The sequence below is a fragment of the Protopterus annectens genome, chromosome 3.part0, assembly GCF_019279795.1.
Source record: "Protopterus annectens isolate FY-2018-M chromosome 3.part0, PAN1.0, whole genome shotgun sequence".
NCBI classification, from domain to species: domain Eukaryota; kingdom Metazoa; phylum Chordata; order Ceratodontiformes; family Protopteridae; genus Protopterus; species Protopterus annectens.
Genome location: NC_056731.1, coordinates 1,405,031,053 through 1,405,103,141, shown reverse-complemented (window position 1 = coordinate 1,405,103,141; position 72,089 = coordinate 1,405,031,053).

The following is a 72,089-nucleotide window of genomic DNA, read 5'->3' as shown; positions in this document are numbered from 1 at the left end:
ACTGGGCTTCTATGTGGACAGAAACATTGTCTAATTAGGTAGGTGGATCTGTGTTTGCTTAGATTGTCAGGGAGACTACCGGATTGGTGACAGTGTGGGATTATTTATTAACGGTTCAGTCTAGTATGGATTGTTTTTTGCTGTACTTGTCTACTCTGGTAGGTGATTGAATTATTTGGTAGAAGCCATGGAGATTGATAAAATTATTTGGGTTGTTGATAGTGAAGGATGACCTGTCCAGGTTAAAGTTCCCATAATTATGGTTTTCTGTCTATATGTTGAGGCAGCCTAGGAGAGGAAGTCTTTAATGGTGGGTATGTAAGTAGCTATAAAACTGATGTTTTTTGTAGGAGTTTATTTTTAGGCAGGTGGCAAGGATGTCCAAGTTATTGGGGTCAGGGTAGTAAGTAGTTAGACATTCCAGGTTAAGGTTATCTTTGTATAAGATGGCTGCTCCACCACCTCTTTTGTGAGTCCTGTCAAGCCTATGGATGTTGTATCCATGGGTCTGTATCTCTGTATCATGTATGTGAGGTTTTAACCAGGTTTCTGTTATTATATCTATGTAGGGAGTGCATTGAGAGAGGGTAGCATGGATTTCAGGGAACTTGTTGAGTATACTTTTTAGGTTAATGTTTAAAATAAGGAGGTCTGTGTTACTATGAGAGTGTTGTAGTTAGAAGAGTGGGGGATTTGTTGTGAGTTAGTAGGACCTGGATTGGGGTGTATGTCTCCATTCAGATTGAGTTGAGTTGAAATGGTTAGATGTAGGTGTGTGAGTTTGGTAAAGAGTTGGTGTACTTATATAATAAGTAAGTTGTTTTATTTGTACATATGCATTTGAATGAGAAGAGTTTAATGGTAGAGTTGTTATATAGGTATGGAGAGATATTATAGTTGGCTGGTAAGGTGTAAGAGAGTGGTGTGAAGATGTCGGTGGGAGAGTATAAGAAGGCTACATGTTACTGGTGATATGATGCGAGATGGTAAGCTATGGTGAGTAGGATATATAATATTGAGAGTGGGAAAATCATTAGGCTGAAGATTTAGTGTTTCAAATTGGACTGAAGGAGAGTGAGCTAGAAGAGAATATAGAATATGTTATTCACAGGTGAAGTGAGATGGGAATAAATGGGAATGAGCAGGGTGGGGTTTGGTTGAGGGAGGAGTTAATTATTATGTAATGGTAATATGTCTGTGATAGGATGATTAGAAAAGGGGAATGTTTTGTGTTTAAGTATAAGTTTAGATGTAGTGGGTTGGGTGGGAACTGAGGGTAGTCTAGGAGAGTGCAGTGAACCAGAGCACAGCGAGGATGTACAGAGTGGGTTGAGCCACCAAGGAGACGCAGTTGGCCATTGAAAACAATCAAAGTAAAAAACATGGAAATTGCAGAAAGAAGTTTACATTTGTAAGTATTAGAGAAGTGAGGGCATGAACTGGGGAAAAGAGAGAATGTGGCTGCAGTGAAACATTATCTAGTACAGAGCCACACAATTACAGCTGATGTAGGGACCTTAGTACAGATGAGCAGATAGATTACCTAGTGAGGTAGCACAGGTGTAGGGTCACCAAGTTTTTCGGTGAACATGCTGTTGCTGCAAACCAGGTAGTGGGGTAGCCCTTGTGACTAGGTACAAGATTAGCCCAATGAAGAAATAGAATATGATGATAACATGACAAGGCAAGTACAATAGTAGTCATTTGTGGGCCATCACGGTTTGGTGACCTAGGCACAGAAAATCCACGCAGGTGAAGTGTACCACTTTGTATCAGGTTAAGAAGAAAGATGCACTGGTCTCCCAGATGTTAGCTCAAGGATATCCAGCATGATGCAATGACTGTACTAAATTATTAGTTTGCTGAGGGAGATTATGATATTTGTGTGCCAGGTGAGGGGGGTGATCTACTGAGAGACAGCATGTTGTGATTTACATTAGGCATGTGTTAGACAATTAAGATCTCAGAAGCTTGCAGAGCAGCATGATGCTTTCAATATCGAAAGGGACCTGCACTAGGCAAGGGACTATGGCAGTACTCAAGTGTTATGCAGTCTAGGTAGCATTAAACAGGCTCTACGCCGCACATGGTATACATTCAGGGAGAAATAACAAATAATAAGTAAGAAATCACTACAAAGGTAGTATTTACAAGAATAAACTTCTCTTTGTTATTCAGGAAACTGGATATAGTAGAGAGAGGTAGTGTATAAGCAGTAGCTTGTAATAAAAGGAGAAGTTGGTCTGAGTTAATACAAGGGCATAGCCAGTGTGTTCTAAGATACAATTTCAGTTTAGATTTGAAAAGTGATATTGAGGATAGTGATACCACTTTGTATCAGGTTAAGAAGAAAGATGCACTGGTCTCCCAGATGTTAGCTCAAGGATATCCAAATACTACCTTTGTTTGTAGTGATTTCTTACTTATTATTTGTTATATGTATGTGAGTAGTTTATGATTTACTTGTGGAATTACCGGTTATTATTTGCTAAATTGTATTTACCAGTTAATTTCTTTGAATTGTAATCTTGGAGCTTTTCTCCCCGGGCCTCTATTGAAAATGGACATATATCCAGTTAGACTAGCCCAACCAACAAATGTAAAATAAAATAAATAAATAAATAATGGTGATGCGAGTTGTTATAAAAACTTGAAGAAAAATGTCAAAAGGTATACAAGACTATAAACGTGTTTCTATTGTTTGAGAATCTGACTGTGTAAACAAGTGTAAATACACATTTGTCAGACAGGTCAGAATTGCAAGGTAACATGGTCTGGAGTGCAATAAAGTCAGGCACAGTAACTTAAATGATTAGGTGTGTCACATTCCTGTACTAGGGAGGAGCTGCTGACAGTTGTACTGTGACTCAAATGCTTTCATAGGTGGTTCTGCAGAAGCTTTCACTTTTTAAGTGTTTAAGCTACTGCATTTTATTTTTTTATCATTTGTGCTCTTCCTTGAGAGGATTTAATCTTGCTAGCAAAACTATAATGCATATACAGAAATAATTTGTGTGCCCCCTACTTCCTTTACAATTCCTTTGCTTATAAAATCACACAAAATGAGATGTAAAAATAAAAGCAGCTTACTGGGTGAGGCAAGATTCCAGACAAGTGTAGCGGCTTTACTCAATAAAGTTAAACAATCCCAAAGGAATGTCATATATTTACTTAGAGTTATCCAGGAAGAACTCAGATCCCTGGGCAGTAGCTTTTTCTTGCCTACTAAATAGCACACTGATTTTCTTGAGACTTAAAACATAAATGTTAGCATACAAAATAACACCTCAACTCAAATAGGAACACCATAACTAACAAAAACATAACAATGGGTTACTGACAGCAAAGGCCTGACATATCCAGACTACTGAGTTTTCATGCAAATCTAGTACACATTCTACAGAATTCAGTCACTGTATGGTGGGACTGAATGCAATTCATAAAAGGCGGACTGTTTAATGAACCATTGCACATGCACAGTTCTTTCACACCAGGATGCATAAAATAAAAATCCTGGTGTGCAAGAAATGTACATAAAATTAAATGATGTTCTCTAGATAAAAGCTACCACTTTGTGCAGTGAAAATGCATAGAAGGTCCAAGTATGAGGAAGCTGTGCTTCAGGGGAATAGTATATTTAATGTAAGGCAATTGTTTTCATTTGTTAAAAAATATTTGCATATGCAGTTCTTGAACACTGTGATTTTCAATGTATCCCAGTGCTGAAGAACTACTCAGCAAAAGGCACTTTTCAAAACAAAGTCTGTTTTAAATGTATGGTGTTATTAGCCTCTCGTGTCTTCTTTGTTTTATTATAATTCCCATAGCTAGAACCCATAGGTTCATAGGTTCATACTAGGCAATCTGCCCTAGAGCATTTATAAGCCTAGCCAGAGTGTGTTTGGCTTTCGCCACCCATTTTAAATTAATTTTGCACTGCCCTTTTTCAAAGTTAGTATACTGTGCCTCTAACAGTGACACAGAAGTGATACCAGGGGTAAACCTACGATCTCCCATCTACTCCTCCAGATTCCCCTTGAAGAGAGTCAATGAGGGACTCTGCCTAACCTGGACTGGGATTTTATTCCAGAGTGAAGGGAGCCTCTGGGTTATGAATCTGTCCCTCCAGCATGTCCTATTTATTTCAGTGCTGAGGTTCAAGTCTCTCGAGCACGTAGCTCGATGGGATTTGGATTTTCTGAGGTGCAGGATGTCCATTAATTCCGGGTTGGACATGGCTTTATACGTCAGGCACAGATCGCCTCTGAGCAGGCGGTATGCCACTGAGTAGAGCTGGAGTTTCTTTAACCGGGCAGCATATGGCATCTGTTTGAGCCCTTTGATCCTCTTGGTGAGGTACCTTTGGGGTCTTTCCAGTTGCTGCAAGTGTCTGGTAAGGTACATCCCAAAAGGGGCATTGTACTCAATTATGGGCCTGATGAGGGATGAGTAAAGAGGCACGATGACCTCCCCTGATCTAGATGTGAATCCCTTCATGATTAGGTGGGCTATATAAAAAGTTTTTCTAACCACTTTGGCCACGTGGTTGTCAAATGAGAGATTGCTATCAACTTGGGTCCCCAGGTCCCTAATTACTTCTTCTGTACTTAATGGATTACCACCTATGTGGTAATATTTGGGCACTTTGTTTTTGCCAAAGGGGATGACTATATACTTTTTGGCGTTTAGCTTGAGGCCATGGCTCTGGCACCAGTTGTCTGTTTCTATGAGGCCCTTTTGGAGCATGCTTGTGTTGGCTGGAGAGTCGATTATGGCACCCAGTTTGCAGTCATCTGCGAACTTGGTCAGCCACAGTCCTTCCGTGTTGGCCTGCATCTCAGAGAAATATATACCGAACAAGAGAGGTCCCAGGACTGAGCCTTGTGGGACGCCACTTGTAACTTGTTTTGGAGTCTGACATGGCTCCAGCAATTCTAACCATGTGGGTTCATTCCTTGAGGCAGTTTGCAACCCATCTAGTGACATAGGGGTTTATATTTAAGCTGGTGAGCTTATCTATAATGCCCGAGTGGGGTATTGTATCGAAGGCTTTTGCGAGGTCCAGGTAGGCTGTGTGGACCACCTTCCTCTCGTCAATGGCCTTGGTGACTGTTTCAAAGAAATCAACCAGGTTTAAGAGGCAGGATCTGCCCTTAACAAAGCCAAACTGGGTAGGATCCAGTGTCTGTAGGTCCCCAATATCTTTATTTATGAGGTCCATGATGATTCTTTCCATAGCTTTGCAGACCAAGCTAATCAGGCTTATGGGGCGATAGTTTCCAGGATCCGTTGAGGCACCACCTTTGTGGAGAGGGACCACTGTTGCTGTACGCCACTCTTTGGGTACATATCCTGTAGTAAGGCTGAGATTGAACAGTAGTTTTATGTTTGGGTTTAGCTCTTCTTGGAGTTCATGTAGGATGCAGCCTGGGACACCATCTGGTCCCATTGATGCTGTGTTTTTTTGCTTTGGAGAGGGCAGCTCTTACCTGAGCATCTTAGATGTCAGGGGGGAAGCACTCTGCTGGGATAGATATTTGCCCTTTTGGTGGGAAGAAGTTTGCGCTGAACCTGTCAGCTAGGATGTTGGCAATGTCTGCGGGTTCAGTGTATTTTTTGTCATAGTGGACTAATTCTGAGCATATCTGGGAATTCCCACCCAGGTTCCTAACATAACTAAAGAAAGCCTTGTGATTATCCTTAGTGTCCTTTGCAATTTTTATCTCGAAGCTGGCCTTAGACGATTTTATGAGTGCCCGTAGTTTTTTTGCTAATACTGATCAGAGATGCCTTCCCTTTTTGGGATTTTGCTCCATCATGTAGTAGCTTCCTTCTTCTATTGTACAGTTTGTTTATGGTTGGGGTCCACCAGACAGGACGCCTGCCTTTGGAGGATTGGGTCTTGGTTTTATTTGGGATTGCATGATCCATGCATTCCTGAAGGTGTTCACAGAATGCGTTTATAAAGGATTCTGCGGTCTGGGCCATATTTTCCATTGGCCCGGGGGCTTTGAAGGATTCCACCTCGGTTTTGAGGAGTGTGAAATTTGCTTTAGAGAAGTTTTTCACTGTGGTTTTCAGGGCAGGGGGTGGAGTCGGAATGTGAATATCCAGTGAGATATAGTTTATGGTCTGATCTTACCAGTGAGGGATACACTTCTGGTCTGGAGCATAGAGTCCCCATGTTGGTGATGATCAGGTCCAGTATGTTTTCCCCTCTTGTGGAAGTGGTAACAAGTTGTTCCATAGCATTTGAGTTTATAAATTCTAGGAACCTTTGGGCTAGGGTGTTGGAGCTAGAGTAATGCTCCCAGTCTATGTTTGGGTAGTTGAAGTCGCCCAATATAATGGTGTTTGGAGAGACCTTCATATTTTCCAGTGTTCTCAGGAAGGCCGAGTGGGGTTCCTGGGTTTGGGAGGGTGGTCTGTAGCAGGCTATAAACTGGAAGGCAGTTTTACCCACTGTTAGTTGCACATGGATAGTCTCTGATGCTTCGTGCTGTGCCACCAGCCTGAGATGTGGGTATCTTTGACGAATATTGATACTCCCCCTCCTTTTGTGGTTCGGTCCAAGTTTTGGGGCCAAAAAGCATGGTATGAGGTATAACCTGGTAGTGCTGGGGTGCTCTCAGGAGCCTTGAACCTGGTTTCTGTTACCGCACAGATATCGATGTTCTCCATGCTAAGGAGAGTTTCAAGTGCATGCATCTCGAGGTTTAGACTTCTGGCATTGAGTAGCATTACTCTTAGTTTCTTATCCCTTGTGATACATATGGAGGTGGGTTTGTCTTTTGAGCCTTGCCTAAAAATGGCACTATGGGGGTAGCAAGAGCCTTTGCCAATATCCGAAAGCCCAGGGGTGACAGGTGCAAGCCGTCCCTAGCGAAGCATCGTGGCTTGTCGAGCATGTCATCCCAGGCTGACGGGCATTGGATCCCCTTTGAATGACACCAATACTTAAGCCAATTGTTGAAATTGATCATCTTGTCTTCATATTGTGGCATCATTCTTGGTGAGGGTAAGATGCTACTCAAGGTCAGGGTCATACTGGCCTGGGCTACATGCTCAGAGAGCTCTTCTATGTCTCTTTTCATGTAGTCCAGGGAGGTACATCTCAGGTCATTCACACCAGCATGGACAATGACATATTTGTACTTGCCTTGGAGTGACCTGAGTGCTTGTGTTATGTGGCGGATCCTAGTGCCCGACAGGCAGCTCACAGTGACCTTCTCCTTGTTCAGCCTGGTGAGCGGGACGTCAGTGTGCCTGACGATAGAGTCACCTATTACAAGTGTATCAGTTGTGTTGTTTAGCCTTAAGGGCTGTGACTGTTTGGCACACTGGCTTTGTGAGCTATGTGTTGCACGTGTTTTGTTTTGGGGTAGCGGTTGCTTGGGTGTCTGCTTTGGAGGTCTCTGCTGCTTAGGCAGATTTTTATTTAGAGCCTCCGAGTATGTTTTTGTGTGTTTATGTGTTTGGTTTGCTGTCGTGGTAGGTCTATGTGAGACTGGAATTTTAGTGAGTGTGGTTTCCTTCTCCTCCTGACTGGTTTCGCCAGTATTGAGTTGAGAGAGCTTAGCCTCCATGTATTACAAAGTTAATCTATTATGTCTGTACCAGTTTTTTTTTTTTCTGAGAGGCTATTTATATATATTCATAACTCCTTCCGTGATCAAAAACGATTCCTCATTTTACTTGGTCATGCACACATTTATAACTTCATGTATTTTATGTCCCACACCACTGAATGAATATTGTTTTTCTGTACCTTAGTTTTTCTTTCAAATAATTGAAGGTTTGATCATATTCTGCCACCTCCCCTCTCCACCAGGTATACATAATACAGTTCCTTTCATGTCTCTTGCCTTTGCCTCTACTTCATCTGCATTTCTATTGTGTGAAGTGGCTTTGCATTATCTACATCCATATGGCTTCCATAAATGAACACAATGCTTTACATAAGACTTCACTAGTAACCTGTTCACAGAATTACCATATCATTTATTTAGTGTGTAGTACCTGTGCTTCTGCACACAAGCATCCTACTAGCTATTCTGATAGACATGGCACACTATCTTACTCCCAGTCAATTTTCATATAGCACTACTGCACATCGCTTTAATGTTTTGTAATAATCTGCATATTTTATATCATGTAAGGCTCTACTAAGTACATGCATTAAATGATTGGCTTTATTTATCAGGCGATTCTCTGTTAAATTGCTGTGCTAAATGATTGAATTTGTTCTGTGGACATTGACTACCACAGTCTACACTAAGTTTACCAAGGGCCCTACTCATTTTTACACCTATCTCAATGTTTCCACTCTGTACCAGATTTCACTATGGCATGTCTTTCTTTCCGGTCTCAATGAAGATATTAAACAGAACTGACTAGGAAAAATATCTGTTGCTTTCCAGCAGTCACCCTCCATCCTCATGTTGAGCATCACACATAATTGACCAGTGCCCTATCATTTAATTAATTCCTAACCTACTTTATTGACTTGTGTCTCATTGCAGGACTGCCCAGCTTATTCACACTTTTTTTATGAGGAAGAGAGTGATATGAACTTCTTCATCAGCAAGATAACAAAGAGCACTTGTCAGCACTATGCAGGTAGGTCACACTATAGAACTGGCTGCTATTCCCCTAGATGCTGTTTATAGAAGGAAGGGTTCAGACAACAAGGGGTAATGTAGAGCTGCACATGACAGATGTGAAGGCAGCAAACATGGTTACTATTCTGATTAGCGAGTAAAAGATACAGGGATGTAGATGGTGAGGGAGATGCAAAAGGAAGTAATAGATTGGTGAACGGTGTAGACATGGGAATGGAGTGACTAAGAAGGCTGGGGGTAAGGAGTCTGTGGGGTCTTTTGGTACTTACTGGCTTACAGTGGTAATAATGACAGTTATGTTAGATGGTAAGAGCACTGAGGAGCATCATTGTAGGAGACAGGTATGTATGAAGGAGGAAGAAGGGAGGGCAACAGGTAGAAAATGGCAGGTAATAAAGCAGCAACGGATACAACAGACATTCATGTAATCAGGATGAGAAGGAATAAAAGAACAAGACCAAGATTTGAGTAGAGGTGTAATGGGGTAGAAAGAGACAGGAGGCTACAAGGAAAGGGGAGATTACAAGAGACATTGATTAAGCAGTGATGGAGAAGGGAGAAGACAGTTAAAAAAAGTGAACTCATTAAGGGGGTGGAGCTGAACACTGGAGAATGGGAAGATGTGAAGGTACAGATAGAGCAGGAGACACATGGGATAGAGAAGAGGATTAAGGGCAAGGCTGAGGACAGGGTCAGTGGAAGGGAGAATGCACATAGGAAGAGGCAACAGGAAAGGAAAGAAGAGAAGAGGCTAAGCCAAAAAGCTCATCCAAGGCAGAACGGGAGGAAAGAAGTTAAAACAAAAAACATATTAAAATCTTAGTGTAAGAGACAAGTGAAGGATGGTTCAATCGATATAAGGAATGGAGTAAGTAGGAGTCTAGTCCAAGCAGAAGTAGCATCCCAGTTAACATTAGCTAAGACAGACCAGGAAGTAAAATAATGGTAGAAACATTTTGGTATAAGCAGGCAAAAAGAGTTAGTGTTATATAACTGAAGATTGGGACAAGAGGCCTGGCAATAAGGGTAGAGGTTAGCAAAGGGGAAAGTTGATGTAGAAATGCCATTTAGACTCAACTATGGAAGAATGTATCATCTCTATCAAAAGTGGGTGTACAGAAGGTAACTGATCAGGAAGGATTCTTGCAGAAGGGAAGCTGAAAAGGGATGATTCCAGACATAGTATTTTGCGGAAGAAAAGAGCCAGAGAGAGTAGAGGATAAGATGCCATTATCAAATACGGACACATTACATAATAGTTTGCAATCCTAAACAGGGAAAGGAAGAGCTACAAAACAATTATATGGGAGCACATAAGAGTCATGTATGAAGGCCGATCATGTATAGCAAGGACAGGACTGGTGAGTGAAGGAGCCAAAGGAGAAATGAGTCATAGGAATCAATTAAGGGACTATCTTAGAGGGGACAGAAAAAGAACTGCACGGGTTAGTTAAGATGTAAAGAAAAATAGAAATGACTACAACTCCCAACGTTATAAAATAGGCTGCAAAGCTGAAGTAAATGATCTGTGGGGCATGGAAGAAGGGAGACCAGTTCAAAGAGTACAGACAGAATAGAAAACAACCAGAGACATAAGAAATAACAAATAATAAAGGAAAGCAGACAAGTCAAGTGAATTAAAAGGGAAAAAGTGCTTTCTTCAGACATGTGGAATTGTAGAACAGGATGATACACAAAATAAGCAAAACAGTAAAGGAAAGAAAATGAGGTATGAGGGCCTGCTGTAATTGAATCACTTGCCTCAGAATTCACCATGGAAAAGAGCTAGAGAGTTTCAGCCTTAGAAGGAGACAATGGACTTAATGGTAACAACAAGACGTATGGGTTAACGGACAAAAGTAAAGTACAGAGCAAACAAAAAAGCACAAAAGGAGGAAAGGCACAAGATACAGGTGGATATATCACCAAGAATAACACACACCAGTGGTGGATTATAATGGGAGATTTGGGCAACCACAAGACAGCCGATGTGTCCATGGCTGGCTGCATAGTACCCCAAGCTGTTGTGCTTTTCTTTTTTGTATGAGCACTTTTCCTTTTTCACCCACTGTTTAAAACCTAAACCTGGCCATGCATTAAGCATGTGCAGCACTGCTGGGTCATAGGTGCATGCAGTGCATGAACATGAGCAGGAGAACTTGAATTGAATGTATTATGCCTCCTTTTTAAAACAGAAGCAAACCCCTCAATTTGGCAGGTGGACTTAAAGAGTGTGTGTGTGTGTGTGTGTGTGTGTGTGTGTGTGTGTGTGGTGGGGGTGGGGGTGGTGTGTGGTGGGTGTGTGTGTTCCTTCTGGATTGCACAAACCCATACCAAGACAGACTTAATCCAGACTTCCTAAATGGACCTCCTGGATTGGACGACTCGTAAAATAATTTCCTGGTGAAGTAAATCACTAAAATCTGGATTCCAGTCAGTCAATACGGCCAGTCATCATTATAGTTTCATAGTTCTTAGCACTCGGAAAGTGACCATCTTTGATTTTGCCTCTTTTTTTGTGTCTCATCATCTTTTTTTTTATTTCAGTCTATTTGTTAATCAGGTAGACCTACTTTAGGTCAGCCCAAGAGCACTGTATGGTTAAGTGACTTGCCAGAGTCACACAGTACGCAAATGGGGGTAGAAAGATTCAAATACTGTACAACCTTAGTCCTCTGCACTAACTTCCAGACTTTTATTAGCTTTTTCATTTTCTGGTAAATCACTTAGGATTACAGTTAGTCAATAATGCCAGTTATTAGATTTTCATAGTTCTTACTGTTCAAAAATGCATTTCCAAGCTACACCTGTTGTTCTGTTAACTTTTTCAGTGAATTACAGAAACCTGGTACTTAAGGCTGCCAGCTGTTAAACTGTCCTGTAGGCAAAAATGCAGGTTTGCATCCTTCCACCTCCATTTTTCTCCTATGTGACTTTGCACAAATCATTTAACCAGACAGTGCTCATGGGTCGCCACCAAAATGAGATACTTTGTCCAGTGGGTTTGCCTAGTTAACAAATAAGTAAAATAAATAATAATTAACATTTGTCCCTTTTTTGGCCTTTGTCTTCCCATTAATTTTGGCGTTGGCCAGAATTCTTAAACAAAGAAGCTGAGTGGTATTTTGAGCTGTTGCTTCTACAATTTGTGGCTTTCTGGCAAACTGATGTGGATTGCATTTACTAAATAATGACAGGCACATGAGTTTCAGGCTTTGTTTCTTTCAGAAAATGTGTGCCATTGCAAAGCTTGTTATTCTATCAACTTTCAAAATATGCAATAGAGATATTTAAAATCCATTCCTGATTTTGGGTCTTCTTTGTTGATTCTGGAGTTAAGAAGTTGAGAGGAAGAGGTGCATTGCAATGGACTGCATTGTATGGTTCTGGCAACAGCAAACTGAGATACATTTTTGGGCTATTATTAATTAATGTATTCATCCAGCTGATCTCAATCAGTTATCTGAGGTCTATGGTCAAACAAGAGACTATAACTGATGTTTTTTTGCGTGTGTGTGTTATATATATATGTATGCAGGTATGTATACATACACTTAGATCCTACATCCCAGAATAGTCATGGTGTAAAGGAAGGACTCAGTTATAATAAAAAGGAGCATCATCAAATGAGCCATGTTCTTTGGGTATGATACTTGGCTTCCTTGCTTTGTTTTGAACATGAAACATCTTTATTAAATTATTACTTATGACATAGACAATCATACATTTATATAAATGAAAACAGACCATACTGACATATTTTTAGTTGCAAACATTATACACTTATAATCTATCCATTCATTGTCAGTCAAATATTACATAGTTCATTCAAATCCTGCCTTCTTTTAAACATCATTTCTACTCCAAAACATTCTGTATGTATTGTTCCCCAAATTCCCATTTTTTTCTATGTAAATTGTTCCTACCCTTTTCTAAATATCCCAATTCCTGTGGTTTGATCTCTGTTACTATATTCACCACTTCTAACACAGTTAGTTTAGATTTTAATCTCCATTTTCTAGTAATTGCTTTTTTGGCAGTCACTATAATTATATTCAGCAAGGCCTTACTATGTCTAGGCAATTTCAATTCTGTATCATAGCTCAAAAAATAATTTCCTTAGTTACACCAATTTGTTCACCCAGTATTTCTGACAGAGTAGTCTGCAGGGCATTTTTAAAGTCTGCCAACTCATTATGCTCTCAAAATATGTTCCCAGTTATCTCTTTCTTCCCCATCACACCTCCAATATCTGCAATCTACCTAAGGGTAAAATTATTTGGAGTGTACTTGGGGTATAAAAATGCCTGTGCAAATGCTTCCAAGCAAATATCCTAAATCTTCTAGACATTGTTGCATATGTGGGAGTCATACATATTGTATATTCCCCCATTTCCTTTCATGAATTGCTTATCCAATCTCTCTTCCCTGACTGATTCTTTTCTGATTGATTCTTATAGTTATCATACAATATTTTACATGCCCTACTAATTATCCCTTTTTAACAGCAGCTTCTGTTCTAGATTCTACTTATAACTCTACCGGTGCTGGACTTTTTCTTAGGATCCCCCTATGTTTTTCTCTTTGCCTAGACTATCAGTCCATGATAGGGAAGGCAATCTCTAGCCTGCAGTTCAAATAAATTCTTGGCCTCTTCCCATTCAGTTAAAGTTCTCTATCTAATTATTTGCTCACAATAACTCCGTTCTTTTGCCAGTTTTCTCCAGTAAATTCAAGCCCCTCTTGGGTTTCCTTGTTTTGTTGATTTTTAACAGTGTGTTTATTATTCAGCTGTAAATAAATTAGACAGCATGCAGTCTATGTATGCATTATCAATATCTTAACCATGAATATTTTTTTTTTTTCTTTTTTTTTTCAGGCACATGTGAAATGCATTTTGTTGAGCTACAGCAGTTTAGAAGGGCTATGAGCAGTTAATAAGATGCTTCCTATAGTGCAGTGTTTGATTCCTGCAGCCTTCATTTGTTTTTTGTGTGACTCTAACCAAGTCATTTCACCAGACAGTGATCTGGGACTGCCCCTTAAAAGGGACTCAAGTCCAGGAGGCTACCCCAGGTTGTTATCAAATGCATTACACATTTGTCGTTTGAATTTCTGCACCTTTAGCATAACCACTAATCAGTACTTCACTGAATGATATTTGACTATGAATCTAATAAATAAGTTTCAAGGGAAGAAGTTTACTATTTCACATGATGCCCGTTTTCAATCTGAGAGTGTTTTGTTTTATTTAACACTCAGTGTTTTAGCAGTAAATTTTGAAATACAAATCTCTGAAATAATTGTAAAAGTAAAAATAGAGCATATACACTGGCAGGTTTGAACAGGGTTTTACAGTAATTGTGGAGAGACCAACATTAATGGGTTATAAAGTATGGCTGTCAGAGACCTGGTTCTTTACATTGCCTTGAGCCCTATTTGACCACAGTCTAACTCGGTTGATTCCTTAGGCATATGCTACAACAATAAGGCATTATCAGAGAAAGAGCACTAATGTTGCGAGTCCTCAGATAAAATTTATTGCAGATAAGGTTTAGCGCTTTCATCAATACCAGTTGACTTCATCAGAACCATCAGGTTTGTTAGTGAGCTGCTTCTGTGCAGGGTTTGAGCCATTCCACCTTAATTTACCTAGTGTGTGACCTTGAGCAAGTCACGTAACAAAACCGTGCTTTGGAGGAATAGGGAATTTGGGCTAGACTTCTTAATGGTCTCCTCTACATGACTAGTAACAAACCATGAACCTGTGGTTGTTTATTGCTAGCCATTCCCTATTGCACAGCTGATCTTCTTCAGAAAATGTTATGGCAATATCATCAGCATATCAGTTTGATAATGCAACGTAGGCCATTTATTCTGCAACAGCAGGCACTGCATTTGCAGATGAAACACTGAAATGCAAAGATGTTTGCCAACAGCAACATCAACATTGGTAATAGTCCTCGTTAATGTGTAGCTATTCAGATGATTTCTACTTACTCAGAGACTACATACTGACTTAGCATATGCTATCAGGTGGTTAATATGTTTATGATCTCATTATAAAAACTCTTCTACTTAAACTGTGATGCACACGTATGGGTCTTATGGTGTGATATTAATGATCTTTATACAATTTCATGTAGGTCATCCAAAGTTCTCAATAAAGTACATGTAATTTATTTCTTCACAACAATAAACAGTGTACACAGTCACCAATGTGTCTATAACTGCTGGTAGGAGTGGGGGTTATCTGTGCATGAAAGTGCCTTATAGTATTACCATCTGCTCATTCAAAGCACTCCATCAGTGCATGGTTTCAATGTCTATCACATGCTCAAGCTTAACACATTAGACAAAGCTATAAAAGTTGGAGTGTCTCCATAGTCCTAAAAACACTTAATCTCCAGATGAGTTACACAAGATAATGACCTGCAACTCTTGCATGTCCAACTTACTATTAATAAAACCCATTATCATATCCAAGTATAGGACCCCCTCCATATCCCCCTCGGCTCATACCTCCTACATAACTAGTATGGAGTCCCTATGTATTAAACCCAACATCATTATCTGAGAAGACTTCAACTACCCCTCCATATAGTGGGTGACTTATGCATCCTCAAGGACATATGCCCAGAGATTTCTGGACTTTGTCAGTGCAAACTACATGAACAAGTTAGTCTACACCCCAAACCATGACAATAAAATCTTGTATTTAGTCTTTATCAATATCTGCTACACTTGCTCCCCACCACTTGTAACTTCCTCCTTGGTCAAATTAGACTACAATTCAATCACATTCACTATAAAACTGAATCCTGAAGCTTCTTTCAGTATCTTGTTATTCAGAGATTATGCAAAGCCCAATGTAATAAAGCTGATTGATGACCCAGCTAAATTCAAAAACCCCTTCCATCTTGATGATCCCACTGGTTATGTGGTATCCTTCACTGCCAAATTTTATGCATATATAAACAGTTGCAATGACACCCCCCCCCGCGCCCCAGAAATAAATACAAAGCAAAATTAAAAAAAAAAACTCTGTGATGGGACCAAAATACAACCATACTCTATAATAAAAGAAAAGAAAAACTTATTGCACACAAAAATATATCTAACACTTAAGATGACAAAAATGTTCTTGCTAAAGTAAACAAGGAACTCCAGACCCTGACCATATCAACCAATGCAAGATATGTGGTAAAAACCACCATCCAGGTGAAGAATAACCACAAAACCTTTAATTATGTAAAAAATCTCAGAAACAATGCCCGTCACTGTGCAGAGGTAATAGTAAAGGATTTCACATGTTCAGAACCAGAGACTATAGCCAGTCTACTAGCAGACAAATTTTGCTCAAGCTTCCCCCCAAATATTTTCAGATCACATATCCACACATATACCACCCACTTAAATCATCCAAGAAGTTTTCAAGGTGCTATCTAAGGCCAGGAACGCTATGTCTATGGGGACAGATAACATACCAGGATGGCAAATGATCAGCTTGAAACATGACTTGACCAATACCCTGCAGAAGCTATTTAGTGTCAGCCTCAAAACAGACTTCATGCCAGATAAATAAGAAGAAAGCAACAGTCACTCCCTTGCACAAAAGTGGGGCTACAATAGAGCCGGGTAATTATAGACCCATAAGCCTGACCAGTCTCATGTGTAAGGCTATGGAAAGGATGATTATGTAATTATTATATAGGGATATAGGCAACATACAGACTCTCGACCCAACCCAATTTGGATTTCTCAGGTGCAGATCCTGCCAATTTAAGCTGGTTGATTTCTTTGAAAAAGTTCCTGAAACAAAGGATGAAGGAAAAACAGTGCACACTGCATAACTAGACCTTGCTAAGACATTTTACACCATCCCACACTCAGGTAAATTAAATGAACTCTCCCAGCCAAATGTCAATCTCTGTGTAACTCATTAGATAACAAATTAGCAAATAAACAGAACCCAAGGAGTCAGCATAGCTGGCTGTACCTTTCCCCAAAAGACTTGTCATTAAAGGCTCATCCCAGGGTTCAGTCCTTTAGCCACTCCTCTTTGCCACTTACTCCTCAGAAGTCAAAGCTAATGTTAAGGGTTTGTGGCTGACCAAATCTGCAGATGACTGCAAACTTGGTGCCATCATAAACTTCTCAGAAGACACCAAGATACTAAAAAAGGGTCTGTCCGAAACAAATAGCTGGTGTCAAAACCATGGATTAAAACTAAAAGCTAAGAAGTATATAATTGTATCATTCAGAAAGCATGACTCTCCTTGTAACTATCACATTGACAACACACCCTTGAAAACTGATCCAGTAGTCAGGGACCCAGGAACCTATGTCAGCAATGAACTGTACTTTGATCATATTATAATCACTGTTGTAAGAAAGCCCTTTTTCATTACACAGCTTGTATCAAAAGATATTGTGTCCAGATCTAGGATGTAATTGTTTCACTGTACATGGCACTCGTGTATAATGTCCTATTTCAGTATGTATCTGTCCAAATATTTGTCACAAATGTAATGATCACAATACTTTTTCACTAAAAAAATCAAGGGCCTAAACAGTAAAAATATGCAGCCCATCTCAAAGCCTTGATGCTAATGAGTCAGACCAATTACACATTCAAATAGAAAAAAAAAGAAGGGAGAGGGTTAAAATTTTTGGAGGCAAAAAAGAAAAAAAAAACAAAAAAAAAAAGGAAAAAAGGGCATTTTTTCATGGGCCATTCCAAAATAGTATTGTTAAAAAAAAATTTCCCCAATTTTTTTGGGCATTTAAAAATTAAATTTAAAATTGCAAAAAAAAAAAAAAAAAAAAAAAAAAAAAAAAAAAAAAAAAAAAAAAAAAAAAAAAAAAAAAAAAAAAAAAAAAAAAAAAAAAAAAAAAAAAAAAAAAAAAAAAAAAAAAAAAAAAAAAAAAAAAAAAAAAAAAAAAAAAAAAAAAAAAAAAAAAAAAAAAAAAAAAAAAAAAAAAAAAAAAAAAAAAAAAAAAAAAAAAAAAAAAAAAAAAAAAAAAAAAAAAAAAAAAAAAAAAAAAAAAAAAAAAAAAAAAAAAAAAAAAAAAAAAAAAAAAAAAAAAAAAAAAAAAAAAAAAAAAAAAAAAAAAAAAAAAAAAAAAAAAAAAAAAAAAAAAAAAAAAAAAAAAAAAAAAAAAAAAAAAAAAAAAAAAAAAAAAAAAAAAAAAAAAAAAAAAAAAAAAAAAAAAAAAAAAAAAAAAAAAAAAAAAAAAAAAAAAAAAAAAAAAAAAAAAAAAAAAAAAAAAAAAAAAAAAAAAAAAAAAAAAAAAAAAAAAAAAAAAAAAAAAAAAAAAAAAAAAAAAAGTTAAAGAATTTTTTTGGTTTGGGGTTATGTTTAAAAACTGGGCTTCAGGGAAAAGAAACTTTGTCAAAAATTAGGTGGTGGTCTGTTTTTTTTAAATTTAAAACTGGTTTTTTTTTAAAAACCATGTGGGAATTATTTTTAACTTCACCCCAAAAAATAGGGAAAAAAGTTTTTGGGCTGAAAATTGTTTACCGGGAAAATTTGGATTGAAAATTATTTGGTAAAAAGGCCATGGAAGTTTGAAAAAATTTATTTGGGGTTTTTGATTTTTTAAAATGATTTGTCCAGGGGTTAAAGCCCAAAATTAAGGTTTTCCCAAAAATGTTAAAACCAAAGGAATCTTTAAAAGGGGGGTATGAAAAGTGCAAAAAAATATGTTTTTTTAATTTATTTTTACATTGGAAAAAGGATGCCAAGTTTTGGGTAAAGGGTGTAATGTTAACTTCCGGTTAATTTTTCTTTTAAATAAATGGCTGTTTCCCACCCCCCTTTCTTTTGTGGGGCCTGCAACCTATGGATTTTGAAAAAAATGGGGGTTGTTTTTAAAAATCATGAGGGATTTTAACCAGGTTTCTTTAAATAACCAAAATTTGGGGAGTGCTTTGGAGGGGAAAAGCATTTTTTAAAAGGGGAACCCCTTTTAGTTATTTTAGGTTAAGTTTTAAAAAAAGGAAAAATTGTTTTCCTAAAGAGTGGGGTATTTTAAAAAAAGGGGGGGAAATTTGTTTTGAAAAAATAGGCCTGGAAGGGGGGGTATGTTCCAAAAAATTTTTATTTTTTTTTTAAATTTTTTTAAAAAATGTGGTGGGGGGGTTTTGGTAAAGGGAGGGTTGAAACAAATAATAAAAAAAAATTTAAAAGTTGTTTTTAAATTTTTTTTACAAAAAGGGAATTTAAAAATTTGAGAAATTTTAAAAATGGAAAAATTTGTTATATAGGTTTTGGAGAAGTTTTTAATTTCGGTAAATTGAAAAAGGGGTTGAAAAAATTTTCGGGGGGAGATATAAAAAAAAGGGCAAAAGTTACGGGGGAAGGGGGATGAGATGGAAAAAAGCTTTTTTTGGTTTTTGAGTGGTTTAAAATAATTTTAAAAAGGGAAAATTTTGGGGAAGATTTGGGGTTTTTCAAAGGACAAGGGAGGGGGTTTTTGAAAGAAAAGAATTGTTTGAATTTTTGAGATGGGAATTAAATTGGGGAATTTGAGCAGGGTTGGAGGGGGGGAGTTTTTAATGAAAGGAAATTGGGTTTGAAAAAGGAATTAGGAAAAGGGGAATTTTTGGGGTTTTTAAGTAAAAAGGTTTAAAAGAGGGGTTGGGGGGGGGGAATGGAGGGTTTATTTTAAAAGGAAAAATTTTGGAATTTAACCAAAGGGGGGCACAGGAACCCAAGGTTACAGAGGGGGTTGACCAAAGGAGAGGAGTTGGCCTTTTTTAAAACAATTTTTTTAAAAACTTTTTAAATTGGGAAAAATTTACATTTGTAAGTTTTAAAAAAGGGTGAGGGAAGGGAACTGGGGGGAGGGGGGAAGGGTGGGGCTGCAGAAAAACCTTTTCAGTACCAGGGCCAAACAATTAAACAGGTGATTGGGGACCTTGGTCGTAAAGGCGAAAAAGATTATTGGAGGAAGCAAAGGGGGAGGGTACCAAGTTTTTTCGGAAAAAACAGGGTTTGGTTTTGGGGGAAAACCAGGATTTGGGGTAGTTTTGTACTAAGGGACGATTGGTTTTGAAGAAATAAAAATTGAAAAATAAGGGGGGAAGTACCAATATTTTTAGTCTTTTTGGGGGGCCAAACTTTTTTGGTAAAATAGGCACGGGGAAAAACCCCTTAAAGGTACCCACGACGGGTTTAAAGAAAAAAGGGTTTTTTGTTTTTTTCCCCCCCAGTGTTAGGTCAAAAAAATTTCCAAAGCATGAGGAATAAAATGTTTAAATTATTAGTTTTCTGGGGAAAATTTGAATTTTGTTTGCCGGGGTAAAAGGGGGGTTTTCAAAACGGGGAAAAAAGAAAGCAAAGGTTGGGGGAATTTCTTTGGAAAAATGTGTTTAAAAATTTTAAAGGGATTTTTTAGGGGTTTGGAGAAGGCATGATGTTTTTTCCAAATTTTAAAAGGGAAACCGAATGGCAAGGGCTATATTTATTAAGTTTTTTGAGTCCCTTTGGTAGCAAAAACGGTTTCCAAATTTGGAATACTTTTCAGGGAGAAATAAAAATAAAAAAGGAAAAAATACACAAAGGTATTTTAAAAAATTTAAATTTCTTTTTGGTTATTGGGGGGAAACTGGAAAATATTTTAAAGAGGTAGTTTAACAGGTTTTAAATAAAAAAAGGGTTGGGTCTGGTTTTAAAAGGGGAAGAGTTGTTTTTTAAATCCCAAACGGGTTTAAAATTTAAAAAGTAAAAAAAAGGGATGGGTTGTCCAATTTGGGTAAAAAAGGGTTAAAAAAAAAATTTTTGGCACTTCTCCCCAGTTTTTTCCCTTAAGGGTTTTTCCCAAAAATTTTTTTTTTGGTAGGGGGATTTTTTATTTAATTTTTAAAAAAAGGGTAATTAGTTTAGATTTAAAACCTTGTGGGAAAAAACCTTTTAAATTAAAATTTCTAAATTTTTTTAAACCATTTTTTTTAAAATTGTTTTTTTTGGGCCCTTTTCCCCCGGGCCTTTTTTATTAAAAGGGGAAAATATTCCATTTTTTGGGGGGATGGGGCCCAAAACTTTAAAATTTTTAAAATTTTTTAAAAAATTGGTGTGGAGTTTTTTTTTTTGGGAAAAATTTTTTTCCAAAGGTTCAAACTATAAAGGGGGGTTGTTTCATTTTTAGAACCCTAAACTGGAAAAAAGGTTTAAATCCCATTTTGGGAAGGCCCGGGTTTCCCAAGGTAAAGGGTCGGGAAAGGGGCAAAAAAGGGGGCAGGCAAGAAATTTAAATTTTAATTTAAGGTTTCACACCGGGTCAGGGAGGGGCTGAAGGGTCCACTCAAATTTTAATGGGTTTTGGTTCGAGAAGTTTTTTTTTTTTAATGTTTAAAAAGGGCTTTTTGGGAAAAAATTTTAAATTTTTATATTTGTGTTTCCTTGAGGGGAAATTTAATTTGCTTGGGAAAATTTTTTAAGGTTATCAAAAAATAATTTTTTTCCCCTTATTTTCCTTTAAATTTTTTTTAAAACCAAAAAAGGGAGTTTGAAAAAAATTTTTTTTAAAAGGGATTCCCGGGGTGGGGTTTAAATTCCCCAAAATTAGGGTTTTTTTCAAAAAAGTTAAAAAACCCAAAGGAATTTTTTTTAAAATTTATTGAGTTATAAAAACTAGTTTTGGGAGTTTTTTTTGGCCATAAATGCCAAAATTATTTTCGGGAGAAATGTTAGCAAAAAAAATTAAATTTTTAATAAATGGCCCTCCAAAAAAACCTCTTTGGGTTTCCTGAAAACCCAAAGGGGGTTTATCCGGGGTCTGATTTTTCATAAAAGTATTTTAACCCCGGGTTTCGAATTATATTAGGTGGGAGTGAAATTAAAAAGGGGACGGGTTTGGGAATTGTTGAAGTTTTTTCCAAAGGAATGTTTAAAATAAAAACCCGGGTTTTCAAGAAATTTTTAAAAAATTAAAGAGGGGGGTTTTTTAGAAAAAAGGGGCCCCCTTTGGGGAAAAATCCCCTTTTAAAAGGTTTAAGTTAAAAGGAAGTGGTGTTAGGGAAAAGTTTTTTAAATTTAAGGGAATTGTTTTATTTTTTAAAAATATTTGAATAGGGGTTTTAAAGGGTGATTTTAATTATATGGAAGAATTATGGGGCAAAAGGATTTTTCAAAAAAAGGGTCTGTTTTAAAGGGGTTAATTGGGGGTTTTTAAAAATTTGGGGGGGTCTTCTTTTATTTTAAATTCCCAAATAGCTAAAAAAATAGGTTTTTACGGGGAATTGAGGGGGTTTTTAAAGGGGTACCCAGGGGGGGGTTTGGGGGGGGAAAATTTTAAATTAATTTTGGGATGGTTTTAAAAGGGGAAGTTTTGTGTTCAAAGTAAAGAAGTGTTTTTGGGGGTAAACCCTATATCAAAATCCTCCAGACCCAAAGGAGTCAAGGGGGAGGGACTTCCTTGCCAAAAAAACCGGGAAAATTGGGAAAAATTTTAAATTTTAAGATTGAAAGGGGGGGCCTCGGGGGAAAAAAAATTGTCCCTCCAGTGCCTTTTTATTTCGGGCCCCAAATTAAGCTTGGGGGCCCCTTAGTCGATGGGTTTTGATTTTTGAGGTGCACATTTTCCAAATTTTTGGGAAACAGGGCTTTTAAACCAGGGGGGGGTCCCCCTTTTGGCAGGAAAAGTTCCCCAATGAAAAAATAAAATTTTTTAACCGGAAAGCAATGGATCTTTTGAGCCCCTTTGGGTCCTCCTTGGGTAAAGGTCCCCTTTGGGGTTTTCCGGGTTGGAAAGTGCCGGGTTTGGGTTTTACCCCCAAAAAGGGGAAATTGTACTAAATTTTTGGGTTTGTGAGGGTTTAGAAAAAGGGGCCGGGGGATGACCTCCTAAAACAGATTTTGGAATTTAATTAGGTGGGTTAAAATTTTTCTAAATTTTGGGCCAAGGGTTTCAAATAAAAGGGATTGTTAAAAATTTGGGGCCCGGGCCCCCTAATTTATTCTTCTGGTACTTAAAAAGGTTACCCACCATGGGTAAATTTTTGGGGAAATTTGTTTTCCCAAAGGGGTTTTTACAAAAAAAACTTTTCTTTTTATTAGGAAATGGTTGGGAAAGGGGTTGTTGGTTTTAAATGGAGGGGCCCTTTTGGGCATCCCTTGTGTTCTAAGATCAATTTCAAGTTTAAAAAGTATTTGAATTGGTACCACTTTTTCCCGGTTGGGGCCGGGTTCCCCCAAAAATTTACCTAAAAAGGGAAAACCCCAAAACTACCTTTTTTTGGGACCCACTTTTTTTTAAGGGTTTGGATTTTTGAATTGGGTTCCGGAATTTTTTCTAAATTTTTTGGGTTAATTTTTTTAAAGGCAGTTTTCCCCCCTCTATTAAAAAGGGGGGTTTATATTTAAAGGGGGGAACCAAACAAAGGGAAATTAAAAAAATTTAAAAATGGTTTTATGCAGGCCCAAAAAATTTGGTGTGGAAAAAACCTTCCTTTTCCTTTTGGTTTGGTTGACTGTTTAAAAAGGAAATAACCATTTTAAGACAGGTCGTTAAAAAAGGAAACGGGGTTGGATAAATGTCAGGCCCCAAAAACAAAAATTTTTTAGGTTGTTTTCCCTTTCCTAGGGGGGACCGCTGCGGGTTTAGGGGGCCAAAGTTTCCCAAGGTTTTTGAGGCCCCCCTTTTGGGGAAGGGGGACCATTTTTTTACCACTCTTTTGGGGAAAAACCCTTGTAAAAAACTAAATTGAAACAGAAAAATTTTTGTTTTTTACTTCCTTTCTTATTAAAAAGGGTTAAAATGCAGCCGGGGGAAAATTTCCCAAAAATTGTGCGGTTTTTCTTTAAAGGGGGAAGTCTTATAATTTCTTAGTTTTCCCGGGGGAAGAACTCGCCCTGGGATAGTTTTTCCCTTTTAGAAGTTTTTTTAAACCCTTAAAAACTAAATGTTGGAAATTCTTTCATTTTTTTTTAAAATTTGGCCCCTAAAAAAAAAAACCAAACTGGGTTCCCCCCCAAAAAGGCCTAACATAAACTAAAGAAAAGCCTTTAAAAATTATCCTTAGGGGGGCCTGTGAAATTTTTAAAAAAAAGGCGGTTTTTAAAAACCTTTTTAATGCCCAGTTTTTCAAACCAGGATCCCTTTCCCTTTTGGGAAAAAATTTGTAAAAAAAATTAAAATAGTTCCCTTTTTTAAAAAAGTAATTTTTTTAGGGGTTGGGGTCCAAGCGGGGAAACCCCTTCCCTTTGGGAAGGTTTTTTGGGCTTGGGTTTTATTTAAAAATTTTTTGATATGCATTCCCTTAAAAGGTTTTTTCAAGAATGTTTAAAAATTCGGCGGGCCCAATTTTTCCCAAAAAAACCCCGGGTTTGAAGGGATTCCCCTCGGTTTTTTGGGATTAAATTTTGCCCTTTAGGAAGGGTTTTTAAAACTGTGGTTTTGGGGGCCAGGGGGGGGTTTTTGGTTTTAAAACCCCCCTTTTTAAATTTAAAATTTTGGGCTATCCTTTTTTTTGGGGGATAATTTTGGGGTCTGGACAAAAATTTCCCCAGGGAAAAATGACCCCATCCATTTTTTTTCCCTTTTGGGGAAGGGTAAAAGGGTTCCAAAACCTTTGGGTTTTAAAAATTCCCAGGGAAGGGGGGGTTTGGGTTAAAATTCCCCTCCCAGCCCTATTTTTTGGGTGGGGTTAAGCCCCCTTTAATGGGTTTGGAGGGGTCCTTCCCTTTAATTTTCCAGGTTTTCTCAGGAAGGGCCCCCGAGGGGGTTCCCGGGGTTTTGGGGGGTTTTTTTAAAGGGCGGGCTATAAACGGGAAACCCCCTTTTCCCCCCTTTTGGTTGGGGTTCCTTTTTGGGGTCTTTATTGTTTCGGTGCGGGTGGCCACCCAAAGGGGTTGGGGGTATCTTTGGGGCCAAATAATTGAAAAACTCCCCCCCTTTTGTGGCCCCTTAAATTTTTTGGGGGCTAAAAAAGGTTTTTTAAAACCCCTTTGGAGGGGTTGGGGTTGCTTAAACCTTGGGGCCCCGGGTTTTCCCTTTATTTCCGTATTAAGGGTTCCCCAGGGGTTAAGGGATTTTTTTAAAAGGGTGCATCATTTTGGGTTTAGCTTCCTGGCTTGGACCATTTTTTGTTTCTTACCCTTTTTGGGGAAATTTGGGGTGGGGTCTTTGGGCCTTTGAAAAAGGCACTAAGGGGGGTACCCAAAGCCTTTTGGGGGCCTTATCCAAAAAAACCCAAAAAGGGGTCCCAGGTGAAGCCGGGCCCCTTGAACTTTTTTGGGGCAAGGGTAAAATTCCCAGGGGTTTACCAGGCATTTGAACCCTTTGAAGGGGAAAATTACTTAAAAGCCAATTGTTAAAATTTTGGACCCATCTTGTCCCTTCCCCTTAATTTGGTGGAAAAATAAACCGGTTTTAAGGGAAGGATCCCCCTTAAAAAAGGCCAAGGGTAATCCGGTCTGGGCCCCTACATTTAGAGGTCCTATGTTTTTTTCCATTTTTAGCCAAAGGGAGGTTACATTTTCCAGGCCCTTACACCATTTTTGGGAAAGGGCCCATTTTGTATTTCCTTTGGGTAAACCTGAGTGGCTTTGGTTTTTTATTTTTGGGGACCCCTTTTTATTTCCGAAGGCACCCTCCCCAGGGGCCCTTTCCTTGTTTTTTTTTGGGAGGGCGCCTTCCTGAGTTTTAGAGTCAAAAAATTTCGGGTGTTTTTCCCTTTTTGGGGGGGAAAAGGTTTGGCGAACCCCTTTTTGTAGCTAGGTTTTGGGAAATGTTTTTTTTGGGTTAGGGTTTTTTGTCTTTTGGGAAAATTTCTGGCTTAGGGAATTTTTAAGGCCTCCAAAATGGTTTTGTGTTTTTAGTGTTTGGTTTTCTTCAAGGTGGCCTTAGACGGAATTTTATGAGTGGGTTTTTTCCTTGGGGCCTTTCCTTTTTGGGGGTTTTGCCCATTTTGGTTAGAGCTTCCTTTCCTTTTGTAAAAAGTTTTTTAGGGTTGGGGTACCGGGGTTTTTTTTGGGGGAGGGCTTTTTTATTTATTCATAACCTCCTTCCCGGGGTGTTCAAAAATTTTTTATTTTTTTGGGTTTGGGCCAATTTTCCTTCCGGGTTTTTAAGGTTCCCACCCTTTTGAAGGGGAAATTTTTGTTTTTTTTCCTTGGTTTTTCTTTCAAATTGAATTTAAATTTTTTATTCTGACCTTCCAAAGGGGGGATACATTCGGTTTTTTCATGGCCCCCTTGTTGGGTTACCCCATTGTTTTCCCCTTTGTGGAAGGGGTTTTAAAAATTTTCCATCCATTTGGTTTAAAAATTTTGGAACCGGGGCTTTTACTAAGAATTCCCATTTAATTTTTGGGAATTAACCCAATATAATTTTTTAGGTTATACCGTGTTCCAAAGGGCCATTTCCGGGTTTTATTCTGTAGCAGGCCCAATAAACTGGGCATTTTTCCCCTTTTATTGCACAGGGAATTCTTTAATGTTTTGTAATAATTTTTGATAATTTTATACCCCCTTTTGTGGTTCTCCAATTTTTGGGGCCAAAAGTTTGGTTTATTTATAACCGGGAAAATTGCGGGGTGTTTAAAGGATTAAAATTTTGTTCGGGGACAGATACCCAATTTTCTCCACAAAGGGGTTTCCAAGGGGCCCCTCTCTTTTTAAAACCCTTCTAAAGGGTTTCCTTTTTTCTTACCCTTTTCCCCTATGGAGGGGGGTTTTTTTTTCCTTCCAAAAAGGGATATTTAAAAAAATTTTGCCAAAAAATACCCGGCCCGGGGCGGGTAAACCCTCCCTAAAAATGGGGTTTTTCACACATAATTGCCCGGGCCCCTTACCCCTTTAATTTAACCAATATTTTAAGCCTTTTTAAAATTGAATTTTGCCCATTTTTTCACATTTTTGGGGGAAAGATGTATAATTCTTCATCCCCGGGTAACCAAAGAGCCTTTAGCCTTTTTTCAGGTGGGTCCAATAAACTGGTATTCCCCAGAGGGCTGTTTTGAAGGGGGTTTGACCAAGGGTTGTGAGGGGCCAATCCAGTGGAAGGCACCCAAACAGGTTCCCTTTCCCCTTGTTCAGTGGTCGGGGTAGGGGTGGGGAAAGAGCAAAAAATTTAATGGGTTGGGGTTTTTTGAAGGGTGTGACTGGGAATGGGTGACTGGGGAATTTTTTTGGGGGAAAGGGTTGTTGGGGTCTTTTGGATTCTGGCTTACATTTTTAAATTTTTTGCCCCATTTATTTTTTGGGGTTTTTAAGGTTTGGGGCTTCTTGGTGGGGCTATTTTAAAAGGAGGAAAAGGAGGGGCCCCCAGGAAAAAAAATTTTGGTTAGAGTTAGCCCCGGTTTTACAAAGACATTATGTTTCCTTTTTTTTTGAAAAGGTTTTTAAAAAACCCCCAAGAAAAAAGATTTATTTTAAAGGGGGGTTGAAAAAACCAGGAACCCCACAAGGAAAGGGGATTACCAAAAATTAAATTTAACATTTTTGGAAAGGGGAAAAACATTTTTAATGCTCTTGGGGGGGGCCCTAACCACTAAAATTTTTTGGGAAGGGGTTTGAATTACAATAGGCCCCAAAAAAACAAAAGGGGTTTAAAAGGGGATTAACGGGTAACCCGGGTTCAAAGGAAACCATAAAAGGGAACCCGGGGAAAAAGAAAGAGATAAAAAAAAACCATTTCCCCCCCAAGTAAAAACCAATAGCAAAAATCCACATGCGTTTTTTAATTTCTTTTTTTAATAAATTTAAAACAGAAAATAAAAGGGTTTTTTTGGGGCCTTTGGAAAATTTCGGCTTTTTTAATTTTTCAAACAACCAAAGTTACCCCAAGGTTTAAAAGGGTTATTTTCCCCAAACCAAAAAATTGTTTCCATCTTCCTTTTTGGTGTTTTTTTGGGGCCAAAGAAAATTTTAAAAAACATAAAAAATTTGTTTTTTCCAGGGGCCCCCCAAACCTAACACAACATAATTGAATGTTTTCATTTAAAAAATTTTAAACCAATTTTTTATTGTTTTAAGAAACGAAGTTTTTCCCCTTTTAAAAGGAAGGGTTATTAAATTTTCACCAAAATAAAAAGGGACTTTTTCAATAAATAGGGAAAACACTAAAAACCCACCCAAAAATTTCTTTTTTATAAAGGAAGGGTTCCCGCAACAATAATTTCCTTTTTGCCGTTTTTCAGAAACTTGGTTACACTGTTACCAGTAAAAATGGGTGGAGGTTTTAAATAAAAAGGGGTAATGATTGGGTTACTGTAAATAAATGGATTTGGGGCGGGGGTAAATTTTTTTTAAAAAAAAACTTATTTTAAAGGGGAAATTTTAATCCCTTTTTTTAAGACATAACTTCTTTTTAAAACATTTTAAGGGAAAAAGGGGGAAACTGAAAATTTCGGGAAATAAAGGGGAAAAAGCTTTGTTCTAAAAATAAAAAAAACCAAGTTTTTTTTTTGGGTTTGTAAGGGGTTAAAAAACAAAAAGGAAGGGGGTTTACAAAAATTGTTAAAGGGATAAAAAAACATTTAAAAAAGTGAACTCTTTTGGGGGGGGTTTAAACCTTAAAATAAAGTAAAATCCCAGGGCAGGAGCCGGGGGTTTTTTTAAAAAATTTTTAAAGGGGAAAAACTGAGGACAGGGTCAGGGGGAAAATTTTTGCCATGGGGGCAACAGGAAAAAAGAAGAGAAGAGGCTAAGCCAAAAAGCTCATCCAAGGCAGAGGGGGGAAAGAAGTTAAAACAAAAACATATTAAAATCTTAGTGTAAGAGACAAGTGAAGGATGGTTCAATCGATAAAGGAATGGAGTAATAGGAGTCTAGTCCAAGCAAGTAGCATCCCAGTTAACATTAGCTAAGACAGACCAGGAAGTAAAATAATGGTAGAAACATTTTGGTATAAGCAGGCAAAAAGAGTTAGTGTTATATAACTGAAGACTGGGACAAGAGGCCTGGCAATAAGGGTAGAGGTTAGAAAAGGGAAAGTTGATGTAGAAATGCCATTTAGACTCAACTATGGAAGAATGTATCATCTCTATCAAAAGTGGGTGTAAGGGTAACTGATCAGGAAGGATTCTTGCAGAAAAGCTGAACAGGGATGATTCCAGACAAAATTTTTTCGGAAGAAAAGAGCCAGAGAGGGGAAAATAAGATGCCATTATCAAATACGGAAAATTACATAATAGTTTGCAATCCTAAACGGGGAAAGGAAGAGCTACAAAACAATTATATGGGAGCACATAAAGTCATGTATGAAGGCCGATCATGTATAGCAAGGACAGGACTGGTGAGTAAGGAGCCAAAGGAGAAATGAGTCAAAAATCAATTAAGGGACTATCTTAGGGGGACAGAAAAAGAACTGCCCCAGGTTGTTAAGATGTAAAGAAAAATAGAAATGACTACAACCCCCGTTATAAAATAAGCTGCAAAGCTGAAGTAAATGATCTGTGGGGAGGAAAAAGGGGAGACCAGTTAAAAGAGTACAGACAGAATAGAAAACAACCAGAGACATAAAAATAACAAAAAAAAAGGAAAGCAGAAAAATCAAGTAAATTTAAAAAGGGAAAAGTGCTTTCTTCAGACATGTGGAATTGTAGAACAGGATGATACACAAAATGAAAACAGTAAAGGAAAGAAATGGAGGTATGAGGGCCTGCTGTAATTGAACCCTTGCCTCAAATTCACCAGGGAAAAAGAGCTGGGGTTTCAGCCTTAGGGAGACAATGGACTTAATGGTAACAACAAGACGTTGGGTTCGGACAAAAGTAAAGTACAAACAAAAAAAAAAGCAAAAAAGGAGGAAAGGCACAAGATACAGGTGGATATATCACCAAGAATAACACACCCAGTGGTGGATTATAATGGGAGATTTGGGCAACCACAAGACAGCCGATGAGTCCATAGCTGGCTGCATAGTACCCCAAGCTGTTGTGTTTTTCTTTTTGTATGAGCATTTTTCCTTTTTTCACCCACTGTTTAAAACCAAAACCTGGCCATGCTTTGCATTGCACCCTGCTGGTCATAGGTGCATGCAGTGCATGAACATGAGCGGGAAACTTGAATTGAATGTATTATGCCTCCTTTTAAAACAGAAGCAAACCCCTCAATTTGGCAGGTGGACTTAAAGGTTTTGTGTTTGTGTGTGTTTGTGTGGGGGTTTGTGGTGGGGGTGGGGGGGGGGTGGGTGTGGTGTGTGGTGGGTGTGTGTGTTCCTTCTGGATTGCACAAACCCTTGACAGACTTAATCCAGACTTCCTAAATGGACCTCCTGGATTGGACACTGTAATTTCCGGTGAAGTAAATCACTAAATCTGGATTAGTCAGTCAATCTGCCAGTCATCATTATAGTTTCATAGTTCTTAGTTTTGGAAAGTGACCATCTTTGTTTTTGCCTTTTTTTGTGTCTCATCATCTTTTTTTTTATTTCAGTCTATTTGTTAATCAGGTAGACCTACTTTAGGTCAGCCCAAGAGCACTGTATGGTTAAGTGACTTGCCAGAGTCACAAAAGCATAAAGGGGGTAGAAAGATTAAAAACTGTACAACCTTAGTCCTCTGCACTAACTTCCAGACTTTTATTAGCTTTTCATTTTCTGGTAAATCACTTAGGATTACAGTTAGTCAATAATGCCTTATTAGATTTTCATAGTTCTTACTGTTAAAAAATGCTTTTCCCAAGCTACACCTGTTGTTCTGTTAACTTTTCAGTGAATTACAGAAACCTGGTATTAACTGCCAGCTGTTAAACTGTCCTGTAGGCAAAATGCAGGTTTGCATCCTTCCACCTCCTTTTTTCTCCTATGTGACTTTGCACAAATCATTTAACCAGACAGTGCTCAGGGGTTTCCCAAAAAGATACTTTGCCCAGTGGGTTTGCCTGGTTAACAAATAAGTAAAATAAATAATAATTAACATTTGCCCCGGCCTTTGTCTTCCCTTTAAATTTTTGGGCTTTCCGAATTCTTAAACAAAAAGCTGAGTGGTATTTTGAGCTGTTGCTTCTACAATTTGTGGCTTTCTGGCAAACTGATGTGGATTGCATTTACTAAATAATGACAGGAATGAGTTTCAGGCTTTGTTTCTTTAAAAAATGTGTGCCATTGAAAAGCTTGTTATTCTATCAACTTTCAAAATATGCAATAGAGATATTTAAAATCCTTTCCCTGATTTTGGGTCTTCTTTGTTGATTTTTGGGAGTTAAGAAGTTGAGGGGAAAATGCATTGCAATGGACTGCATTGTATGGTTCTGGCAACAGCAAACTGAGATACATTTTGGGCTATTATTAATTAATGTATTCACCCAATCTCAATCAGTTATCTGAGGTCTATGGTCAAAAAAGAGACTATAACTGATGTTTTTTTGTGTGTTTATATATTTTTCATTGTATACATACACTTAGCCCTACACCCCAGAATAGTCTTGGTGTAAAGGAAGGACTCGGTTATAATAAAAAGGAGCATCATCAAATGAGCCATGTTCTTTGGGTATGATACTTGGCTTCCTTGCTTTGTTTTGAACATGAAACATCTTTATTAAATTATTACTTATGACATAGACAATCATACATTTATATAAATGAAAACAGACCATACTGACATATTTTTAGTTGCAAACATTATACACTTATAATCTATCCATTCATTGTCAGTCAAATATTACATAGTTCATTCAAATCCTGCCTTCTTTTAAAATCATTTCTACTCCAAAACATTCTGTATGTATTGTTCCCCAAATTCCCATTTTTTCTATGTTTGTTCCTACCCTTTTCTAAATATCCCAATTCCTGTGGTTTGATCTCTGTTACTATATTCACCATTTTAACACAGTTAGTTTAGATTTTAATCTCCATTTTCTAGAAATTTTGGCAGTCACTATAATTATATTCAGCAAGGCCTTACTATGTCTAGGCAATTTCAATTCATCATAGCTCAAAAATAATTTCCTTGTTACACCAATTTGTTAAAGTATTTCTGACAGAGTAGTCTGCAGGGCTTTTTTAAAGTCTGTCATTATGCTCTCAAAATATGTTCCCAGTTATTCTTTCTTCCCATCACACCTCCAATATCTGCAATCTACCTAAGGGTAAAATTATTTGGAGTGTACTTGGGGTATAAAATGCCTGTGCAAATGCTTAAGCAAATATCCTAAATCTTCTGACATTGTTGCATATGGGGGAGTCATACATTTTGTATATTCCCCCATTTCCTTTCATGAATTGCTTATCCAATCTCTCTTCCCTGACTGATTCTTTTCTGATTGATTCTTATAGTTATCATACAATATTTTACATGCCCTACTAATTATCCCTTTTTAACAGCAGCTCCTGTTCTAGATTCTACTTATAACTCTACCAGTGCTGGACTTTTTCTTAGGATCCCCCTATGTTTTTCTCTTTGCCTAGACTCTATCAGTCCATGATAGGGAAGGCAATCTCTAGCCTGCAGTTCAAATAAATTCTTGGCCTCTTCCCATTCAGTTAAAGTTCTCTATCTAATTATTTGCTCACAATAACTCCGTTCTTTTGCCAGTTTTCTCCAGTAAATTCCAGCCCCTCTTGGGTTTCCTTGTTTTGTTGATTTTTAACAGTGTGTTTATTATTCAGCTGTAAATAAATTAGACAGCATGCAGTCTATGTATGCATTATCAATATCTTAACCATGAATATATTTTCTTTTTTTTTTCCCAGGCACATGTGAAATGCATTTTGTTGAGCTACAGCAGTTTAAAAGGGGCTATGAGCAGTTAATAAGATGCTTCCTATAGTGCAGTGTTTGATTCCTGCAGCCTTTTTGTTTTTTTGTGACTCTAACCAAGTCATTTCACCAGACAGTGATCTGGGACTCCCCTTAAAAGGGACTCAAGCCCGGGGGCTCCCCCAGGTTGTTATCAAATGCATTACACATTTGTCGTTTGAATTTCTGCACCTTTAGCAAAACCCCTAATCAGTACTTCACTGAATGATATTTGACTATGAATCTAATAAATAAGTTTCAAGGGAAGAAGTTTACTATTTCACATGATGCCCGTTTTCAATCTGGGGTGTTTTGTTTTATTTAACACTCAGTGTTTTAGCAGTAAATTTTGAAATACAAATCACTGAAATAATTGTAAAAGTAAAAATAGAGCATATACACTGGCAGGTTTGAACAGGGTTTTACAGTAAGGGGAAACCAACATTAATGGGTTAAAAAATATGGCTGTCAGAGCCCTGGTTCTTTACATTGCCTTGAGCCCTATTTGACCACAGTCTAACTCGGTTGATTCCTTTGGCATATGCTACAACAATAAGGCATTATCAAAAAAGAGCACTAATGTTGTGAGTCCTCAGATAAAATTTATTGCAGATAAGGTTTAGGGTTTCATCAATACCAGTTGACTTCATCAGAACCATCAGGTTTGTTAGTGAGCTGCCCGTGCAGGGTTTGAGCCATTCCACCTTAATTTACCTAGTGTGTGACCTTGAGCAAGTCCGTAACAAAACCGTGCTTTGGAGGAATAGGGAAATTTTGGGGTAGACTTCTTAATGGCCCCCTACATGACTAGTAACAAACCATGAACCTGTGGTTGTTTATTGCTAGCCATTCCCTATTGCCCGCTGATCTTCTTCAGAAAATGTTATGGCAATATCATCAGCATATCAGTTTGATAATGGGGGCCATTTATTCTGCAACAGCAGGCACTGCATTTGCAGATGAAACACTGAAATGCAAAGATGTTTGCCCAAACAACATCAACATTGGTAATAGTCCTCGTTAATTTTAGCTATTCAGATGATTTCTACTTTCTCAAGACTACATACTGACTTAGCATATGCTATCAGGTGGTTAATATGTTTATGATCTCATTATAAAAAATCTTCTACTTAAACTGTGATGCACGTATGGGTCTTATGGTGTGATATTAATGATCTTTATACAATTTCATGTAGGTCATCCAAAGTTCTCAATAAAGTACATGTAATTTATTTCTTCACAACAAAAAAAGTGTACACAGTCACCAAGGGGTCTATAACTGCTGGTAGGAGTGGGGTTATCTGTGCATGAAAGTGCCTTATAGTATTACCATCTGCTCATTTAAAGCACTCCATCAGTGCATCGTTTCAATGTCTATCACATGCTCAAGCTTAACACATTAGACAAAGCTATAAAAGTTGGAGTGTCTCCATAGTCCTAAAAACACTTAATCTCCAGATGAGTTACACAAGATAATGACCTGCAACTCTTGCATGTCCAACTTACTATTAATAAAAACCCCTTATCATATCCAAGTATAGGATCCATATCCCCCGGCTCATACCTCCTACATAACTAGTATGGAGTCCCTATGTATTAAACCCAACATCATTATCTGAGAAGACTTCAACTACCCCTCCATATAGTGGGTGACTTATGCATCCTCAAGGACATATGCCCAGAGATTTCTGGACTTTTTCAGTGCAAACTACATGAACAAGTTAGTTCACCCCAAACCATGACAATAAAATCTTGTATTTAGTCTATCAATATCTGCTACACTTGCTCCCCACCACTTGTAACTTCCTCCTTGGTCAAATTAGACTACAAATTTAATTTACATTCACTATAAAACTGAATCCTGAAGCTTCTTTCAGTATCTTGTTATTCAGAGATTATGCAAAACCCAATGTAATAAAGCTGATTGATGACCCAGCTAAATTCAAAAACCCCCTTTCCCTCTTGATGATCCCACTGGTTATGTGGTATCCTTCCCGCCAAATTTTATGCATATATAAACAGTTGCAAAAAAAAACCCCCGCCCCAAAAAAAATACAAAGCAAAATTAAAAAAAATCTGTGATGGGACCAAAATACAACCATACTCTATAATAAAGAAAAGAAAAACTTTTTGCACACAAAAATTATCTAACACTTAAGATGACAAAAATGTTCTTGCTAAAGTAAACAAGGAACTCCAGACCCTGACCATATCAACCAATGCAAGATATGTGGTAAAAACCACCATCCAGGTGAAGAATAACCACAAAACCTTTAATTATGTTTAAAAAACTCAGAAACAATGCCGTCACTGTGCAGAGGTAATAGAAAAGGGTTTCACATGTTCAGAACCAGAGACTATAGCCAGTTTCTAAAGACAAATTTTGCTCAAGCTTCCCCCCAAATACTTTCAGATCACATATCCACACATATACCACCCACTTAAATCATCCAAGAAGTTTTCAAGGTGCTATCTAAGGCCAGGAGCTATGTCTATGGGGACAGATAACATACCAGGATGGCAAATGATCAGCTTGAAACATGACTTGACCAATACCCTGCAGAAGCTATTTAGTGTCAGCCTCAAAACAGACTTCATGCCAGATAAAAAAAAGAAAGCAACAGTCACTCCCCCAAAAATGGGGCTACAATAGGCCCGGGAATTATAGACCCCTAAGCCTGACCAGTCTCATGTGTAAGGCTATGGAAAGGATGATTATGTAATTAATTTTATAGGGGTATAGGCAACATACAGACCCCAAACCCCAAACCCCAAATTTTGGGTTTCTCAAGGGGCAGATCCTGCCAATTTAAGCTGGTTGATTTCTTTGAAAAAGTTCCTGAAACAAAGGATGAAGGAAAAACAGTGCACACTGCATAACTAGACCTTGCTAAGACATTTTACACCATAAATCAGGTAAATTAAATGAAATCTCCCAGCCAAATGTCAATCTCTGTGTAACTCATTAGATAACAAATTAGCAAATAAACAGAACCCAAGGAGTCAGCATAGCTGGCTGTACCTTTCCCCCAAAAACTTGTCATTAAAGGCTCATCCCAGGGTTCAGTCCTTTAGCCATCCTCTTTGCCACTTACTCCTCAGAAGTCAAAGCTAATGTTAAGGGTTTTTGGCTGACCAAAAGATGACTGCAAACTTGGTGCCATCATAAACTTCTCAGAAGACACCAAGATACTAAAAAAGGGTCTGTCCGAAACAAATAGCTGGTGTCAAAACCATGGATTAAAACTAAAAGCTAAGAAGTATATAATTGTATCATTCAGAAAGCATGACTCTCCTTGTAACTATCACATTGACAACACACCCTTGAAAACTGATCCAGTAGTCAGGGACCTAGGAACCTATGTCAGCAATGAACTGTACTTTGATCATATTATAATCACTGTTGTAAGAAAGTCCTTTTTCATTACACAGCTTGTATCAAAAGATATTGTGTCCAGATCTAGGGATGTAATTGTTTCACTGTACATGGCACTCATGTATAATGTCCCATTTCAGTATGTATCTGTCCAAATATTTGTCACAAATGTAATGATCACAATACTTTTTCACTAAAAAAATCAAGGGCCTAAACAGTAAAAAAATATGCAGCCCATCTCAAAGCCTTGTCACTGCATAAAGAGCTTCAACAGACCCCATTTTGTCAGACCAATTACACATTCACAAGTCCAGTAATACCATAAAACACCTGCTCAACAGATCTCAATCTCCTTTATAAAATAAAGAGAAAATGTTGGAGGTAGGCTTGTATCACAGAGAACAGCACTTTCATGAAACTGTCCTCCACAAAAAGCAAAGTTCTTCTCTTACTCTATTCAAATATAATTTGGCTGAATGGAAGGACCGTTAAACACAAATTCATCCCTAGTTAAGTACCTCTGTCCTTCATGAATATGGGAAATAGGTAAATGTGTCTTTATATCCTTGTTCAGTCCATTTCAGGGTTATTTGTATGTGAATCATAAGGGTTAAAAACTATCATGGGAATGAAAAGCTTGGCTTCTTAAGATCCTCAAACATCAATAACCAAGTACCTACCTATGGAAACCTCCAAAAAGGGTTTGAGGGCCCTTTTTCTGAAGTTTTATAAAAAGGGGGTCCCCTTTTTTTTGGCCCAATACCAATTTCCCGGGCCTACGGAAAATGGGGGTCAAAATTGCAAATTTAAAAAAAATTTTTTAACAAAGTAAAAACGGCCCCAAAAATAAAAAATATTTTAAAAAAAAAACCAAAAAATCGAAAAAAACCCCCCTACAAACCCCCCCTTTAAAAAGGGGGGAGGGGGTTTAAAACCCGCCTTTACCCAAACTACATTTAAATTTTAAAAAATGCAGGGTTTTTCCCTTCCCATTTCTTTTAGCCTTTCCAGGGGGAATTTCCCCAAAACAAAAAGGGGGGTGGTATAAAGGCAAAGGGTGACAACCCGCCTTTAAAACAATTTTGGCAAAACCCCCCTAATTAAAGATAAATGTAAAGTTAAAAATATGCATTTTTTTTAAGTATGTAAAAATTTTGTTTATTGTGTGTTGGGGGCATATATGGAAAATAAAATGGAATTTTGATATAATAAAAAATAATAAAAAATATAGAAATATTTGTTTTAAATTGTAATAAAAAAAAAAAAATGTAATTAAAATTTATTTTAATAAATTTGTTAATTAAATTAAAATTTTTTTTATTTTATTGATAAAAATAGGAAATAAAATTTGGGTTTAAAGAATAAAAATTAATAAAAAATTATGGGAATATATATTTATGGAAAATAAAATTATATAATGAATAAATTTTAGAATAATAAAAAAAAAGTTTATAAATATTTAATTAGAGTAATAAAGGGTTTAATAAGTTTTAAAAAATTGAATAAAGGAGTAATTTTGGGGTTTTTATTTTTGTTAAAAATTGTTAAAAAGGATAAAAAATGGGGGGTAAATATATATAAATTGTAATAAAATTTTTGGAAAAAGGAAAATTTGTAATAATAGTAAGTATTGGAAAAATAAATTAGGTAAAATTAAATTTTTTGTATAAAATTTTAAAAAATTTTATTTTTTGGGAATTTTTGTATATTTCTATTATAAAAATTTAAAATTTTTAAATTAATTTGTTTAAAAGAATATAATTTTTAATAAAATGAATTAATTAAATATTTTAATAAAATGAAATAAGGGAAAATAGGTTTTTAAATTATATGGGTTTTAATGTTAAATTAGTATAAAAAATTTGGTTTTTTTTAATTTAAAATTTTTTAAAAAAATAAAGGATAAATAAGATTTTTTAAAATTTTAAAAAGGGACCCCTTTAATTGTATAAATTTGTCAAAATTTATGGGGGTTTTATGGAAAGGAAAAAATTTTGTTATTATGAATGTAATTTTGAAATAATGAAATATTTATTATATGATTTTCTTTAAAATTGTAAATTTTTAAAATTGTAAATTAGTTAATTAATTATAAAATATTGTTTATAGAATAAAATGTTTTTGTTTTTAAAGTAAATAATTTTTTTGTTAAATAACATTAAAATAATTTGAAACCCTTAAAAAATATGTAAATTTTATTTATATGTAATTTATTAATTTTTTATATTTATTTAATAGTAAAATTAATTGTTTAAAATTATGTTTGGGGGAAAATTTGTTTAGGGGAATTTAAAAAAATTTTTTGAAAATATTATTTAAATAATGTAAATTATTTGCCCTAATTTTAATAATTGTATTTCATATGATTTATTGGGAAAAGTACAAATGATAATAATGTTAAATTTTATAATATAATAGTTATAATAAATGATAATTTTTTTTTTTAAAAACCCTTTTTATTATTAAAAAAGCAATTTTAATATAATATTTATTTTTAAAATATAGGATCTTACATGTATAATATTTAAATTGTAAAGGGTTTTTTTTTGAGCCCAAATAATTAATAAATAATTTGAATTTTTAATAATAATATATGGAAAATTTGTAATATTATAATAAAAAAACAATAAAATATAATAAATTTATAAACAATATTTAATTAATTATAACATGAATAATTTTGAGATTAAATTAATCCCTATTTTGAGAATAAAATTTTAAGTAAATTTGAATTAATTAATAATGTTGAATAATAAATAAAATTTTTAAGTGTTTTTTTGGGATAAAAGGGAAATAAAATTAGGTTTTTATACAACTTAATGGTATTTTAATAAAAGAAATTTTTTATTTTTTTTGTAAAATTATGTTTAAAAATTATGGAAATAAAATTAATTAATGTATAACAATTTTTATAATTAAATCCCCAAAATTTTTTTGAAAAAATTTTAAAATAAAATTATCATAAAAAGGGATTTTTTTAAAATATGTTAAAATTACATAATTTTTAGGTAAAAAATTATTGTAAGTTAATATAATAAAATAAAATATTATTAAAATTTTATAAATTTTATAAAAATTTTAAATTTGATAATTATTTGTTATTTTTTTAAAATTTAAGGGAAAAAAAAAATGTAAAGGAATAAAATTTGTTTAAATTATAAATTTATTAAAATGTAAAAAAATATAATAATGTAAATCAAAACCCCAAAATTAAATTTAATTTTAAACATAACTAAATAGAATTTTAATTTTAAAAATTTTTAATTTTTAAATTTTAAAAATAATTTTTAATTTTTCATTCCTTTTTTAATATGGGGTAAAAAAGTTACATTTTTTCCCCCTTTTTAAAATTTTCCCCTTTATTATAACAAATTTTTCCGATTAAAATTTTCCCCCAGAAAATTTCGGGGTTTCCCCAAAACCCTTAAAAAAAATAGCTTAGGACCCCTTGTTTATATTTAAAGGGGCGGGGCTCAGGGGGAAAGCCCCTTTTTTTAACATTTTAAAAGGGGTATAACCAAGGGTATTGGGCAAAAATTTTCCTTTTTGGAAACGGGTTCCTTTTAATTTTAAATTTAAAAACAAGTCCCTGAAAAGGAAATTCAAAGAAGTTTTGTTGGGAAAATTTAAAAAACAAAAAAAAATCTTTAATTTTAAAGTCTGGGGAAACCCCTGAACATGGCAAAACTCAAATAAAAACCCCCCTTTTCCCCTTTTTTTGGGGGGCTAAACCTTTTTTTATAGGTTTTCAAATTTTTTTGTTTTAACTAGTTTTTGGGCCGAACCGGGAAAGCTAAAACCCCCCGGGAACTAAACTTTTTGGCCCACCCTTCGAAGTTTTTGGAAAAAAAGGGGAATTAACAACCCTTTGGGGGAGGGGAAGCTTTTCCCAAACCCCCAGCCTTGGCCTTAACCCTCCTTGGGGGCAAATTGAACTAAAGCCTGCCTAGGCTCCGGAAAACCCGGAAAAATCTGGGTCCACTGGTTCAAAACCCCCCCGGGACAACCCCAGGGGTTTTTCCTTCCTTTTGAAGGGGCAACTTCCCGGGGGATTTTTTAATTTTGGTTCCCAAAAAAATCCCGGGTTTAAATTTTTTAAATCTTTTAACTGCACGGGGGCAAACAAGGTCCGGGTTTGGCCCAAAAGGATAACTTTTAAACCCTTGGGACCCGTTTACAAGAAAACATTTTATTTTTCTGCCTCCTTTAAAAAATGGGGAAAAACCAAATGTTCCCCGAATCCTTTCCAAACCTGGTTTGGGCGGCCCCCGGGCTTGAAAATTTTCAGGAATGCAATGAAAATTTTATCAAGGGGAAAAAACTTTTCTTATTCCCAAACCCCCCGGGGTTGGGATTAAAAAGCGCCCCCAAGTATTTTTATTCGGGGGAATGGACAGGGAAAATGTTGGTGCCAAAAAGGGTTGAAAAAAGTTCCTTTTTCCCCAATTGTTTTTAAAAAGGGCTTTTTTGGCCCCATAAAGGGTCAAAAACAAATTTAAATTTCGGCTTAAAAAGGTGATTAAATGGGGAAAATAAATTAAAAACCAAATTAAAATGGGAAAAATAATTTTCTCCTTAAAATTTTGGGAAAACAATTAAAATTTACAAAACAACTTTGCAGGATAAAGTTGAACCCACAAAGGAAATTTTTGAAAGGGGGATTTTATTTACTGGGGGTTAAAAAAAGTGGGGCAAAAACCAAGAAAATTTTTAAAACAATACCCAAAACCAAAGATTCAGGGCCCACCCTTTAATTGTTGAAAAAGGGAAAAAGGGCCCAAATTTTCAAACACTTTTTGGGGTGGAAATAATTTTTTTTTTTTTAAAAAATTTTTAATATTTAAATTTTTCTGCCAAAACAAAAATTACCCCAAAAAATGGGGGAAACCCTTTTTGAAAACCCAACGTTTGGGGAAACAAAACTAAATTTAATTAAAAAACAAACGGCCCCAAACAAAAGAAACCCTTTTTTTCAAAATTTTCCCAAAAAACCCAAAATGAAAGGCCAAAATTAAAATTTTTGGCTTTTTTTTTAACATTTTGATAAATGTAAAATTTTAAAAAATTTAAAAGGTTTCTTTAAAATTTTTTTAATTTTTTTTTTTAAAAAAAATTAACCCCCAAACTTAATTAAATTAAAAATTTTCTCCCCTTTAAATTTTTACCCCCAAAAATATTTTTTTAAAATTTATTAATTAATTTTTGTGAGAAACCTTTAACCTTAAACAATGTTTAAAGGGTTCTTCCTAAAAAAATGCCCCTTAAACCCTTTTTTAATTTTTAAAAAACCAAATGGGGAAAACCCCTTTTGTCCTTTTGGGAAGTGTTTTGAATTAAACTTTAGAAATTGGTTAATTTTCCCAAAGGTTAAAAACTCAAAATATTACACTTTAAAACAAAGAAAAAGGTTTTTTAACAAAATAAGGGGCTTTTCCCTTAGGGGAATTTCCAACCAAGGGTGGGGTTTTTCATTCTTATAAAATGACAATTAAAAGGGTTAGGATGCCTTTAAAAATTTTGAATTTTTTGCTTAAACCTCCCAAATAAACCTCAGGGCCCTCACAAAAACAAAGGGATTTCAGGGGTTTTTTCCCCTTTAAAAAAAGGATAAAAATTTTAAAAGGGTCAATTTTATTAATTTATTCCCAAAACCCCCAAATTTTTTGGGGGCCCAAAATTATAAAACTTTAAACCCAAAACCCCTTTTTTTATTTTAAAAAATTTATAAAACCCTTTTTTCTTTTTAAAGTTTTAAAATTTTTTTGGAAAATTTAAAACATTTCCACAAATTTGAAATTTTTTGGTTTTTCCCTTTAAGGGGTATAAGGGGTGCCCTTATAAATTAAAAAAAAATTTAAAAATTTAAAGGGGGTTTTCTTTATAAAATTATAAATAAAAATTTAAAATTTATTAAAATTTAATACTCTTAAGTTTGGAGGGATGAAAAAGAAGGTTGTCACCTTTCCCTTTTTCAAAACTTTTAAAAACTTAAAACTTTTAAAACTCTACTTTTTTGCCAGAAAAGGGGAAAATTTTTCCAAAGGGACCCTTTCAGGTAGCCAACTTTGGTGCCTTTTGGGAAAAGAACCCCTCTTAAAAACCCCAATTTAAAAAAAGTTAAAATTTTTAAAATTTTATATGTTATTTATAAGGCATACACACAAATAATTTTTTAAAAAGATTAAAAAAGAGTTGGTTTTTAAAAATTAAAAAATTTTTATAAAAAATTGATAAAAGGTGTTTAAAATTTTTTGGAAAAAAAAATGGAAAAATTTTTTTTAATAAAAAAAAAATGTTTCCCAAAACAGTAATAAAAAAAAATTTATTTTAAAAATTTAAAATTAAATTTTAAAATTTTAAAGTGTTTTAATAAAATAAAAATTTTTTAAATATTTTTTAAAATTAAAAAAAGTTTGTGAAGAATTTTAAAAAAAGGGAAAATTTTTAAAAAAAAAAAAATTTTAATTAACAAAATTATTTTTTAAAATTTTTATTTTAATTTAAAATATTAAATAATAAAAATTTTAAAAAAATGGTTATTTTAATATAAAAGTATTTGTTTTTATTTTTTTAAAAAATTTTTATTTAATTTTTAAAAAATTTTAAATTTTTAAATTTTTAAATTTTTTAAATTTTTTAAAAATTTTAAAAACCCCAAGGCCTGAAAAATTTGGGAAAAAAAAAAAAAATTAGAAAAAAATGTTTTTTTGGGGGGAAGGAAAAAATTTTTTAATAAAAGGGTTTTTTAACCCTGGGTGAAAATATTTATTAAAAATTTTTAAATTTTGGGGAAGAAAAAAGGCCAAATGTTATTTTTTTTAAAAAATTTTTATATTATTTTGGGCTGGGTTAAAAAAACCCCCTTTAAAAAAAATTGGGGTTTGGCCTAAAAAGCAGAAATTGGAACCCTTGCCCAAAAAAAAATTTTTGATAACCCCCTTTTTTGGGTTCCTTCATGGGTAAAAATTTTAAAAACCAAATTAAAAAATAAAGAGGGGTTTCCCCAAAACCCCTTAAAATTTCCCAAAAAAAAATTTGGAAGGCAAATTTTTTTATTTTAATGGGCCTTGAAAAAGGTTTTTTAAAAAATTAAAATTTTTTAAAAAAAATTAAAAATAAAATTTCCCTTTAAAAAAATTACATAACATTACAAAACATTTTTTTTACCAAATTTTTTTATATTAATTTTTTTTATATTTTATTTTTATATAATTTTAATAAATTTTAATAAAATTTTTTTTAAAAATTAAAAATTTTTTTTCCCTTTTGAATAGATGGGCCCCCAAACTAATTATGTTAAAATAAGTTTAAATTAAATTTGGTTTCCCCCAATTCAAATTTTAATTATTAAAATTTCCGATTAAATTTTTTTTTATTTAAATTTAAAAAAAGTCAAAAGAATTGGGTTTAAAAAAAATAAACGGGGTTTTCCCGTTTTTAAAAATTTAGTTTTTTTTTAAATTTGGACAGGTTTTTAAATGTTAAAGGGTTTGGGGATTTTTTGTTGGTCCCCTTTTCTTTAATTAAAAAATTTAAACCTTACCCGGGGAAAAATATGATTATTAAGTTTTGGGGAAATTTAAAAGCCCCTTCATGCCCCCAAAAAATTGTTGAGGAAGGGACTGTTTTTAAAAAAATGGGGAAAACGTTTGGAATAAAAGACTTTAAAAAATTTATTTTGGGGCTTCTTGTACATTTCCCCCTTTTTTTTAATTTCTTAAAAACCAAAAGGGGAAAGGGCAAATTAAATTTTTCCCACTACCCCAAGAAGAAAAAGGGGGTTGTGAATAAAAATTTTAAAAAAATAAAAAATAATTTTTTAAATTTTTAAATAAAAAAAATTGAAATTTATTATTTCTTTCAAAGGGGTTTAAAATTTGGGTTTTGTTTGGGTTTGAAAGTTCCGCAAAGTAATTTTTTAATTTGTTTTTACCTTTTTTAGGTTGTTCCCCTTGGGAACTCCCCGTCCGAAAATTTTGGAATTTTTTCCCAGTTACCAACCCTCAAAATTTCAAAAAAAAATTAAAAAATTATGGTTTTCCCCCAAAAAATTTTTTTTTAAAATCAATTAAATGGGCTTGGCTGTTTACAAAAAACGCTAACCCGCAGCACCAAAAAACCCGGCACCCAAGGTGAAAGGAAATTTTGGGGAAAGGCAAATTTTTTAAAACCCCGTTGGTAAATCCCCCCAAAAAACCATACTGTACAGTTAAACCTTTTAAATTTAAATTTTTTAAATTTTTAAAAGGCCCTAATAGGGGCAATAAAGTGAGTTAAAAACCCCGGCATTATTTTATATAAAATTTTAAAAAAAAATGGGTGTGTTGGTTTGGGGGGTTTTTTTGTTTTTGGGGGGTTTTTTTTGTGTATTATTATAATTAAAAAAAAAAAAAAAAATTATTTATATATATAATTTAATAGTATGTTAAAAAAAATTTTAAAATTTTAAAAATATGTATTATTATGGGGGTTGGAAAAAAATATTAAAATAAAATTTTTTTTTTTTTATATATATTTTTTTTATATTTTTTTCAAAAAAATTTTAATTAAAATTTGTTGTTTGTTAAAATTTGTTTTGTTTTTTTGGGGGTTTTTTTGTTTAAATGTTTTAAAAAAAAAAATTTTAAAAAAAGTTTTAATTTAAGGGGAATTATTTGGAAAAAAAAAAGTTTTCCCCCAAAAATTTTGGGAAATAAGGGAATATTTGTTATAAAAGGAAAAAAAAAAAAAAAATAAATAAATTTTTTTATTTTTTTTGGTTTTTTTGGGGTTTGGTTTTGGGTTTTTTTAGAATTTTTTTCTTTTTTTTTTTTTTTTTTTTTTTGGTTTTGTTTAACAAGAAAGTTTTTTTTTCCTCCTTTTTTTTTAATTTTTCCTTTTTTTTTTTCCCTTTTTTTTTTTGGTTTTTTTTTTGGGGGGGGTTTTTTTTTTTTGTTTTAAAATAAGTGAAAGGGGTTTTTTTTTAAAAGGGGTTTTTGGTTTTTTACAAAAGGGGTTGGGGGTTTTTTTTTTTGGTTTTTTTAAGGTGTTTTTGTTTGGGTTTTTTTTTTTTATTTTTTTTTTTTCCCCTTTTTTTTTTTTGATTTGTTGTTCCATTTTTTTTTTTTTTTTTTTTTTTTTTTTTTCATTTTTTTTTTTTTTTTTTTTTAAAAAAAGAATATTTTTTTTAAATATTTTTATTTTTTTTAATAATTTTTTTTTAAAAAATCAATATTTTTATATAATAATTTTTTTTTTTTTATTCCCCCCCCCATTTTTTTTTTTTTTAATTTCACATTTTTTTTTTATTTTCCCAAACCTTTTTTTTTTTTTTTTTTTTTTTTTTTTTTTTTTTTTTTTTATTTTTTAAATAAAAAAGAAAAAAAAAAATTTTAAAAAAATATTAATTTTTTGGGGAAAAAAAAAAAAAAAAATATTAAATAATTAATAGAATAAAATAAATTTAAAAAAAAATATATATAAATAAATAAAATATATATTTTAAAAAAAATAAATTAAAAAAATAAATTTTGGTTGGGAAAAAAAATAAATAAAAAATTTAATAAAAATATATTAAATTTTAAAAAAGAAAAAAAATAAAAAAATGTGTTTTAAAATTAAAATTTAGAGGGGGAAATAAAATTTTTAATTTTTATTATAAAATAGGGGGAAGGGAAAATAATTTTTTTTAGTAAAAAAATGAAAAAAAAAAAACTTTATAATAAATAAAAAAAAAAAAAATATTATTAAAAAATTTACAAAAGGAGGAAAACCCACTTTTATATTTTTTTTATATAAAATTGGTTGGTGTTTTGTGGAATCAGAAACTTATATATATATAAAAATAAAAAAAAAAAAAAAAAAAACAAACCAAAAACAAACAAAAAAAAAAAAAAAAAATAAATAATATATAAAATTTTTTTTTTTTTCTTCACTTGGATAAAAAAACAAATGATCCCTTTGGGAAGCCCCCCAAAACACCAAATCCCAAATTGATTACTGGCCTGATGAGGAAACAGTACAGGGAAGTTATAAAGTACAATTGTGTACACTTATCATAAATGTAGATGTTCGCGTGTCTTCACTGTTGCAGTCCTCGCTTGTGGGTTATCCCTGATTGGGTAGGCTTAGGCCAACCTGAATACCAGAGACTTAGTATTTCTGCGTCGGTTGCTGTCGCTTGAAGACTGATATCAGGTCGTCAGGGGTATAAACAAAGGCAGCCAACACCATTACATCAGTTTTTCTTGCCTTAACCTTTCAGGAGTCCCCAAAATAGGAGGCCAGGCTCTGGTGGTAGGACCCCACCAGTGGAAAAAAATACTAATAAGTCCCTTCTAAGTAAAGGAGAACAACAAGGAAGAAGGAAGCAAAAATAAAAAGGGGGAAGGAGGGAGGGAAACTAGAACTGCAACAGTGAATACACTCAAAAATCTACATTTATGGTAAGTGTACACAACTGTACTAAGTTCTTCGTGTTTCACTGTTGTAGTCATCACATTTGGGTAGATTCCCAAAGCTGAGGAAATGGGTGGAGTCAGTCAAGGAAGCTAGGGGCTGGCTAGCATGCCCTGCAAGACTGCAGAGGCAAAACCTGCCCTGGATTTAGAAAAGAGAGGCAGGTGGTAATGTTTGGTAAAGGTGTGAACAGATGTCCAGGTGGCAGCCTCCAGGATGCCCTTGGTGGGAACTCCTCTGAGGAAAGCGGCAGAGGTGGAGGCTGCTGTGGTGGAGTGGGTCCTGACCCCCTTATGGGGAGGCTTGCCATGCTGTTTGTAGCATGGATGCAGTGTGCTATCCATTTGGAAATGGTTTGTTTGGAGATGGCTTTGCTCTCTGCCCCTGAAGCAAAGCTAACCAGCAGTTGATCAGATTTTCTGAAGGGTTTAGTCCTGTCCGGATAGTATCTGAGCTGTCTGTGCACATCTAGAGAGTGCAGAATCCTTCCCCCTTTGTTTTGAGGGTTAGGAATGAAGATGGGCAAATGGATGGGTTGGTTGAGAGCCACACTGGATACCACCTTGGGCATGAAGGATGGATTGGTTCTGAGGAATACCCTGTCTGCATGGAAGATTATGAAGGGTTCCACTGCCATGAGTGCTTGCAGCTCAGAGACTCTTGGTGAAGTGATGACCAGGAGGAATCTTCCAGGAGAGAAATTTTAGCTCTGCAGAAGAAGCTGGTTTAAATGGAGGCAGGGTGAGCTTTTCCAAGACAAAGTTAGTCCCAAGCTGGTGTTGGTGCCCTTCTGGAGGGCCTCAAGTTGTTAGCCCCTCTGAGGAACTGCTTGATCAGAGGGTGTGAAAAAAGAGGCTGCTCAGTGGGAAAATGAGTGGAAATAGCAGAGGCATGATTTTTTATAGAGGAAAAAGAGACCACTGTGTAGTACGTCAGCTAAATAATCCAGAATGAGAGGGATGGAGAGCTGTGCCATATCCTTCCCCTTAGCCTGGATCCAGGTGCAGAACCTTTTCCTTTTATCTGCATAAGACTTTCTGGTGCTAGGGCATCTGGCCTCTCTGATAACATCCAATACCTGTTTACTGAGGAAGGCAGATTGGTAAGGGGGTCAGGTTATAAACCAAGCTGCCAAATTGACTGTCTGCAATCGGGGGTGCAAGAATTCCCCTTCCCTCTGGGTTAGGAGGTTGGGAATCTGAGGAAGATTCCATGGGGGCAGTGGAGACAGGCTGCGCAGCAAGGGGTACCAGTGCTGTCTGGGCAGTCTGGAGCTATAAGAATGGTCCTTGGTTTTTCCTCCCTTATTTTGATCAGTACCTTGGGAATGAGAGGTAGGGGAGGAAAGGCATAGACAGAGAGGTTTACCCAGGGGAAGGACAGGGCATCCACTTTCCATGCCATGCAGTGATGCTCCCTGGTGCATAATTTGCTGAGCTGATGGTTGGTGTGGGAGGCAAAGAGGTCAACCTCTGAGGTTCCCCATTTCTGAGTTATTAGTAAGAAATTGTTTCTGTTGAGCTGCCACTCATGGGGGTCCAACAGTTTTCTGCTTAATTGGTCTGCCAGGGAGTTGAGAGAGCCTGGCAGGTATTGTGCTAACAGATGTAGATGCATGGAAGATGCTGTAAACCAAAGGGTCATGGCCAGCCTGCACAGCAGGTAGGAGTGAGTCCCTCCCTGCTTGTTGATGTACCACATCACTGTGTTGTTGTCCGTTTTGATCAGGAGAACCCATGGATACAGAAGGGGTTTGAAAGCTATCAAGGCCTGCTGCACAGCCATCATCTCTTTTAGACTGATGTGCAGGGGGAGTTGTTGGGGGTTCCATTGCCCCTGTATGCACCTGCCGTCCAGGCGGGCACACTGAGTGTAGTCTGATGCATCTGTGGTGAGGGTCTGGGTGGCGGAGTGTAGGGAGAAGGGCAGCCCCTTGTTGTGGAAGCAGGCTGTTGCCCACCAAAGAAATTCCTTCCACAGGCAAGGAATGATAGGTAAAAGAGTTTCCAGATCTGAGAGTGTTGACACCAAAGGCTCTTTAGGTTCTACTGAAGTTTCCTCATATGCAGTCTGGCAGGAATAAGGAGTATGTAAGATGCCATGAGCCCCAGGGCTTACAGGATTTCCCTTGCAGAAAGCTGGGGCCTGTTGGCTAGTTGAGAAAAGTAAGCTGATAGGAAACTTTGTTTCTCTGGTGTTAGGCATGCCATCTGGGATGCTGTTTCCAGACTTGCACCCAGGAAGATTTTCCTTTTTGTGGGTACCTGTTTGGATTTCTTTTCATTGATTGTGTACCCTAAGGAGGTTAGTTAAGTCCTTTACAAAGGCCAGGTCTTTGAGCAGTTTTTCCTGGCTGTCTGCCTGAATAAGGCAGTCATCTAAGTAGGGGTACATTTGAATATTTCTTTGACTGCAAAAAGCAATGGCTGGAGCAAGGGGGAAGTGCAGAAAACTGAAAGTGTTGAGATTCTGCCCTGAAGCGAAGATGTTTTCTGCAGGACTCCCTGATGGGAATGTGGAGGTAGGCCTCTTTTAAGTCCAGGGTGACTAGCCAAGCATCTTTGGACAGCATGGGTAGCAGCTGCTGGAGGATGAGCATTTTGAATTTTGGGATCACCAGGAAGGTGTTTAAAATGGATATATCGAGGATGGGGCAGGTCCCTCCTTTCTGGGTACCAAAAAAAGTCTGGAGTAGAAGCCTTGGCCTATCTGCTCTGCAGGAACGTGTTCTACTGCTCCCAAGGAGAGCAGGGTATGGATTTGTTTTTGAGCCTCTGCCCACTGATTGGGTGGTAGATCTGGGAACCCTTTTGGGGTTGGAAGGATGTAGAAGGAGAATTTGTACCCCTGAGACACAATGTTCAGAACCCATTGGTCGTTGGTAATGGTGGCCCAGGTGCTTGAGTGAAAGGAGAGTTTTCCTCCTAAGGGTATGTGATGGTGGGCAGAGGCAAGGAAGGGAGCAGGTGAGTCATTGTGAGTTTTTACCATAAGGGGGTGGTTTAAAACTCCCTGGTTTTGAAGTGGAGGCAGCCCACTGCTTAGATCTCTGCAACCCATGGGACTGCTGTCTAGGATGTCTGCTTGCATGGGACCTAAGCTGGCCCTGTTTACTAGGTGCAGGAAAGGACAAGTGCTTGGAAGGAAAATGCCTGCTGAACCTAGAGGGCTGTACCTGTGAGAAATCTTTAACAGTCTGCATAGATTTTGCTTTTTCTTCCATCTTTAATACCTCTTCTGCTTTAGTACCAAATAAGTTATCTTTGTGCAAGGGTGCATCCAACAATTTTGATTTGACATGGTCTGCAGGGGTTGTTCCTTAAGCATTGCATGTCTTCTAATGACAGATCCAGTAACTGCTTCCCTGCAAAAAGCTTCTAGGGCATCAAATCGCAGTGCAAAGTGTGTTTAGTTACTTGACCTGCAGAGTGCATTAATTCCTGTAAATCTTTAGATTCTGCCCATGCAGGAAAGGAAGATATTTTTTGTTTAAGGAGTTCCAAGGTATGTTGCTGATATTTAAGCATATGGAACTGACAATTTAGTGCCCTGATAGCAAGAGTAGCTGAGGTGTATATTTTTTTTACTCCATCTGTCCAGTGCTCTGGAATCCCTGTCTGAGGGGGTGGGATTCTTAGCTGAAGTAGCTTTAACCCCTTTTGGGCCATGAGTAATGACCTCAGAGTCCGCTGTTGGGTTTTTAAAGAGATATTTGTGAGAGTCAAGGACTCTGTAGTAGCTGTCTGGCTTTCTGGGAGCAGGAGGGAAGGCGTATGGAGTCAAACTGGATTCAAGGAAGACATCATCCACCACATCTAGGACTGGGGGGGTGGCTAAGGGGCTGTGCTGTGGAAGGTCCAGGAACTCTGAGTCTCTTTTTAGACTGTGGGTAGTCTTGACTCTCCTGTTAGAAATGCTCCCTTAAAGTATGCAGGGGTTCCCCAAAGGAAAAATCCTCTGGGGGAGAGGCTGAAGGAATGGATTCCTCTGCATCAGAATCCTCATAAGTAGATAGGGACTGCATGTCTTCATAGTCAGATGCATCAGATTCATCTGAATCTTGTTCAGACAAAACTACTGGAGACAGATCTCTTTGTTTTTTTTTTTTTTTTTTTTTTTTGAGGGAGTGGCTTGGCTTCCCATAATCAGCATAAGGTCCTCTGCCATTCTAAGTATTTGTGACTGAGGCAAGGGAGCAGGCACTAAAAAATGGCTGGAAATCGGTTTCTTGGGGGTGGTTCGACCCTTGGGCCTAAGGTTCTCAGTTGGTTTAGAAAGAACGGTAGTCATGAAAGAAGGCATCAGTTTATGTCTGGATTCAGTGTTGCGAAGGACATCCTCAGAAGCCAATGCCTGCACAGCGGCTCCAGACCCATCCAAGGTAGAGATAACCACAGGTTCCTTAGACAAAGAAAAGTTCTCCAGCATACGAAAGGGTCTTGGTAGAGGCCTGTGAATTAACTGAAGCAGGCATCAGGGGCTGCAAAAGTGCCTCACTGAATTCCGGAGGACCGACTACCAGCTTGGCAGTAACGTTGTCTGAAGGTTTAGTCCTGTGCGGTCTGTCTCTGTCTTTATCTTTACTTTTTTTGGAAGATCTGCTGTTGGATGGCTTATGGAAGCCATATCAGGATTCGAGGACTGTAAATGGAAATGTCTGGCTACAAGAAGGGCCCGGCGATGGATAGTTCTGGTGTTAAACAAAGCACAGAACTGACAACAAGGGACGTCATGGTCTGGGCCTAGACAAGTGACACAGTAGGAGTGGAAGTCCCAGTGTGGTATTTGCTTTCCACAGGTGAGACAATTATTAACTTTTTCTAACATTGGTTAGTGCAAGAAAAAAGGATCCCCAACAGAGTACTTAGCTTTCGAAGACTTCAACTTCAATTCATAAATGAAACTCAGGTAACAGCTGACCGGCACTCATGTGAAGTGCTTCTGCTTCGGGTTCCACAGCATGAAAGACTGATGTAATGGCATTGGTTGCCTTCCTTTATACCACTGACCATCTGACTTCAGTCTTCAAGTGACAGCAACTGACACAGAAATACTAAGTCTCTGGTATTCAGGCCGGCCAAGGGCTACCCCAGTAGGGATAACCCAAATGTGATGACTGCAGCAGTGAAACAAGAACATCTTCTGTCTTTCTGGAGGCAATGCCCTCACATATGAGATGAGCAATGTAGAATGCCCTTCTTACCACTGTTGAGACATGGTGATCACAGGTAAGGTTACTGTCAACCTGTGTGCCCAGGTCTCTCACCACAGTGCCAGCAATGCCCTGGTTCATACCACACTCCCATGTTTACTGTTTCCATGGCTATTCAACAATAGATGTACAGGGTAGTCACAGAGGCACAGGCCATGCCAGTGCACCACTGCAGGAATCATCAGTGCTCATAATAACATAGAATCATAGGAAACACAAGGCAACTGAGTTTGCAGCCATTTATGCCTTCCAGTACCCACTCCCAGACAGTACCTTCTTTTTCAAGGAAGGCTAGGTAAGTTAAGCTAGGGGTGAATTTGTGATACTTCTTCAATCACACAGTTATTGTTTGAAGGAATATAAATGTATTTGCAGCATGAGTCTTATCCAGAGGTGGGGAAGGTACTGCATAATGTACTTATTTCTCCACAATGTTTTATTTATCTGCTGGTGAAGTTTTAGATCCTTGGTTCTGGTACTTGTTGGACTATTTGATTTGTGAAGACACAAAAGATCTAAGACCACTGGATCCCTAATGGCATGGAAGGCAAAACACAGATCTACTCAAAGGAGTCTATAATATACTGACTAAAGAAACAGTGCTCCCCTGTCTTTTTCCAGTAGCTTGCTGTCTCTGTATATGCAACAGCAGTCCACTATTCTCATTTGATATGTCAAGTGAGGCACATCCCCAAGGGGGGCTTGTACTCAGTAACAGGCCAAATCTATTATGCTGGATATAAGGGGACCACGATCTCTTTAGATCTGGATGATATTCCTTTGGCAATTATCTGCACTTAGTAGGATTTTCTGACTACTGTTATTACATGATGATCAAAGAAGAGGGAATTATCAACTCACATTCCAAGGTTTCTAACAATATTTTCATTTTGGAGTGGGGTGTTGTCTATGTTGTAAGCCCACTGGAGGGATTGTCTACCACATTTAAAAATATTGCACTTTTTAATATTTAATTTGAGCCCATTATTAGTATACTAGCAATTTACAAATGTAAGTTCATGCTGAGAAGCTTGGGCATCAGTGGGGGACTTGACAGTGACTCCAAGTTTACAGTCATCTGCAGACTTTGTTAGCAGGAGGTCTTGGTTCATGGTCTAGCGATCAGAAATGTTAATAGTGAATAATAAAAGACTAGCACTGAGCTCTGTGGGACACCACTGGTCACCTTCGTACTCTCTAATAAGGTACCTGCTACCTGTACTGTGTAGATTCTGTCCGTTAACCAATTTGCTATCCATCTTACTACAAAAGGATCTTCTTGTAATGTATTTAGCTTAGTATGCTAGCATGGGGGAAATGGTGTCAAATGCCTTGGCCAGCTTAAGGTGCAGCATGTAGACAGCATGAATGCTATCAACAGCCTGTGTTACCCTATTAAAGAAGTTACCAGATTTATTAGACAGGATCTACCCTTGAGAAAACTAAACTGCTGTGGGTCTAGCCTGATAAAATGTTTAATATCATAGTTTGTCATGTCAGTTATAATATGTCTCACTGCTTTGCAAACAAGACTCGTCAGACAGATGGGCCTATAATTCCTGGGATCAGTGGTGGCAGCCACCCTTGTGGAGTAGCATCACCACTGCTGTACACCAAATATTGGGGACAATGCCTAGATAAATTCAGGTTAAACAGCCAGGTATATTATCAAGTCTGGTAGAGGAAGTGTTTTCAACTTTGGAGAGAACCTTCAACACGTTATTCAGTGATGAGGGGGGCCTGAGAGATTCAGAGATAACTGGGCTTTGGATGATCATCTCTGGGGTAACATTTGTACTGAATTTTATTTATTTGACATTTATTGACCAGGTTGGTCCAACTGAGCAATTGCCCTTTTTCAGCAGAGGCCCGGGGAGAAGGGCTCCACAATATAATTAAAAAAATCATATGAAAACAGTGCAACATGACAAATCAAGTCTCTATTGAGTACAACATCACATATTACACTTACACAAAGGAGAAATAGTATAAACAAGTAGCTGCAAGGTTAGGGTACTCACATTAGGATTATCATCAGTACACAAAAGTAATATTCATTGCTTATTGTTTTATTACTTAAGTCTGGTGTAGATATTAATATAGTGGCTTTATAGCCAATAGGAGCCACTGGTTTACTAGACAAGCAATTGAAGTTAGTAGGAGAAAAGTAGGTGATTGCCATGTGATAATAGAAGGTATGTAGTAAAGAGGTAATTAGAGGAAGGAAGGAAAAGTAGGGACAGGGAGGAGTGAAGTAAAAATGGAGAAGAGAGGATAGGGTTCGAGTGTGGTGACAACAATGACATATCCTGGAGCTGTGTAAGTAGTTTTTGAGAGCTTTCTTGAATTCAAGGGTATGGGTAATGTTTCTAAGGGGCACGAGTAGTTTGTTCCAAGACAGAGCAGGGAAATAGCTAGAGAGTTTCTGTCTAATAGATCTTTTGGGTTTGTGAATTTGTAAGAGACATTGGTCTGAACTTCTGAAGGACCGAGGGGGGGTATAGCAGGAAATTAGTGATGAGATTTTAGGGCAGGAGGTGGGCTTGTTCAGGATAGAATAGATTATGGGGAGTTGAGTTAGTAGGAGTTGGTTAGGAAACTCAAGCCAGTTAGTCCTGAGAGTGTGGCAGTGGTGAGATTTAGATGGTAAATTAGCAGTAAATCTTGCAACTTTGTTATAGGTGGTTTCGAGTTTGCAAAGTAGTGACGTATGTAAATTGGTTAAGACTTGTGAGCCATACAGAAGGTTAGGGAGAAGGTAAGCTTGGGTAAGTGAGTTTCTGGAGACAGGTGTGAGGAACCTTTTACTTCTCTACACTAGACCAAGTTTTTGGTGGTTTTTTTTTTTTATATACAGTGAAGTACATGGTAGTCAAATTTAAGTTGGTAATCAATGATTACTCCAAAGAGCTTTCTGTGGGTATCAGCTGAGATAGTTGTGTTGTTAAGGGATGAGATGGTGAATGAGGATTTGAGGTGGTAGAGAGCTTTGGGGAGGAGAAGAAGTTTTGTCTTTTTAGGGTTTAGTATGAGTTGATGGTTAGTGAGCCAAGTTTCATTGAGGTTAAAAGATTTTTGTGTCATGGTAAGCAGGTCTGATGTGTTGTCAGCAGTGGTGATGATTGTGGAGTCATCTGCATACTGTATGAGGGATGACTGAGGACAGGAGGTGTGGAGTTGATTAGTAAAGATGTTAAAAAGAGGACCTAGAATTGAGCCTTGAGGGACACCCATTTTTATGGGGAGAAAGGGAAAGATCAGAAAGCCATTCGACAGATTGCTTTCTGCCTTTGATGTAGCTGTTGAACCAAGAGATAGTTGATGGAGAGGTTGAGTTGACAGTTTGGAGAGTAGGATGGGGTGGGAGACAGTGTCAAAGGCTTTGGAGAGGGTAGGATAGTAGCTTATTGTTGTTTCTGGCTAAGGAAATGAGTGCTGTGGTGGTGCTGTAGTGTGGGCAGAAGCCATACTGGGTAGAAGTGATGAGGTTTTCTTTAGTGAGAGAGGCCATAATTTGTTTGTGAACACAGTGTTTGAGAATTTTAAAGAGGGGGAAGTGATTGGTCAATAGTTAGAGAGGTCTACAGAAATCCCTCCTTTGTGGATGGGTATTGTATGGAATTTTTTCCAGTGAGTTGGGACAGTGGACTCATTGATAGAGCAGTTTATTAGGATGGAGATGGGATATGCTATGGAGTTAGCCACAGACTTAAGGAAGAGAGGTGGGAGGTTACTGGCAGATGAAGAACAGGGTTTGAGTTTGAGGAGAAGCTTTTTTATATAGCTGGTAGGAACTGAGTTTAGTGAGAATGGGCAGTCTTGTAGCAGGGGTGTGAAGGGCAGTGGAGGATTGTTTTGGTTGGAGGTCTGCATAAGTTTACTGATGGTATCAATGAAGCATGAATTAAAAATGGATGCATGCATAGAGTAGAGTTAGCAAGCCATGGGAGCATTGAGATTTGACCCTGACTGTTCTGTTAATACTGGTGTTAGGGGGGTGAGAGTTGAGGTTTTGCCAACTGATGTTGATATCAGTTAGTATAATGGATTCATTGGGTATATTTTTTTACATCATAGGAGGTTACTAGGCTAATGGCCCTGGGGCCCTTGCAAGCCTAGCCAAGAGTTTATCCCCAAAAAGAAACCTCTCCAGTGGAGAATCTGTTCTAATAAAGGTATATTGTCTCCAGGGGGTAGGTAGATGCTAACAACTGTTATGGTTTTATGACTTAAGTTTGTAATTGGCAAAAATGAGTTCAGCTGGGTGGAAGGAGGGGGTTGGCGAGGGGGGAGAATGTGAGGAGGTCTGAAGTATATAATGGCAACTCCTCCATCTTTTTATGTGTTCCGTCATGACACAGAATGTTGTAACCAGGGGAGAAATTCATGGTTAGAGTTGTGGTTTTAGCCATGTTCCAGAGAGAGTGACAATGGTGGGGGAGTATTTGGCTAAGAGTGGAATTCAGTTATCTTGTTGAGAATGCTGTGAATGTTAATAAAGAAAAAGGAAATATTTTTCAGAATATTGATGGTAGTTTGTAGGAGCTGTTGGCAAGTGGAGGTTGGGATTGATGGGTAATATGGCCCAGGGTTGGGTGAATGTCTCCAGATAGTTGAATTGTTTTGCAGAGGTGGAGGAGGATTGCTATTGAGGGGTAGACTGCTAGCAGTTTGAGTTTGGTTCTACAGTTTGAGTAGGTTTCTTGAGGCACTTTAATTTTAGGGAGAGAATTCAGTACTGATGAAGAGTGAGGGTGATATGGGAGATGAGTAGTGTTTGTTGGTGTGTATAATATGGTGGGTGTGAAATGAGGAGAGGGTAGATAGGAGTAAGAGAAGTAAGGAAGAGAAGAGATGGAGGAGCATATTAATGGGTATTTAGTGAATGAGAGGGAGACAGCATGATTGAGGGTAAGTAGGTCTGCAGACTTGAGAGGGGGATAGGTGTGGTGAGGGTGTATGGCTGGTGCAAGGTTTTGGAGTAAAGTGTGATGTTTAATGAGTAGGAGTGGTTACTATGAGTAGGAGGTGGGAGTAGGCGGAGTTTGGCTGAGGTTTAGAAGGAGTTGGAGTGGGGAGGTTTGATTGGTTAATATTAACAGGAAGTTGGAGTGTTGAGGGGGTGAGGAGTTAAATGGTTAGCTATAAAAGGTAATTGATGTGGGTGTGGGTGGGAATGGGAATAGAGCAGGGGGGCGGAGTGATTCCGAGCAAAGAGAGAGAAAACAGAATGGTGCTACACCAAGTAAGAGGCAAGAGAAAACCTATCAGCATGTGTTTGTGACAGTAAAGTGCCAATGCTTGTCTGCCAGTATATCAGCAATATCTTTCAGAGTAGGTGGTGTCACTATGTATAACTTCAGGGCAATGTCAGATGTTATTTCTTATCTTTATAATGTAATTAAAAGAAAGATTTGTAATTGCTCCTAACATCAGATGCTACCCAAGTTCATGGGCTGCTTTTGTAGACATCATAGTATTTTTCAAGTTTTTAGTCAATTTCCTGACATTATCCTTGATATGAGAGTTGTATCTGTTTTATAGTTTAAGGGAGTTTTTTTTTTCTTTTATTGTAAACTTTTTTTTTTCTTATGTTGGTGGACCAACAGGATGGTCTGTTTTTAAAATTCCTTTTCATATTCAGATCTGCTTCTAACTTCCAGTTTTATGCATTTATTAAATGGCAAATAACACCTTTGTGAAGATAACTGTTGTGGCAACCATCTGGGATGATGCTGCTCTAAGTGAATTTTGGAACTTCAGCACAGAATTTGATGAGATTAGTACATCTGAAATCCTTGAACTATGAAATATTGCTTTCAGTGGGTTTACAGATTTTGAAGGTGGTCAATAGTTTATGATCTGGCCTAATCAGTGAAAAAGATACCAGGAGTATAGTACATGAAGAAGCTATATTTGTGAGGACAAGGTCAAAAATATTATGTCCTCTAATGTGTATACTGACAATCTGGACAACAGAATTTCTGCTTATTAAATTCTAGAACTTTGGTGTATATCCTACATTAGATATAAAGGTGGCCCAGTTCATTGGTAGTTAAAGTCTTACAAAATAATGGCATATTTATTTATAGGGAGATTGCCAAGTACATTCATGAACTTGTGCGATTTTCAGAATCACTAATCACTAGAACTTTTTTATTTGCAGAATGGTCTGGTGTACTGAATTGAGATAATTTAACTCTTGGCAACTCTTTGTTGACAGAAGGTGATATGGTATTGGCTTTTCATTAAGACCTGATATTTATGGGTCCAGGAGACTTTGGAAATGATTTTTACAACCTCAGTGCAAGACATTTTAGTCTGGTTTAGTGTGATGGTTGTCTGTTTTTCACAGTCTGTGTTTTCTGTGACAATGAGGCCACCATATTTACTAAATATTTGCATCTCTCACAAACAGAATTTCTTGTCTCGACTAAAAGTTTATTATCTGTGAACATAAGGCAAGTACTAAACTGCCTACGGATACCAAGTGCTATGAGGCTGTCAACAGAAAGAAAACAAACAAGCTGACCTTCCATCTCGGTCCACAGATTTTTGCGAATGACTTAGGATTACACAAAGTACTATATGGTATTACTGAGATCAGAGAGGATTTTGCCTGTTTAGATTGCATTTTTGAAGACCACCAGGGAGAGTCTATATACACCAGAGGCCGGCATACTGATGCATCTTGAGATAAAAGTATTCACATGGTCATCTTTTTTCCAGTAGGGAAAACTACCGTAGGATTGCTAGGGCACGGTCAAGATCCCACATCACCACATCCTCCATGGCTATTACAAGTGTGGTGGGTGCTCTGGCTTGCCATGAATGCACACATATGTAGGGGATGCATGTGCTGGTATGCTTTATGAGTGGGGACAGTGAACAGTGATGGCATTGTTCACTGTCCCCACTCATAAAGCATACCATATTGTACTAGATGCAGTTAGCTCATGCCAGTCATATTCCTCAGACAGGATGCTTCTATGAATGGAGACATGCATCACCAGTGCATCTATATACTGCTAGTGCCCTTGACATGTCATACTGAAACATACACAGTGCACAACATCTGCATGAGCTGTGTCTACCTACACACAAATCTGATAATCCCCCACCCACCCCTGAACACCTAACCCACACTCTAGACACCACCTCCTCCCAGCACAGGGTCACAACTTTGCCAAACTCTTCAGGTTATGACTCAAGTGCAATCACATCATTATTTCCCCTGGTTCCCATTAACAGCACCTGTCACCGTGGACCTCCTCACCTGTGCACATGATGACAGCTATGCCCTGTCCATGGTGCACTGTTAACAGGGTAGCTTGCATCTGATGCATAGCATGAGCAGTCTATACACTGTATACATAGTCTGGTTGTTGTATTGCAAGTATCATTGTTAAAAAAAATCCTTAGGTGATATTACTGATAAAAATCACACTACTTTATTCCCGTGAATGATACATCATAGTAAGTGCTTTCTTCCAACAAGAATATACTCAGACTGTGAAAAGAACAAAAGCTCAGCCAGTTAAATACAAAAGTAAATTACATTATTAGTCAGATGGTCAGTTAAATAAAAAAAAGATCACGTAATCAGCCAGTTGACCAATGCTGCAGGTATCTTCTTTAAAAAAAAATCTTAAAATTCTACGTATTTATCTAAGCAAGTATCTAATAAAATATGCAAAAAATATTCTCTCTCCACTCAAGTAATTAAGCTATTGCCTCTTTCCCCTAAATTAAAACTATAGATTATAAAACTGAATTTTATATTTTCATGTTGGTAGGATATCAACATTGCTATATATAGTAATTTATGACCATAATTATGGTATAAGGATGAGAGAAGCAACCAATGCTCTATTTAAACATGAGTGGAATGTGAAGGAAGCATTGCTGTTTCCCACTCACTGGGCATCCTTGTTAAAATATTTTTGAAGCAGTATGCTTTCACCCTCCCATCCATTAATTACCTTATTTCATGTGTTTTCATATACTGACTCCAAAACATTTCTCGTCACTTATGTCATACCCTTCAATATACTCCACATACTGCTATCTTCTATGCTGACAAATGCCTTTGCAATACTATCACTTCTTTCACCGAAATTAACATATCCTTTACTTGCTTTCCCCGTATCCCATAAATTCCCTAAAGATCACCTTTTCTGTTCCTTTACTAAAACTTGTCTGTAAAATTTTCAAATAGAGGATTATGACCTGCTTGCTGATCATAACCCACTTATTATGTGTTCGAGACAGATGCCAAGAAATTCACCTCAAGAGCAAAGCTCGAGAGGTGAATCTTGGCATCCATGTTAAGAACATATAATTTAGGGTTATGATCTGTGAAACAATCACAGTTGGCGGCGCCATGCATGTGAGATGTTAGGATTCCATTGCTGCGGTCCTGACTATTGGGCCAGAGTCAAAATCCCAGGAGTCCCTGGCGTAGATGTCAGATGAAGGCATTTATTGTAAATCCCAAAAAGACTGGCGTCCGGTCGTCCGGTAATACAACACCAGATATATATACAACAAGAAGTCTAAAATTGCCCCACCTGTACCACTGATACACACAGAGGCGCCCTAGGACAACCTGAGCCAAAAAACGCCACCAATATACATGGATATATATAAAACACAGTCTTTGTAAAGGCACCTGCAACAGGGCCTAAACACACAGAGGGAAGGAATCCCAAAGCAGAGGAAAATATATATACATCCATATACATCAAAAGGGAGCTGTACAAAACTGTACTAAACAGCACCACCCCAAAACATGCCAGTCAGGAGGGATAGGTAGGCTATAATGCAGTAGGAAAGGAGTATGCAAATTATAAGGCAGTAGTGCTGATAAAATGCCTTGCTGAAACCAACAGTGAGAATGCAGCCCTACACTAAGAGTAGATAGGAAGCAGACCAATGGGCTGCCAAAGCCTGCCTCCTTGGTATGCTGCTAATGCCAAAATAATATGCTCAAAATTTTTGTAAAATAGTTTCCAAGTGGGGCTAGCCCTAGTTGAACCAGGCCTAATCCTGGCTGCAAGTAGCTGAGACTGAATGAAAATAAATAACAGTCTGCAAAAGCCAATCCACGGGAAATAGTTTGCAATCAAGTGTGCAAAATCTTTTCCCCTTCTCAAAAAAGAAACAAAAAAGTAGGCAAATGAATAGTTTGGTTGAAGTCCAAAATAAAAACCTTAGTCCCCTTTAGTGTGGAACTCAAAACAAAGTAAAAATCCTTCCCCTGCGTTTAAAGGATCATCATAAAAAACCTGCAAAATACCTAGTTGATTTAAAATGCATCTGACACCACCAAACTCATAGCCCCTATATTGGTACGTACTGATACCCTATCCTGCAAAAATAACAAAGGCTCTAATGCCACTAGGGCCACAGACTCCAACAAAGAGAGGAAGCAAGTAATGGGAAACAATATCATATGGAAAAGTATTTCAACTCATTGAAAACGGCTCAAAATCAAACAGGAAAAGAAACATAGTGAGTAATGACCAACCAAGCAGATATCTTGCTTGACAATGAGGACAAACCTTTACTGCATGAGCTCCTTAGGAAGACAAGGATTAATTTTAAAGTGCACAAAACAATCTAATGAGCTGATTGCTGTAAGCAGAAATAGAGAAGATCTTATATTTGTCGCAACTCTCTAAGAAACTTAGGCACACTAGTCTGTAATGAAATCTCAAATTCTTTACATATCCAAAATGAAAATCTTCATTTGTCTGCGTACAGCCTACCTGGAACTAAGGTCTTTGTTCTGTAATCACCAGTAAGGCTTGCTGTTGAGATTGAGGATGAGGGCTCAGAAAGTAAAGAGAGCTGGGGCTTACTCACCAGAAAAGAGAAGCCATTTGTTGAGCAGATAGTGATCCTTCACCTTGGTACAGATGCTCATCCTGAGATAAAAAGCCCTTGACCTGCCACATGAGACCTTAGTAGTGGATTTTAGTGTTGCGAGGCCAATCTGGAGGATCAAAGTGAAGCCTGACATTGCATCCATGACGACCCTTGTGTGACCTTTCCAGAGAAGGTGAGAGGTGGAAAGGCACTGACTTTTTGGTTTTCCAAAACAAAGACAGAGCATCCACTCCCCAAGCACTGCCTGAAAGCCTGAATAGCCGCCTGGTGGGTTATTGGAAAAGAATATGAACAGATCATGTCTGCTGTCCACATGACATGTCAATTTCTTAACATACATGAAAGATCAGTTTGCTCCTGGCAGAACTTGATTTGTGAGAGTTCCCACCGCATCACTAGAGATCTCCATACTTCTGCAGAAACTTGCCTTTTGAGAGTTTATGTATGCTCCCTTTCTTGTGTTGTCCATAAAATCATTGCTTGTTGTGGTGATAAGAATGTGTTCCCCATGCTGGAAAGTAACTGACATTGAACATGTGTTGAAATCAAGACCTAACCTGGAAAAAGTAACTCCTTGAAAGCCATCAGCCATCAATGCAAACTGGTCTACTAACATCTTATTCATTTTGATATGTAGATGGGCTAGCCTGGCATCTGTATGTCAAATCCAGATGAGCTCCCTCTGAGCTCACACGGAGTCATCTGTCGTTGTCTAAAACTCAGACTCCGCTGGGTGGTCACACGGAAAGTCCTGTTTGAGTGATCTTCCTGGGCCACCACAACATTCCTTTTAGAGAGAAGGTGTTATTTGAATGATCCATACCAAATCCTGAGTGTGCAGTCATACATTTTGATTGACCAAGAATTACCTTCCATATGCAGTTTGGCATTTTGGAAGCAGGAAAATACAAAGATTTGATGAATATAAGATGACACTGACTGTGCAGTCCAGCGCGGACTGATATGATCGGGTTGATGGAAGAAGTAAAGTGACAGACTTTTGTTCCCCATGGGCACAAAAAAAAAGGTATTTCTGCTCATTGCTGTATTCACAGGCACCTTTCACATGTCTTAGAGGCGCTCAGAGCGCTGTAGTTCTGAGAATTTGTGCATCTTCTTAGCACTCAGCATCATTCAGATGCTGTAGATAGTTCCTCTTGAATTTCTTGAGGAAGGCCTCAGTCAGTAAAAGTAAGGAGGATAGCCTTGAATGCTGAAGTATAAAATAATAGAGCCAGAGCCAGAACCAATGGCTAATTACTCTGGTTAGAGTAAATAAAGCAGGCAATGCAGAGAAACTATAAAGCTCCAGTTGAAACCGCAGACTTCCAGTTGCAATCTAGCCTTCTTTGCAAGGGTAAGCTTCGCTTGAGATCTTGAGTTACATCTTTACCATCATCCATGTCTTGCCGCCCAGTTGTTTATTATGTTGTAATAATTCCACTTGTAATACCCAAATAAGTGTTGAGGGATGAATATACAGATAGAATAAAATTGGTGTTCCGCTGTTTCCCCTTAGGAACAGGCGAGTATAAAAGAAACCCCTTTCTGATACAAGGGACTGGCTGCTTGGCCCTATCTTTGGTTGACTGATGAAAAACATGAGAAAAGCCTTTCTTTTGTGGATTGTGGATGATCTGCATCTGGATGAAAGAGAGGGGGCATTGTGTGGAGAATCTGAGAATAATGATGAAATCCTTCTCCAGCATGACATCTGTCGCACCACTAAAAATCCCAATTTTCTTTGAAAAGGGTCTTCTTCAAAAGAAAAGCTTCTGACGAACGAGAATCCCAGGAAAGCTGAAAAGGTGGGTCTCTCGAAGGTGAACTAAATCTCTGCTGCAGACCCTCCTCACACTCAGCCTCCCTGCTCTGAAATAGGCCTGAACCCAGAGACCTTGATCTATGCCAGGATATGTCCACCCCTTACTAGACCAATTTCTACTAAACTGTCACCTTAACAGCTTAGCAGGCCAATTTCTACTAAACTTGGAGGCTGCTGCTCTTTAACTTTAAACTGCTGCCACAGGCGTCCCTCCATTTTCTCTAACTGATAATCCACAATCGGTCCACGGTCATGCCAGAACTGTGAACATCCAATCAACCAGTCATAACATGCTGTCTCCCAGAATTCCAGCCTCCAACCAGGCCAACCTCGAGGAGGAAGAAACACTGCAACCACCCTCGAGGCCAAGACCAGAACAGCATCCAAACCACACAACAAAACCAACTACAGCATTACACCCAACACAAATCCACAAATTCCAAACCTCCAATACCTTACACACCAAAAAGCATCCACTAGATGACAATTGTGAGGATGCAATTCTGAGATTTAACATATGAACTGAATATTGAACGCGCCACCTATCATTACCTTGCTGAAGAATATAGATCTTACTACCCACAGATCCGAAAAGCGCACTCTTTCAGTGCAGGGTACCCTTTTTAACCACAGAAGCTTTAACACCCTTAGAACCCTGAACTTAGTTTCTGGTCACCCCTAGGACTCCTACAAATACTTATGAGCAGCAGGAGCCTATAATTATCATCAGTAACAGGAGCAGGACTGCAAGGTCAGTCCCAGCAGGACAACACAGGAGAACCACCATTCCAACACAGGAGGAAAAAACAAGGAGCCTATGCTGGGGTAAACAAAGATTCTAAGCCTTTTCCTGGAAAAAGAGTTCCCCAGGCCTTCCCATTTCTCTGTGTTCCCTCAAAAATGAAGAGGTTCTGAAAATGAAAAATGAATCATCCTGAGGCATCAAAATCATCATCCACATCAGAATCAGAATAAGTAGGAAACTCTTGGGACTCTTCCACAGAAGACAAAGAAACCTGTGAACACTGTTCAAAACTATTCAACTCCTTTATCACTGCCGGCCTCCAGGCGGGGCATAAGTAACCTAATCAGAGTAATCCGTCTAATCTTCTTTTAATTTTGGCCCATTTTAAGAGAGCATAGAAAAGAAGGAAGCCCGAGAAACTGAAACTTGTTTTCTCTAAAAGAAAACCTGCGGAAAAAGAAGGCCCTAACTACTGTGGGAAGAGGAAGAAGAGTTACCTGAGAAGAAGCCTCAGCCCTGAGCCTGCCTCCTGAGGGCCTGAGAGGCTCAGCACAAGTGAGTAAAGTCTCTGATACAGGAACTCCAGAGCAAAACCTTTCTAAAACCTCCCCTTCTAAGAACCGGCGTCCGGGACTGCGGTCTTCTGCCCTTTCTCACACTGGCTTCACTGTTTTGTCCTTGGATGGGCGGGCGCGGCGAGGTGCCGACGGAGCATATTATACTCAAAACGCTTCCTAAAACAATCGCTCTAGCTAAATCAGCCTAGCCTTAAAATAATAGCTGGTTAAATCTAGCAAAAAATCACAACCAACAACTTCGTGCTCAGGCCCCACAATGTATGATAAATGTATACACATCTGCTTCCTGCTTCATCAACAAATACAGTTGTTCAAAATTCTTCTGTTCACTAACTGACATCGCAGAAAAAAAAACAGAAAAAAAAAAAAAAGAATTGCCTTAATGTTACTTAGGTCTGTTTGGTCGGAAGCTCGAATCTCAAATCTCAAACGCCACGCTGCCTCTGCAAAATTGCTTCTGCGGACGGCATTGACCAAAAGACCTGAAGTAGCGTCGGTCGTGCGCATTAGTATACTGACGTGTGCGATAAAGGCGTCGAAACCATGACGACGCGTCAGCTCTCTCTCTGGTATTCGGGCCGACTGGGACGCGGACTATACCCAATAGTCAGGACTGCAGCAATGGAAGACGAAGAACATCAATCATAATTCTTTATAGAGCATGGAGCTTTATCTGTTCCATGTACTACTAGTTACAGGAAAAAAAATCACAGAAAGACAGTGCAACATGTAACATTTTCACCTACCTTTCATGCCTCTCCATTGTCCATATTTTTGCAAAATGTCCATATTATTGCTTCATTTTTTTGGTTTGTTCTTTATAAAATCTGTAGTTCTTGGACAAACTACTGAGGATTGAATTCACTAAATAAAGACATGCATCAGTGTTTCAGAGTTTATATACTTCAGAAAATACATGGAAACACAAATTCTGTTATTCACCAACCTTCTGAAGTTCAGTACAGGAATTTAGGGACAAGTTATGGGAACAGTAAGCGGAAACAAATTTTTATTCTGCCGCAGTCATTTGCCAGTCAGTACAGGCAAATTTTACTGCCTAGCATGGGACCCAACCTTAGCAGGGGGTGCTTAACATTTGTTAAGGTTGGGTCATGTGCCATTCTGGTGCTTAACTGGTTTGTTTTCTCCACGCACTACAAATAAGTTATAATGCAACAGATCTCGGGTTTTTCATCTTTTCTTTTCCCCTTTTTATAAATGAACTTCACAGATCTTCTATATATTTCTTTATATCATCCTACTTCTTCATTCATCTCCTTGTAAAATGGATAACCCATCTATCCTGTCCTGGAACACTCCCTTTATTTCTTTCAATACACCATCCAGTTTTCCCTTGTTTGCCTCTCTTTCTAACCACGGTATAATTTCTTCCTTCAGCTGCTCTATATTCCACACTTTCTCCTCCCCTGCTTTCCCTTTTGCATATATATTCTTGACATACTGTACTACTATGTTTATTGTGTGTTCTTGCTTGCAACATACTGTACCACTATTAGCCTTTAAAATAGTTATCATTCCATTTTACATTTTTGCAAGAAAAGATATCTCTCCTTTCTTTCCCTCATAGAAATTAAATCTGTTTAAAAATCTTTTCTAATTTGCCTTTGTTTTTCTCATATATTTTCTTTCCTTCTTACACTTTTCATAATCATCTCTTCCTAACCTGTCTTCATGTTCTTTTATAATTCATTTTATATTTCACAGTTCCTCATCTCCTTATGCCAGTTTCCAGCTTTAATTACACTTTTTTGTATTTTTCTTTATACATTATCCACCACTCTGACAATGAATTTTAGAAAGGTCTCATAGTACTATACTCATCACAGTACCTCCCTTTCCCATCTGATTTGATCTGTTTTATCCACTTTAACTGTTAATATTTTCAGCTCCTTATCTTTTTTAACAAGCTTATCATTCTCACTTGCTATTGCTCATATTACCATATGAGCTGTAAAACATGCTGCCTTTATGCCACCCTGTGCATTGCATAATCCCTTTGGTAGCAGTAAGTAATCAATTTCAGTTTTAATATGTTCTCTTTCATATGTATACTGTCTCTCCTATCCTACAATCTTCCATGTTTCATTATTTTCCGACTCACTTTAATATACTGTGCTGTTTTTCCTATTCTTTTCCTGAAGCTACAGTTGAATTCTCTAACAACTGGGATGTCCATATTCACCATTATAAACTTCTTCATATCTTCAAAAGTTTTAGCCTCGTCTCCTATTATTGTATATGCATAAATCACAATTATTGACAACAGCTTTTTGTTTACTCTTTATGACATGACTAACCATTCTTTAGACTTTCCACTATAACTCTGAGCACTTTTATATCATATTTTCATTTTTTATCATAATTGCCATATCAGCACACACGTGTGCGTGTATATATATATATATATATATATATATATATATATATATATATATATATATATATATATATATATATATATAATTTTTTTTTTCCAAAACTCCACACTGTTTACCTCCTCATAGTCTTTAATTGCTCATTCTTTTCAGTTTCTAAAAACCTTACATCACATCAGCTACTATTTTTACACCAGTGATATTCCATTAATCTCCTTACTTAATTTTTGATACTGATAACATTCATAGAAACTATAGCAATATTATCCCATTACCTTTTTTGCAGTTTTCTTTACCCCACTTTGTACCATCCTCTTCCTGACTGTGTTTGCAGTGTAGGTAGCTTTATCTGTACTTCATTTCTCCCTTCACCAATCCCCAACATTTCACATTTATTGTGTGTTTATTTATTCATTTATTTAATGTTTGCCAGGGTAGAACACTGATATATGTCCATCTCCAGGCTCAGACTGGGTTATATAAATAGTAACAACAGTAAAGTAAGACTAAAAGTGTAACTAAATTACGCGGTATAGTGACATAACATAAGACAGATGTAAAAATATATATATGTATTTGCAAGAAGGTTTAAAAAGAAGTATCAGGGGTACACAATGCATAATACAAATGTTATAGGTGAAGTAAATGTGGTCCAGACAAAAGAATGGCCATAGTCTATACAATTATGGAGGAAAGGTTTAGCAGTTAAGAGAGCAGAAACTGTAGACCACTAAAGGCTGCAATACAAGAACTAGTAAAAGGAGAAGTGAATATTAGATCTACAGTAGGAAAGGGGCATGTCAGAAGTGGAAGAAGTGGGTCTGAGTTTATATGTTGGAGAGATTAGGAGGTTAAGCAGCCAAGGTTTTCTGGGATGAATCTTCTGACATGTTCACTTATATTATTCATTTAGGTATTGTTTGAAGTGACGTCTGAACTGCCTGTGGTCTCTGATTTCAGTAAGATCAAGTGGCAATGACTGCCACAGTTTAGGGCAAGGACACAGAAGCTGCAGTATGTGGAGTAAGTTTAGTGGATGGAGTTATGTGAGTAGGGTCATTAGTAGATTGGCTTCTTAGGCTGTAGTGTGGACTGGCTGTAGTTAGTCTCATAGTTAGAGAGGATGGTGTGTCTCGGCATGGGAGATTAGGGAGGATGGTGTGTCTCGGCATGGGAGATTGAAAAGAATGGAGCCAAGGAGGAGGCTGTCTCTGTCTTGACTGGGTAGCCAGTTTGCATTTTCCTTGGTGTCATGCAGTGATGTTCATGCCAAGTGGAGTTGGTGATGAAACATAATTTATTAGAAATAGTCTGTAAGGTGGTGGTGTTTTTTGTGAGGTAGTGGCAATCAGGGGTAGGCCATATTCTAGTTGTACTTACAGTACACCTCTGCCTAAGCTGTTCTACTAGGTTGTGAGAGGAAATGAGATATCTTTTTGCCAAGAATAGGAGGTAGTTGACTTTGGATATGACCTTAATATGGTCTTGGAAGATGAGGGACTAATCAAGCCAAATGCCAAAGTATCTAAATGGTGGCAGATTCAATCAGGTTGTTGTCTAGGTCTTCAATATGGAGATGGCCAGGGCTAGTGGCTTTAGTGAGTCTTTTCTTTGTAACAAATGGCATGGACTTTTTTTTTTTCTTAAGGTTGTGCAGCATTTTTTTAGAACAAAGGCAATTAATTAGTTGTAGAAGGCAAGCCTGAAATTCATTTTGGATGATGTTGTGAAAAAGGTTGGCGTTCTAGATGAGGTAGGTAAAGAGGCAGTTTATTAATAAAAATGAAGAACAGCATTGGTGAAAGAATTGATTCCCTCTAACTATAAGAAACCCCTGAAAGAGTGAAGGCTGTATCTGATAAGGCAGACCCAATTTTAACTCTGAAACTTCGTTTGGTCAGGAAATCAGCATCGGGTAGATTCAGAGGTTACACTGGTACTGTCATATTTTGTACAGTAACTTTTTCTTTATTTTCATTCACTTTAACATTGCCTATAATAATACTTTCATTCTCTATCCCTTCCTCATTTATTTCACCAGTTACAGCTTCCTGTAATATTCAGCAGCTAAACCATAAATTATACTCTTATGACACAAATAACCATTCTTTCCAGAATTTCTACCATAGCACTGAGTACTCTCTGCAAATCATTTCACAGTTCTTAACAGAATGTCCATACCATCCATACTGAGAGCATATTCATTTTGTATAGTCAACAACTAAATATAAGTCCCCACAAAAAATGATTGTCCCAGTACTTCAGTGTTTCCTTTTTCCGTTTATATTAACAAAACTTGGCAAATGTATGTTTCCTTTCTTTAATTTGTACCTCAAAGTCCATTACATATTTGACATTTGCGTATTATTTTTTCTTATAAACAGTTTGACAAGTCAGAAAAATATTTTTAGTCCCTTTTTCTGAAATGTACACTGTACTGAACTGCAGTATCGTTTTTTCCTATGATGGCACATTCATATTTGAAACTATATAGTCCTTCCATGGTGTACATAATTTTTGTGTGTTTGAGACATGGATGCCAAGAAATTCACTTTGAGAGTGAAGCTTGAGAGGTGGATCTTGGCATTCATGTCTATAGAACATAACAGGTTATAATTGGTAAGACCCAATCATATCTATTTCTAGTGCATGGAGATTATATATATATATATATATATATATATATATATATATATATATATATATATATATATATATATATATATAGTTTACTACTGAAACCTTGAAACTGCATAAGTCGACTGGTCACATGGTTGACCTGTAATCCTGAACCCAGAACAGTGAAATTGTGGCCAGGTTGAAACTGAATACACCGACACCCATAGTTCGATATATTCGACACAGCAGGAGGCAAAGTCAGTTACCCATGGTATGCATCTTACTGTACCGTGACATTCCATAGTCAACGGTACATGTATTTTACTATTTTCAGGGGGGAAGTCCCCCCCTGCACCCCCCATGTGGAGGGCCTGCAAATTATATATACCAACTCTGCGATAGTCACAAAATCTGATGGAAAAAACACATTATTATTCACAAACACCTCAAGTTAGCACTTTCGTCTCCTCTATTTAAAACACAGACTTCTTCAGACTGAGGTTACATACGGAAATCTCCATTTTTTAAATACTATTGCCACATGATGACACTCACAAAATCACATTAAACCAATTATTACATAATTTTTAACATCAAGAACATTTAAAAGAAATAATAATGTTTAACCACAATAAGCATTAATGCTTAAGCCCTTTTCTCCTCAAATACATGATAAAATCTTCTCTATTATTTAAACCAGGCATTAAGCATTATTTGCCAACAGTATTCCAACCAGCTCAGCTCCTCTTCTATATTAATAATATTAGACCTCCTAGGCAATGTTTCCAAGACCAACAATTTAAAATCTACCTCACACTTCTTTGTTTTGTAGTGCTAACTCAGTGCGTTTCTATCATCTCCTGTTTGAACAGCATATTTGTGTTAATATATCCTTCTATTTAATTCTTGTGTGGTCCTGCCCACATAGAAGGATTTACATTCTAAACACACAACCAGGTAAACTTCTTTTTTAGCCTTACAACTAAATACCCCTGGTACTTTAATTGTATATTTTCCTATTACTAACTCATTAAAATCTGTGTACAAAAACTACACATATTGCAATTAAAGCACTTAACCATACCATACTTCCGTTTAACTGGTTTGGGCTTATTTAATTTCCCCTGAAAAATTTTTTTGTAAATTTTAGCTCTTTTTTTGAATAAATCTTGGTCTAGTTCCAATTTTATCAATAATTTCACTGTTGGCTCTAAACAGTCCCAGATTTCTACTTATAACATTCTTAATAGCAGCAGCATCCACACTATTTTGTACTCCTGTAGACATTCCGTGTTTATATGGCTGTCTTACATTCACTTCCATATATCTATCCCTCTTGGCTACTTTATCATACAAAATACGTCTAACTTCCACTTCTGGATAACCCCTTTTTATAACTTTGTTACAAAAGGATTCAGCTTCCTCAAAACAATCACTGTTATTCTTCATCAACTTACTGATCCTTGTTAACTGTCCCTTAACTATATTCAGCTTAGTTTCCTTGGGATGCATACTTGAATAATGCAGATACATATTGTTCTGTACTTCCTTCTTGAAAACTTTAGACACTAATTTGCTGTTTTCTTTATATACAGTTAGGTGCAAAAAATTAATCTCTCTATCATCATAATCATGACTACATTTAAGATACTTACATGCATTGTTAATGTAGTTTATAAATTCTTCTAAATCTTCCCTAGTTCCTCTCCAAACTAGAAAGGCATCATCAATAAATCTCACCATTGTAATGATTTTATCCTCAAATCTTTCGTAAAACATAGACTACTTCCCATCCATGCATAAAAACAATGGCATAACTAGGGGCCAAAGATGGCCCCATAGCCACGCCATTTGTTTGTACATAGAACTCTTCAAAAAAGGAGAGATAATTATAATTCAACACAATATATATCACCTCCATTAACAGTCTGGCTGTATTAGGTGAAAACAAATTTGTAAGTAATAATTCAAATCTGTCTCCATCCCTTCATCATTTGGGATCATTGTATACAAAGATTTAATGTTTAAGGTCACAAGCAAATCACTTTCATTTACACATACTTCTTCAATTTTTCTTATAAAGTCAAAACTATCTTTTATATAGGTAGCATTCATAGGAAGTATTTTTTGAAGATGTTTACCTACAAAAACAGACAGACCTTCTGTCTTGCTTTATTTTTAAATATTAACAATTTTATTTAAACTAACCATTATATATTACTTAACAAGTTGTCAACGTCACATTTAATTACAATATACTTGTAAAACTTTTACAAAAAATATTAATAAAATTCAATACAAAAACTGTGAAACCAAAATAATGCAAAACTCATCATAATATAATGCGCAATCCAGCAATGTGCAACAATTTAATATACTAAACTCACTTCTAAATTAAGACCCCTTGGTGAAAGTGTCCTATAATTTAAAATGAACTTGCTCTCTAACTCTAACACCTTTCTAACTACATCACCCCCCCCCCAAACTACAGGCTGGGCCAGGACAGAATAGAAAAGACCTGAAGTGTTACCATTATGCACACTCAAAAAATGCTCAGCAACAGAACTTTTACCATTACATATATGGTGGCAGATGTTAATTCTCTTTATACTAATATTCAATTGAAATGGGGGTTGGAAGCAATCTGGGAGTTTATGGGTGATGGACCTAGGACAACTTGTGTGACAAGACTTTTAAAGA